Source organism: Neoarius graeffei, chromosome 1 (assembly GCF_027579695.1).
Source record: "Neoarius graeffei isolate fNeoGra1 chromosome 1, fNeoGra1.pri, whole genome shotgun sequence".
NCBI lineage: Eukaryota > Metazoa > Chordata > Actinopteri > Siluriformes > Ariidae > Neoarius > Neoarius graeffei.
In genome coordinates, this window is record NC_083569.1 from 28,879,215 (window position 1) to 28,946,814 (window position 67,600).

The following is a 67,600-nucleotide window of genomic DNA, read 5'->3' on the forward strand; positions in this document are numbered from 1 at the left end:
CCTGAGGTGTGTGTGCTGTGTGTAAGGTGCACAGTCCTTAGGTGAGTGTGCTGTGTGTAACGTGCACAGTCCTGAGGTGAGTGTGCTGTGTGTAACGTGCACAGTCCTGAGGTGAGTGTGCTGTGTGTAACGTGCACAGTCCTGAGGTGTGTTTGCTGTGTCTAAGGTGCACAGTCCTGAGGTGTGTGTGCTGTGTGTAACGTGCACAGTCCTGAGGTGAGTGTGCTGTGTGTAACGTGCACAGTGCTGAGGTGAGTGTGCTGTGTGTATCGTGCACAGTCCTGAGGTGAGTGTGCTGTTTGTAACGTGCACAGTCCTGAGGTGAGTGTGCTGTGTGTAACGTGCACAGTCCTGAGGTGTGTGTGCTGTGTGTAACGTGCACAGTCCTGAGGTGTGTGTGCTGTGTGTAAGGTGCACAGTCCAGAGGTGTGTGTGCTGTGTGTAACGTGCACAGTACTAAGGTGAGTGTGCTGTGTGTAACGTGCACAGTCCTGAGGTGAGTGTGCTGTGTGTAACGTGCACAGTCCTGAGGTGAGTGTGCTGTGTGTAAGGTGCACAGTCCTGAGGTGAGTCTGCTGTGTGTAACGTGCACAGTCCTGAGGTGAGTCTGCTGTGTGTAACGTGCCCAGTCCTGAGGTGAGTCTGCTGTGTGTAAGGTGCACAGTCCTGAGGTGAGTGTGCTGTGTGTAACGTGCACAGTCCTGAGGTGAGTGTGCTGTGTGTAACGTGCACAGTCCTGAGGTGAGTGTGCTGTGTGTAACGTGCACAGTCCTGAGGTGAGTGTGCTGTGTGTAACGTGCACAGTCCTGAGGTGAGTGTGCTGTGTGTAACGTGCACAGTCCTGAGGTGAGTGTGCTGTGTGTAACTTGCACAGTCCTGAGGTGTGTGTGCTGTGTGTAAGGTGCACAGTCCTGAGGTGAGTGTGCTTTGTGTAACGTGCACAGTCCTGAGGTGTGTGTGCTGTGTGTAAGGTGCACAGTCCTGAGGTGTGTGTGCTGTGTGTAACGTGCACAGTCCTGAGGTGTGTGTGCTGTGTGTAACATGCACAGACCTGAGGTGTGTGTGCTGTGTGTAAGGTGCACAGTCCTGAGGTGTGTGTGCTGTGTGTAACGTGCACAGTCCTGAGGTGAGTGTGCTGTGTGTAACGTGCACAGACCTGAGGTGAGTGTGCTGTGTGTAAGGTGCACAGTCCTGAGGTGAGTGTGCTGTGTGTAACGTGCACAGTCCTGAGGTGAGTGTGCTGTGTGTAACGTGCACAGTCCTGAGGTGAGTGTGCTGTGTGTAACGTGCACAGTCCTGAGGTGAGTGTGCTGTGGTGTAAGGCGCACAGTCCTGAGGTGAGTGTGTTGTGTGTAAGGCGCAGAGTCCTGAGGCGAGTGTGCTGTGTGTAACGTGCACAGTCCTGAGGTGAGTGTGCTGTGTGTAAGGTGCACAGTCCTGAGGTGAGTGTGCTGTGTGTAACGTGCACAGTCCTTAGGTGAGTGTGCTGTGTGTAACGTGCACAGTCCTGAGGTGTGTGTGCTGTGGTGTAAGGCGCACAGTCCTGAGGTGAGTGTGTTGTGTGTAAGGCGCACAGTCCTGAGGTGAGTGTGCTGTGTGTAGCGTGCACAGTCCTGAGGTGAGTGTGCTGTGTGTAAGGTGCACAGTCCTGAGGTGAGTGTCCTGTGTGTAACTTGCACAGTCCTGAGGTGAGTGTGCTGTGTGTAACGTGCACAGTCCTGAGGTGAGTGTGCTGTGTGTAACGTGCACAGTCCTGAGGTGAGTGTGCTCTGTATAACGTGCACAGTCCTGAGGTGAGTGTGCTGTGTGTAACGTGCACAGTCCTGAGGTGAGTGTGCTGTGTGTAACGTGCACAGTCCTGAGTTGAGTGTGCTGTGTGTAAGGCGCACAGTCCTCAGGTGAGTGTGTTGTGTGTAACGCGCACAGTCCTGAGGTGAGTGTGTTGTGTGTAACGTGCACAGTCCTGAGGTGAGTGTGCTGTGTGTAGGGTGCACATTCCTGAGGTGAGTGTGCTGTGTGTAACGTGCACAGTCCTGAGGTGAGTGTGCTGTGTGTAACGTGCACAGTCCTGAGGTGAGTGTGCTATGTGTAACGTGCACTGTCCTGAGGTGAGTGTGCTGTGTGTAACGTGCACAGTCCTGAGGTGAGTGTGCTGTGTGTAGGGTGCACAGTCCTGAGGTGAGTGTGCTGTGTGTAACGTGCACAGTCCTGAGGTGAGTGTGCTGTGTGTAACGTGCACAGTCCTGAGGTGAGTGTGCTATGTGTAACGTGCACAGTCCTGAGGTGTGTGTGCTGTGTGTAACGTGCACAGTCCTGAGGTGTGTGTGCTGTGTGTAACGTGCACAGTCCTGAGGTGTGTGTGCTGTGTGTAAGGAGCACAGTCCTGAGGTGTGTGTGCTGTGTGTAACGTGCACAGTCCTGAGGTGAGTGTGCTTTGTGTAACGTGCACAGTCCTGAGGTGTGTGTGCTGTGTGTAACGTGCACAGTCCTGAGGTGAGTGTGCTGTGTGTAACGTGCACAGTCCTGAGGTGAGTGTGCTGTGTGTAACGTGCACAGTCCTGAGGTGAGTGTGCTGTGGTGTAAGGCGCACAGTCCTGAGGTGAGTGTGTTGTGTGTAAGGTGCAGAGTCCTGAGGTGAGTGTGCTGTGTGTAACGTGCACAGTCCTGAGGTGAGTGTGCTGTGTGTAAGGTGCACAGTCCTGAGGTGAGTGTGCTGTGTGTAACGTGCACAGTCCTTAGGTGAGTGTGCTGTGTGTAACGTGCACAGTCCTGAGGTGAGTGTGCTGTGGTGTAAGGCGCACAGTCCTGAGGTGAGTGTGTTGTGTGTAAGGCGCACAGTCCTGAGGTGAGTGTGCTGTGTGTAGCGTGCACAGTCCTGAGGTGAGTGTGCTGTGTGTAAGGTGCACAGTCCTGAGGTGAGTGTGCTGTGTGTAACGTGCACAGTCCTGAGGTGAGTGTGCTGTGTGTAACGTGCACAGTCCTGAGGTGAGTGTGCTGTGTGTAACGTGCACAGTCCTGAGTTGAGTGTGCTGTGTGTAAGGCGCACAGTCCTCAGGTGAGTGTGTTGTGTGTAACGCGCACAGTCCTGAGGTGAGTGTGTTGTGTGTAACATGCACAGTCCTGAGGTGAGTGTGCTGTGTGTAGGGTGCACAGTCCTGAGGTGAGTGTGCTGTGTGTAACGTGCACAGTCCTGAGGTGAGTGTGCTGTGTGTAACGTGCACAGTCCTGAGGTGAGTGTGCTATGTGTAACGTGCACAGTCCTGAGGTGAGTGTGCTGTGTGTAACGTGCACAGTCCTGAGGTGAGTGTGCTGTGTGTAGGGTGCACAGTCCTGAGGTGAGTGTGCTGTGTGTTACGTGCACAGTCCTGAGGTGAGTGTGCTGTGTGTAACGTGCACAGTCCTGAGGTGAGTGTGCTATGTGTAACGTGCACAGTCCTGAGGTGTGTGTGCTGTGTGTAACGTGCACAGTCCTGAGGTGTGTGTGCTGTGTGTAAGGAGCACAGTCCTGAGGTGTGTGTGCTGTGTGTAACGTGCACAGTCCTGAGGTGAGTGTGCTTTGTGTAACGTGCACAGTCCTGAGGTGTGTGTGCTGTGTGTAAGGTGCACAGTCCTGAGGTGTGTGTGCTGTGTGTAACGTGCACAGTCCTGAGGTGTGTGTGCTGTGTGTAACATGCACAGTCCTGAGGTGTGTGTGCTGTGTGGAAGGTGCACAGTCCTGAGGTGTGTGTGCTGTGTGTAAGGTGCACAGTCCGTAGGTGAGTGTGCTGTGTGTAACGTGCACAGTCCTGAGGTGAGTGTGCTGTGTGTAACGTGCACAGTCCTGAGGTGAGTGTGCTGTGTGTAACGTGCACAGTCCTAAGGTGTGTGTGCTGTGTGTAAGGTGCACAGTCCGTAGGTGAGTCTGCTGTGTGTAACGTGCACAGTCCTGAGGTGAGTGTGCTGTGTGTAACGTGTACAGTCCTGAGGTGAGTGTGCTGTGTGTAACGTGCACAGTCCTGAGGTGAGTGTGCTGTGTGTAAGGTGCACAGTCCTGAGGTGAGTCTGCGGTGTGTAACGTGCACAGTCCTGAGGTGAGTATGCTGTGTGTAACGTGCACAGTCCTGAGGTGAGTGTGCTGTGTGTAACGTGCACAGTCCTGAGGTGAGTGTGCTGTGTGTAACGTGCACAGTCCTGAGGTGAGTGTGCTGTGTAGAACGTGCACAGTCCTGAGGTGAGTGTGCTGTGTGTAACGTGCACAGTCCTGAGGTGAGTGTGCTGTGTGTAACTTGCACAGTCCTGAGGTGTGTGTGCTGTGTGTAAGGTGCACAGTCCTGAGGTGTGTGTGCTGTGTGTAAGGTGCACAGTCCTGAGGTGTGTGTGCTGTGTGTAAGGTGTACAGTCCTGAGGTGTGTGTGCTGTGTGTAACGTGCACAGTCCTGAGGTGTGTGTGCTGTGTGTAGGGTGCACAGTCCTGAGGTGTGTGTGCTGTGTGTAAGGTGCACAGTCCTGAGGTGTGTGTGATGTGTTTATGGTGCACAGTCCGGAGGTGTGTGCGCTGTGTGTAAGGTGCACAGTCCTGAGGTGTGTGTGCTGTGTGTAAGGTGCACAGTCCTGAGGTGTGTGTGCTGTGTGTAAGGTGCACAGTCCTTAGGTGAGTGTGCTGTGTGTAACGTGCACAGTCCTGAGGTGAGTGTGCTGTGTGTAACGTGCACAGTCCTGAGGTGAGTGTGCTGTGTGTAACGTGCACAGTCCTGAGGTGTGTTTGCTGTGTCTAAGGTGCACAGTCCTGAGGTGTGTGTGCTGTGTGTAACGTGCACAGTCCTGAGGTGAGTGTGCTGTGTGTAACGTGCACAGTGCTGAGGTGAGTGTGCTGTGTGTAACGTGCACAGTCCTGAGGTGAGTGTGCTGTGTGTAACGTGCACAGTCCTGAGGTGAGTGTGCTGTGTGTAACGTGCACAGTCCTGAGGTGTGTGTGCTGTGTGTAACGTGCACAGTCCTGAGGTGTGTGTGCTGTGTGTAAGGTGCACAGTCCAGAGGTGTGTGTGCTGTGTGTAACGTGCACAGTACTAAGGTGAGTGTGCTGTGTGTAACGTGCACAGTCCTGAGGTGAGTGTGCTGTGTGTAACGTGCACAGTCCTGAGGTGAGTGTGCTGTGTGTAAGGTGCACAGTCCTGAGGTGAGTCTACTGTGTGTAACGTGCACAGTCCTGAGGTGAGTCTGCTGTGTGTAACATGCCCAGTCCTGAGGTGAGTCTGCTGTGTGTAAGGTGCACAGTCCTGAGGTGAGTGTGCTGTGTGTAACGTGCACAATCCTGAGGTGAGTGTGCTGTGTGTAACGTGCACAGTCCTGAGGTGAGTGTGCTGTGTGTAACGTGCACAGTCCTGAGGTGAGTGTGCTGTGTGTAACGTGCACAGTCCTGAGGAGAGTGTGCTGTGTGTAACGTGCACAGTCCTGAGGTGAGTGTGCTGTGTGTAACTTGCACAGTCCTGAGGTGTGTGTGCTGTGTGTAAGGTGCACAGTCCTGAGGTGTGTGTGCTGTGTGTAAGGTGTACAGTCCTGAGGTGTGTGTGCTGTGTGTAACGTGCACAGTCCTGAGGTGTGTGTGCTGTGTGTAAGGTGCACAGTCCTGAGGTGTGTGTGCTGTGTGTAACGTGCACAGTCCTGAGGTGAGTGTGCTGTGTGTAACGTGCACAGTCCTGAGGTGAGTGTGCAGTGTGTAATGTTCACAGTCCTGAGGTGTGTGTGCTGTGTGTACGGTGCACAGTCCTGAGGTGTGTGCGCTGTGTGTAAGGTGCACAGTCTGGAGGTGTGTGTGCTGTGTGTAAGGTGCACAGTCCTGAGGTGTGTGTGCTGTGTGTAAGGTGCACAGTCTTGAGGTGTGTGTGCTGTGTGTAACGTGCACAGTCCTGAGGTCTGTGTGCTGTGTGTAACGTGCACAGTCCTGAGGTGTGTGTGCTGTGTGTAACGTTCACAGTCATGAGGTGTGTGTGCTGTGTGTAAGGTGCATAGTCCTGAGGTGAGTGTGCTGTCTGTAACGTGCACAGTCCTGAGGTGAGTGTGCTGTGTGTAACGTGCACAGTCCTGAGGTGAGTGTGCTGTGTGTAAGGTGCACAGTCCTGAGGTGAGTCTGCTGTGTGTAACGTGCACAGTCCTGAGGTGAGTCTGCTGTGTGTAACATGCCCAGTCCTGAGGTGAGTCTGCTGTGTGTAAGGTGCACAGTCCTGAGGTGAGTGTGCTGTGTGTAACGTGCACAATCCTGAGGTGAGTGTGCTGTGTGTAACGTGCACAGTCCTGAGGTGAGTGTGCTGTGTGTAACGTGCACAGTCCTGAGGTGAGTGTGCTGTGTGTAACGTGCACAGTCCTGAGGTGAGTGTGCTGTGTGTAACGTGCACAGTCCTGAGGTGAGTGTGCTGTGTGTAACTTGCACAGTCCTGAGGTGTGTGTGCTGTGTGTAAGGTGCACAGTCCTGAGGTGTGTGTGCTGTGTGTAAGGTGTACAGTCCTGAGGTGTGTGTGCTGTGTGTAACGTGCACAGTCCTGAGGTGTGTGTGCTGTGTGTAAGGTGCACAGTCCTGAGGTGTGTGTGCTGTGTGTAACGTGCACAGTCCTGAGGTGAGTGTGCTGTGTGTAACGTGCACAGTCCTGAGGTGAGTGTGCAGTGTGTAATGTTCACAGTCCTGAGGTGTGTGTGCTGTGTGTACGGTGCACAGTCCTGAGGTGTGTGCGCTGTGTGTAAGGTGCACAGTCCGGAGGTGTGTGTGCTGTGTGTAAGGTGCACAGTCCTGAGGTGTGTGTGCTGTGTGTAAGGTGCACAGTCTTGAGGTGTGTGTGCTGTGTGTAACGTGCACAGTCCTGAGGTGTGTGTGCTGTGTGTAACGTGCACAGTCCTGAGGTGTGTGTGCTGTGTGTAACGTTCACAGTCATGAGGTGTGTGTGCTGTGTGTAAGGTGCATAGTCCTGAGGTGAGTGTGCTGTCTGTAACGTGCACAGTCCTGAGGTGAGTGTGCTGTGTGTAACGTGCACAGTCCTGAGGTGAGTGTGCTGTGTGTAAGGTGCACAGTCCTGATGTGTGTGTGCTGTGTGTAGGGTGCACATTCCTGAGGTGTGTGTGCTGTGTGTATGGTGCACAGTCCTGAGGTGTGTGTGCTGTGTGTAGGGTGCACAGTCCTGAGGTGTGTGTGCTGTGTGTAAGGTGCACAGTCCTGAGGTGTGTGTGCTGTGTGTTAGGTGCACAGTCCTGAGGTGTGTGTGCTGTGTGTAAGGTGCACAGTCCTGAGGTGTGTGTGCTGTGTGTAACGTGCACAGTCCTGAGGTGAGTGTGCTGTGTGTAACGTGCACAGTCCTGAGGTGAGTGTGCTGTGTGTAAGGTGCACAGTCCTGAGGTGTGTGTGCTGTGTGTAGGGTGCACAGTCCTGAGGTGTGTGTGCTGTGTGTAAGGTGCACAGTCCTGAGGTGTGTGTGATGTGTTTATGGTGCACAGTCCTGAGGTGTGTGTGCTGTATGTAAGGTGCACAGTCCTGAGGTGTGTGTGCTGTGTGTAAGGTGCACAGTCCTGAGGTGAGTGTGCTGTGTGTAAGGTGCACAGTCCTGAGGTGAGTGTGCCGTGTGTAACGTGCACAGTCCTGATGTGAGTGTGCTGTGTGTAACGTGCACAGTCCTGAGGTGAGTGTGCTGTGTGTAAGGTGCACAGTCCTGAGGTGTGTGTGCTGTGTGTAGGGTGCACAGTCCTGAGGTGTGTGTGCTGTGTGTTAGGTGCACAGTCCTGAGGTGTGTGTGCTGTGTGTAAGGTGCACAGTCCTGAGGTGTGTGTGCTGTGTGTAACGTGCACAGTCCTGAGGTGAGTGTGCTGTGTGTAACGTGCACAGTCCTGAGGTGAGTGTGCTGTGTGTAAGGTGCACTGTCCTGATGTGTGTGTGCTGTGTGTAGGGTGCACAGTCCTGAGGTGTGTGTGCTGTGTGTATGGTGCACAGTCCTGAGGTGTGTGTGCTGTGTGTAGGGTGCACAGTCCTGAGGTGTGTGTGCTGTGTGTTAGGTGCACAGTCCTGAGGTGTGTGTGCTGTGTGTAAGGTGCACAGTCCTGAGGTGTGTGTGCTGTGTGTAACGTGCACAGTCCTGAGGTGAGTGTGCTGTGTGTAACGTGCACAGTCCTGAGGTGAGTGTGCTGTGTGTAATGTGCACAGTCCTGAGGTGAGTGTGCTGTGTGTAAGGTGCACAGTCCTGAGGTGTGTGTGCTGTGTGTAGGGTGCACAGTCCTGAGGTGTGTGTGCTGTGTGTAAGGTGCACAGTCCTGAGGTGTGTGTGATGTGTTTATGGTGCACAGTCCTGAGGTGTGTGTTTTGTGTGTAAGGTGCACAGTCCTGAGGTGTGTGTGCTGTGTGTAAGGTGCACAGTCCTGAGGTGTGTGTGCTGTGTGTAAGGTGCACAGTCCTGAGGTGAGTGTGCTGTGTGTAACGTGCACAGTCCTGAGGTGAGTGTGCTGTGTGTAACGTGCACAGTCCTGAGGTGAGTGTGCTGTGTGTAAAGTGCACAGTCCTGAGGTGAGTGTGCTGTGTGTAACGTGCACAGTCCTGAGGTGAGTGTGCTGTGTGTAACGTGCACAGTCCTGAGGTGAGTGTGCTGTGTGTAACGTGCACAGTCCTGAGGTGAGTGTGCTGTGTGTAACGTGCACAGTCCTGAGGTGAGTGTGTTGTGTGTAACGTGCACAGTCCTGAGGTGAGTGTGCTGTGTGTAACATGCACAGTCCTGAGGTGAGTGTGCTGTGTGTAACGTGCACAGTCCTGAGGTGAGTGTGCTGTATGTAAGGTGCACAGTCCTGAGGTGTGTTTGCTGTCTGTAGGGTGCACAGTCCTGAGGTGTGTGTGCTGTGTGTAGGGTGCACAGTCCTGAGGTGTGTGTGCTGTGTGTAAGGTGCACAGTCCTGAGGTGTGTGTGATGTGTTTATGGTGCACAGTCCTGAGGTGTGTGTTTTGTGTGTAAGGTGCACAGTCCTGAGGTGTGTGTGCTGTGTGTAAGGTGCACAGTCCTGAGGTGTGTGTGCTGTGTGTAAGGTGCACAGTCCTGAGGTGAGTGTGCTGTGTGTAACGTGCACAGTCCTGAGGTGAGTGTGCTGTGTGTAACGTGCACAGTCCTGAGGTGAGTGTGCTGTGTGTAACGTGCACAGTCCTGAGGTGAGTGTGCTGTGTGTAACGTGCACAGTCCGGAGGTGAGTGTGCTGTGTGTAACGTGCACAGTCCTGAGGTGAGTGTGCTGTGTGTAACGTGCACAGTCCAGAGGTGAGTGTGCTGTGTGTAACGTGCACAGTCCTGAGGTGAGTGTGCTGTGTGTAAGGTGCACAGTCCTGAGGTGTGTTTGCTGTGTGTAGGGTGCACAGTCCTGAGGTGTGTGTGCTGTGTGTAGGGTGCACAGTCCTGAGGTGTGTGTGCTGTGTGTAACGTGCACAGTCCTGAGGTGAGTGTGCTGTGTGTAACGTGCACAGTCCTGAGGTGAGTGTGCTGTGTGTAAGGTGCACAGTCCTGAGGTGAGTGTGCTGTGTGTAACGTGCACAGTCCTGAGGTGAGTGTGCTGTGTGTAACGTGCACAGTCCTGAGGTGAGTGTGCTGTGTGTAACGTGCACAGTCCTGAGGTGAGTGTGCTGTGTGTAACGTGCACAGTCCTGAGGTGAGTGTGCTGTGGTGTAAGGCGCACAGTCCTGAGGTGAGTGTGTTGTGTGTAAGGCGCACAGTCCTGAGGTGAGTGTGCTGTGTGTAACGTGCACAGTCCTGAGGTGAGTGTGCTGTGTGTAAGGTGCACAGTCCTGAGGTGAGTGTGCTGTGTGTAACGTGCACAGTCCTTAGGTGAGTGTGCTGTGTGTAACGTGCACAGTCCTGAGGTGAGTGTGCTGTGGTGTAAGGCGCACAGTCCTGAGGTGAGTGTGCTCTGTATAACGTGCACAGTCCTGAGGTGAGTGTGCTGTGTGTAACGTGCACAGTCCTGAGGTGAGTGTGCTGTGTGTAACGTGCACAGTGCTGAGGTGAGTGTGCTGTGTGTAACGTGCACAGTCCTGAGGTGAGTGTGCTGTGTGTAACGTGCACAGTCCTGAGGTGAGTGTGCTGTGTGTAACGTGCACAGTCCTGAGGTGTGTGTGCTGTGTGTAACGTGCACAGTCCTGAGGTGTGTGTGCTGTGTGTAAGGTGCACAGTCCAGAGGTGTGTGTGCTGTGTGTAACGTGCACAGTACTAAGGTGAGTGTGCTGTGTGTAACGTGCACAGTCCTGAGGTGAGTGTGCTGTGTGTAACGTGCACAGTCCTGAGGTGAGTGTGCTGTGTGTAAGGTGCACAGTCCTGAGGTGAGTCTGCTGTGTGTAACGTGCACAGTCCTGAGGTGAGTCTGCTGTGTGTAACATGCCCAGTCCTGAGGTGAGTCTGCTGTGTGTAAGGTGCACAGTCCTGAGGTGAGTGTGCTGTGTGTAACGTGCACAATCCTGAGGTGAGTGTGCTGTGTGTAACGTGCACAGTCCTGAGGTGTGTGTGCTGTGGTGTAAGGCGCACAGTCCTGAGGTGAGTGTGTTGTGTGTAAGGCGCACAGTCCTGAGGTGAGTGTGCTGTGTGTAGCGTGCACAGTCCTGAGGTGAGTGTGCTGTGTGTAAGGTGCACAGTCCTGAGGTGAGTGTGCTGTGTGTAATGTGCACAGTCCTGAGGTGAGTGTGCTGTGTGTAACGTGCACAGTCCTGAGGTGAGTGTGCTGTGTGTAACGTGCACAGTCCTGAGGTGAGTGTGCTCTGTATAACGTGCACAGTCCTGAGGTGAGTGTGCTGTGTGTAACGTGCACAGTCCTGAGGTGAGTGTGCTGTGTGTAACGTGCACAGTCCTGAGTTGAGTGTGCTGTGTGTAAGGCGCACAGTCCTCAGGTGAGTGTGTTGTGTGTAACGCGCACAGTCCTGAGGTGAGTGTGTTGTGTGTAACGTGCACAGTCCTGAGGTGAGTGTGCTGTGTGTAGGGTGCACATTCCTGAGGTGAGTGTGCTGTGTGTAACGTGCACAGTCCTGAGGTGAGTGTGCTGTGTGTAAAGTGCACAGTCCTGAGGTGAGTGTGCTATGTGTAACGTGCACAGTCCTGAGGTGAGTGTGCTGTGTGTAACGTGCACAGTCCTGAGGTGAGTGTGCTGTGTGTAGGGTGCACAGTCCTGAGGTGAGTGTGCTGTGTGTAACGTGCACAGTCCTGAGGTGAGTGTGCTGTGTGTAACGTGCACAGTCCTGAGGTGAGTGTGCTATGTGTAACGTGCACAGTCCTGAGGTGTGTGTGCTGTGTGTAACGTGCACAGTCCTGAGGTGTGTGTGCTGTGTGTAACGTGCACAGTCCTGAGGTGTGTGTGCTGTGTGTAAGGAGCACAGTCCTGAGGTGTGTGTGCTGTGTGTAACGTGCACAGTCCTGAGGTGATTGTGCTTTGTGTAACGTGCACAGTCCTGAGGTGTGTGTGCTGTGTGTAACGTGCACAGTCCTGAGGTGAGTGTGCTGTGTGTAACGTGAACAGTCCTGAGGTGAGTGTGCTGTGTGTAACGTGCACAGTCCTGAGGTGAGTGTGCTGTGGTGTAAGGCGCACAGTCCTGAGGTCAGTGTGTTGTGTGTAAGGCGCAGAGTCCTGAGGTGAGTGTGCTGTGTGTAACGTGCACAGTCCTGAGGTGAGTGTGCTGTGTGTAACGTGCACAGTCCTGAGGTGAGTGTGCTGTGTGTAACGTGCACAGTCCTGAGGTGAGTGTGCTGTGTGTAACGTGCACAGTCCTGAGGTGAGTGTGCTGTGGTGTAAGGCGCACAGTCCTGAGGTGAGTGTGTTGTGTGTAAGGCGCAGAGTCCTGAGGTGAGTGTGCTGTGTGTAACGTGCACAGTCCTGAGGTGAGTGTGCTGTGTTTAACGTGCACAGTTCTTAGGTGAGTGTGCTGTGTGTAACGTGCACAGTCCTGAGGTGAGTGTGCCGTGGTGTAAGGCGCACAGTCCTGAGGTGAGTGTGTTGTGTGTAAGGCGCACAGTCCTGAGGTGAGTGTGCTGTGTGTAGCGTGCACAGTCCTGAGGTGAGTGTGCTGTGTGTAAGGTGCACAGTCCTGAGGTGAGTGTGCTGTGTGTAACGTGCACAGTCCTGAGGTGAGTGTGCTGTGTGTACCGTGCACAGTCCTGAGGTGAGTGTGCTGTGTGTAATGTGCACAGTCCTGAGGTGAGTGTGCTCTGTATAACGTGCACAGTCCTGAGGTGAGTGTGCTGTGTGTTACGTGCACTGTCCTGAGGTGAGTGTGCTGTGTGTAACGTGCACAGTCCTGAGTTGAGTGTGCTGTGTGTAAGGCGCACAGTCCTCAGGTGAGTGTGTTGTGTGTAACGCGCACAGTCCTGAGGTGAGTGTGTTGTGTGTAACATGCACAGTCCTGAGGTGAGTGTGCTGTGTGTAGGGTGCACAGTCCTGAGGTGAGTGTGCTGTGTGTAACGTGCACAGTCCTGAGGTGAGTGTGCTGTGTGTAACGTGCACAGTCCTGAGGTGAGTGTGCTATGTGTAACGTGCACAGTCCTGAGGTGAGTGTGCTGTGTGTAACGTGCACAGTCCTGAGGTGAGTGTGCTGTGTGTAGGGTGCACAGTCCTGAGGTGAGTGTGCTGTGTGTAGGGTGCACAGTCCTGAGGTGAGTGTGCTGTGTGTTACGTGCACAGTCCTGAGGTGAGTGTGCTGTGTGTAACGTGCACAGTCCTGAGGTGAGTGTGCTATGTGTAACGTGCACAGTCCTGAGGTGTGTGTGCTGTGTGTAAGGAGCACAGTCCTGAGGTGTGTGTGCTGTGTGTAACGTGCACAGTCCTGAGGTGAGTGTGCTTTGTGTAACGTGCACAGTCCTGAGGTGTGTGTGCTGTGTGTAAGGTGCACAGTCCTGAGGTGTGTGTGCTGTGTGTAACGTGCACAGTCCTGAGGTGTGTGTGCTGTGTGTAACATGCACAGTCCTGAGGTGTGTGTGCTGTGTGTAAGGTGCACAGTCCTGAGGTGTGTGTGCTGTGTGTAAGGTGCACAGTCCGTAGGTGAGTGTGCTGTGTGTAACGTGCACAGTCCTGAGGTGAGTGTGCTGTGTGTAACGTGCACAGTCCTGAGGTGTGTGTGCTGTGTGTAAGGTGCACAGTCCGTAGGTGAGTCTGCTGTGTGTAACGTGCACAGTCCTGAGGTGAGTGTGCTGTGTGTAACGTGCACAGTCCTGAGGTGAGTGTGCTGTGTGTAACGTGCAAAGTCCTGAGGTGAGTGTGCTGTGTGTAAGGTGCACAGTCCTGAGGTGAGTCTGCTGTGTGTAACGTGCACAGTCCTGAGGTGAGTATGCTGTGTGTAACGTGCACAGTCCTGAGGTGAGTGTGCTGTGTGTAACGTGCACAGTCCTGAGGTGAGTGTGCTGTGTGTAACGTGCACAGTCCTGAGGTGAGTGTGCTGTGTAGAACGTGCACAGTCCTGAGGTGAGTGTGCTGTTGGTAACGTGCACAGTCCTGAGGTGAGTGTGCTGTGTGTAACTTGCACAGTCCTGAGGTGTGTGTGCTGTGTGTAAGGTGCACAGTCCTGAGGTGTGTGTGCTGTGTGTAAGGTGTACAGTCCTGAGGTGTGTGTGCTGTGTGTAACGTGCACAGTCCTGAGGTGTGTGTGCTGTGTGTAAGGTGCACAGTCCTGAGGTGTGTGTGCTGTGTGTAACGTGCACAGTCCTGAGGTGAGTGTGCTGTGTGTAACGTGCACAGTCCTGAGGTGAGTGTGCAGTGTGTAACGTTCACAGTCCTGAGGTGTGTGTGCTGTGTGTACGGTGCACAGTCCTGAGGTGTGTGTGCTGTGTGTAAGGTGCACAGTCCTGAGGTGTGTGTGCTGTGTGTAAGGTGCACAGTCTTGGTGTGTGTGCTGTGTGTAACGTGCACAGTCCTGTGGTGTGTGTGCTGTGTGTAAGGTGCACAGTCCTGAGGTGTGTGTGCTGTGTGTAAGGTGCACAGTCTTGAGGTGTGTGTGCTGTGTGTAATGTGCACAGTCCTGATGTGTGTGTGCTGTGTGTAAGGTGCACAGTCTTGAGGTGTGTGTGCTGTGTGTAACGTGCACAGTCCTGAGGTGTGTGTACTGTGTGTAACGTGCACAGTCCTGAGGTGTGTGTGCTGTGTGTAACGTTCACAGTCCTGAGGTGTGTGTGCTGTGTGTAAGGTGCACAGTCCTGAGGTGAGTGTGCTGTGTGTAACGTGCACAGTCCTGAGGTGAGTGTGCTGTGTGTAACGTTCACAGTCCTGAGGTGAGTGTGCTGTGTGTAAGGTGCACAGTCCTGAGGTGAGTGTGCTGTGTGTAACGTGCACAGTCCTGAGGTGAGTGTGCTGTGTGTAACGTTCACAGTCCTGAGGTGAGTGTGCTGTGTGTAAGGTGCACAGTCCTGAGGTGAGTGTGCTGTGTGTAACGTGCACAGTCCTGAGGTGAGTGTGCTGTGTGTAACGTTCACAGTCCTGAGGTGAGTGTGCTGTGTGTAAGGTGCACAGTCCTGAGGTGAGTGTGCTGTGTGTTACGTGCACAGTCCTGAGGTGAGTGTGCTGTGTGTAACGTGCACAGTCCTGAGGTGAGTGTGCTATGTGTAACGTGCACAGTCCTGAGGTGTGTGTGCTGTGTGTAAGGAGCACAGTCCTGAGGTGTGTGTGCTGTGTGTAACGTGCACAGTCCTGAGGTGAGTGTGCTTTGTGTAACGTGCACAGTCCTGAGGTGTGTGTGCTGTGTGTAAGGTGCACAGTCCTGAGGTGTGTGTGCTGTGTGTAACGTGCACAGTCCTGAGGTGTGTGTGCTGTGTGTAACATGCACAGTCCTGAGGTGTGTGTGCTGTGTGTAAGGTGCACAGTCCTGAGGTGTGTGTGCTGTGTGTAAGGTGCACAGTCCGTAGGTGAGTGTGCTGTGTGTAACGTGCACAGTCCTGAGGTGAGTGTGCTGTGTGTAACGTGCACAGTCCTGAGGTGTGTGTGCTGTGTGTAAGGTGCACAGTCCGTAGGTGAGTCTGCTGTGTGTAACGTGCACAGTCCTGAGGTGAGTGTGCTGTGTGTAACGTGCACAGTCCTGAGGTGAGTGTGCTGTGTGTAACGTGCACAGTCCTGAGGTGAGTGTGCTGTGTGTAAGGTGCACAGTCCTGAGGTGAGTCTGCTGTGTGTAACGTGCACAGTCCTGAGGTGAGTATGTTGTGTGTAACGTGCACAGTCCTGAGGTGAGTGTGCTGTGTGTAACGTGCACAGTCCTGAGGTGAGTGTGCTGTGTGTAACGTGCACAGTCCTGAGGTGAGTGTGCTGTGTAGAACGTGCACAGTCCTGAGGTGAGTGTGCTGTTGGTAACGTGCACAGTCCTGAGGTGAGTGTGCTGTGTGTAACTTGCACAGTCCTGAGGTGTGTGTGCTGTGTGTAAGGTGCACAGTCCTGAGGTGTGTGTGCTGTGTGTAAGGTGTACAGTCCTGAGGTGTGTGTGCTGTGTGTAACGTGCACAGTCCTGAGGTGTGTGTGCTGTGTGTAACGTGCACAGTCCTGAGGTGTGTGTGCTGTGTGTAAGGTGCACAGTCCTGAGGTGTGTGTGCTGTGTGTAACGTGCACAGTCCTGAGGTGAGTGTGCTGTGTGTAACGTGCACAGTCCTGAGGTGAGTGTGCAGTGTGTAACGTTCACAGTCCTGAGGTGTGTGTGCTGTGTGTACGGTGCACAGTCCTGAGGTGTGTGTGCTGTGTGTAAGGTGCACAGTCCTGAGGTGTGTGTGCTGTGTGTAAGGTGCACAGTCTTGGTGTGTGTGCTGTGTGTAACGTGCACAGTCCTGTGGTGTGTGTGCTGTGTGTAAGGTGCACAGTCCTGAGGTGTGTGTGCTGTGTGTAAGGTGCACAGTCTTGAGGTGTGTGTGCTGTGTGTAACGTGCACAGTCCTGTGGTGTGTGTGCTGTGTGTAAGGTGCACAGTCCTGAGGTGTGTGTGCTGTGTGTAAGGTGCACAGTCTTGAGGTGTGTGTGCTGTGTGTAATGTGCACAGTCCTGATGTGTGTGTGCTGTGTGTAAGGTGCACAGTCTTGAGGTGTGTGTGCTGTGTGTAACGTGCACAGTCCTGAGGTGTGTGTACTGTGTGTAACGTGCACAGTCCTGAGGTGTGTGTGCTGTGTGTAACGTTCACAGTCCTGAGGTGTGTGTGCTGTGTGTAAGGTGCACAGTCCTGAGGTGAGTGTGCTGTGTGTAACGTGCACAGTCCTGAGGTGAGTGTGCTGTGTGTAACGTTCACAGTCCTGAGGTGAGTGTGCTGTGTGTAAGGTGCACAGTCCTGAGGTGAGTGTGCTGTGTGTAACGTGCACAGTCCTGAGGTGAGTGTGCTGTGTGTAACGTTCACAGTCCTGAGGTGAGTGTGCTGTCTGTAACGTGCACAGTCCTGAGGTGAGTGTGCTGTGTGTAACGTGCACAGTCCTGAGGTGAGTGTGCTGTGTGTAACGTTCACAGTCCTGAGGTGAGTGTGCTGTGTGTAAGGTGCACAGTCCTGAGGTGAGTGTGCTGTGTGTAACGTGCACAGTCCTGAGGTGTGTGTGCTGTGTGTAAGGTTCACAGTCCTGAGGTGTGTGTGCTGTGTGTAACGTGCACAGTCCTGAGGTGAGTGTGCTGTGTGTAACGTGCACAGTCCTGAGGTGAGTGTGCTGTGTGTAAGGTGCACAGTCCTGAGGTGAGTGTGCTGTGTGTAACGTGCACAGTCCTGAGGTGAGTGTGCTGTGTGTAACGTGCACAGTCCTGAGGTGTGTGTGCTGTGTGTAACGTGCACAGTCCTGAGGTGTGTGTGCTGTGTGTAAGGAGCACAGTCCTGAGGTGTGTGTGCTGTGTGTAACGTGCACAGTCCTGAGGTGAGTGTGCTTTGTGTAACGTGCACAGTCCTGAGGTGTGTGTGCTGTGTGTAAGGTGCACAGTCCTGAGGTGTGTGTGCTGTGTGTAACATGCACAGTCCTGAGGTGTGTGTGCTGTGTGTAAGGTGCACAGTCCTGAGGTGTGTGTGCTGTGTGTAAGGTGCACAGTCCTTAGGTGAGTGTGCTGTGTGTAACGTGCACAGTCCTGAGGTGAGTGTGCTGTTTGTAACGTGCACAGTCCTGAGGTCAGTGTGCTGTGTGTAACGTGCACAGTCCTGAGGTGTGTTTGCTGTGTCTAAGGTGCACAGTCCTGAGGTGTGTGTGCTGTGTGTAACGTGCACAGTCCTGAGGTGAGTGTGCTGTGTGTAACATGCACAGTGCTGAGGTGAGTGTGCTGTGTGTAACGTGCACAGTCCTGAGGTGAGTGTGCTGTGTGTAACGTGCACAGTCCTGAGGTGAGTGTGTTGTGTGTAACGTGCACAGTCCTGAGGTGTGTGTGCTGTGTGTAACGTGCACAGTCCTGAGGTGTGTGTGCTGTGTGTAAGGTGCACAGTCCAGAGGTGTGTGTGCTGTGTGTAACGTGCACAGTTCTAAGGTGAGTGTGCTGTGTGTAACGTGCACAGTCCTGAGGTGAGTGTGCTGTGTGTAACGTGCACAGTCCTGAGGTGAGTGTGCTGTGTGTAAGGTGCACAGTCCTGAGGTGAGTCTGCTGTGTGTAACGTGCACAGTCCTGAGGTGAGTCTGCTGTGTGTAACATGCCCAGTCCTGAGGTGAGTCTGCTGTGTGTAAGGTGCACAGTCCTGAGGTGAGTGTGCTGTGTGTAACGTGCACAATCCTGAGGTGAGTGTGCTGTGTGTAACGTGCACAGTCCTGAGGTGAGTGTGCTGTGTGTAACGTGCACAGTCCTGAGGTGAGTGTGCTGTGTGTAACGTGCACAGTCCTGAGGTGAGTGTGCTGTGTGTAACGTGCACAGTCCTGAGGTGTGTGTGCTGTGTGTAAGGTGCACAGTCCTGAGGTGTGTGTGCTGTGTGTAAGGTGTACAGTCCTGAGGTCTGTGTGCTGTGTGTAACGTGCACAGTCCTGAGGTGTGTGTGCTGTGTGTAAGGTGCACAGTCCTGAGGTGTGTGTGCTGTGTGTAACGTGCACAGTCCTGAGGTGAGTGTGCTGTGTGTAACGTGCACAGTCCTGAGGTGAGTGTGCAGTGTGTAACGTTCACAGTCCTGAGGTGTGTGTGCTGTGTGTACGGTGCACAGTCCTGAGGTGTGTGTGCTGTGTGTAAGGTGCACAGTCCTGAGGTGTGTGTGCTGTGTGTAAGGTGCACAGTCTTGAGGTGTGTGTACTGTGTGTAACGTGCACAGTCCTGTGGTGTGTGTGCTGTGTGTAAGGTGCACAGTCCTGAGGTGTGTGTGCTGTGTGTAAGGTGCACAGTCTTGAGGTGTGTGTGCTGTGTGTAACGTGCACAGTCCTGAGGTGTGTGTGCTGTGTGTAACGTGCACAGTCCTGAGGTGTGTGTGCTGTGTGTAACGTTCACAGTCATGAGGTGTGTGTGCTGTGTGTAAGGTGCATAGTCCTGAGGTGAGTGTGCTGTCTGTAACGTGCACAGTCCTGAGGTGAGTGTGCTGTGTGTAACGTGCACAGTCCTGAGGTGAGTGTGCTGTGTGTAAGGTGCACAGTCCTGATGTGTGTGTGCTGTGTGTAGGGTGCACATTCCTGAGGTGTGTGTGCTGTGTGTATGGTGCACAGTCCTGAGGTGTGTGTGCTGTGTGTAGGGTGCACAGTCCTGAGGTGTGTGTGCTGTGTGTAAGGTGCACACTCCTGAGGTGTGTGTGCTGTGTGTTAGGTGCACAGTCCTGAGGTGTGTGTGCTGTGTGTAAGGTGCACAGTCCTGAGGTGTGTGTGCTGTGTGTAACGTGCACAGTCCTGAGGTGAGTGTGCTGTGTGTAACGTGCACAGTCCTGAGGTGAGTGTGCTGTGTGTAAGGTGCACAGTCCTGAGGTGTGTGTGCTGTGTGTAGGGTGCACAGTCCTGAGGTGTGTGTGCTGTGTGTAAGGTGCACAGTCCTGAGGTGTGTGTGATGTGTTTATGGTGCACAGTCCTGAGGTGTGTCTGCTGTGTGTAAGGTGCACAGTCCTGAGGTGTGTGTGCTGTGTGTAAGGTGCACAGTCCTGAGGTGAGTGTGCTGTGTGTAAGGTGCACAGTCCTGAGGTGAGTGTGCCGTGTGTAACGTGCACAGTCCTGATGTGAGTGTGCTGTGTGTAACGTGCACAGTCCTGAGGTGAGTGTGCTGTGTGTAAGGTGCACAGTCCTGAGGTGTGTGTGCTGTGTGTAGGGTGCACAGTCCTGAGGTGTGTGTGCTGTGTGTTAGGTGCACAGTCCTGAGGTGTGTGTGCTGTGTGTAAGGTGCACAGTCCTGAGGTGTGTGTGCTGTGTGTAACGTGCACAGTCCTGAGGTGAGTGTGCTGTGTGTAACGTGCACAGTCCTGAGGTGAGTGTGCTGTGTGTAAGGTGCACTGTCCTGATGTGTGTGTGCTGTGTGTAGGGTGCACAGTCCTGAGGTGTGTGTGCTGTGTGTATGGTGCACAGTCCTGAGGTGTGTGTGCTGTGTGTAGGGTGCACAGTCCTGAGGTGTGTGTGCTGTGTGTTAGGTGCACAGTCCTGAGGTGTGTGTGCTGTGTGTAAGGTGCACAGTCCTGAGGTGTGTGTGCTGTGTGTAACGTGCACAGTCCTGAGGTGAGTGTGCTGTGTGTAACGTGCACAGTCCTGAGGTGAGTGTGCTGTGTGTAATGTGCACAGTCCTGAGGTGAGTGTGCTGTGTGTAAGGTGCACAGTCCTGAGGTGTGTGTGCTGTGTGTAGGGTGCACAGTCCTGAGGTGTGTGTGCTGTGTGTAACGTGCACAGTCCTGAGGTGAGTGTGCTGTGTGTAACGTGCACAGTCCTGAGGTGAGTGTGCTGTGTGTAAGGTGCACAGTCCTGAGGTGTGTGTGCTGTGTGTAGGGTGCACAGTCCTGAGGTGTGTGTGCTGTGTGTAAGGTGCACAGTCCTGAGGTGTGTGTGATGTGTTCATGGTGCACAGTCCTGAGGTGTGTCTGCTGTGTGTAAGGTGCACAGTCCTGAGGTGTGTGTGCTGTGTGTAAGGTGCACAGTCCTGAGGTGAGTGTGCTGTGTGTAAGGTGCACAGTCCTGAGGTGAGTGTGCCGTGTGTAACGTGCACAGTCCTGATGTGAGTGTGCTGTGTGTAACGTGCACAGTCCTGAGGTGAGTGTGCTGTGTGTAAGGTGCACAGTCCTGAGGTGTGTGTGCTGTGTGTAGGGTGCACAGTCCTGAGGTGTGTGTGCTGTGTGTTAGGTGCACAGTCCTGAGGTGTGTGTGCTGTGTGTAAGGTGCACAGTCCTGAGGTGTGTGTGCTGTGTGTAACGTGCACAGTCCTGAGGTGAGTGTGCTGTGTGTAACGTGCACAGTCCTGAGGTGAGTGTGCTGTGTGTAAGGTGCACTGTCCTGATGTGTGTGTGCTGTGTGTAGGGTGCACAGTCCTGAGGTGTGTGTGCTGTGTGTATGGTGCACAGTCCTGAGGTGTGTGTGCTGTGTGTAGGGTGCGCAGTCCTGAGGTGTGTGTGCTGTGTGTTAGGTGCACAGTCCTGAGGTGTGTGTGCTGTGTGTAAGGTGCACAGTCCTGAGGTGTGTGTGCTGTGTGTAACGTGCACAGTCCTGAGGTGAGTGTGCTGTGTGTAACGTGCACAGTCCTGAGGTGAGTGTGCTGTGTGTAATGTGCACAGTCCTGAGGTGAGTGTGCTGTGTGTAAGGTGCACAGTCCTGAGGTGTGTGTGCTGTGTGTAGGGTGCACAGTCCTGAGGTGTGTGTGCTGTGTGTAAGGTGCACAGTCCTGAGGTGTGTGTGATGTGTTTATGGTGCACAGTCCTGAGGTGTGTGTTTTGTGTGTAAGGTGCACAGTCCTGAGGTGTGTGTGCTGTGTGTAAGGTGCACAGTCCTGAGGTGTGTGTGCTGTGTGTAAGGTGCACAGTCCTGAGGTGAGTGTGCTGTGTGTAACGTGCACAGTCCTGAGGTGAGTGTGCTGTGTGTAACGTGCACAGTCCTGAGGTGAGTGTGCTGTGTGTAACGTGCACAGTCCTGAGGTGAGTGTGCTGTGTGTAACGTGCACAGTCCTGTGGTGAGTGTGCTGTGTGTAACGTGCACAGTCCTGAGGTGAGTGTGCTGTGTGTAACGTGCACAGTCCTGAGGTGAGTGTGCTGTGTGTAACGTGCACAGTCCTGAGGTGAGTGTGTTGTGTGTAACGTGCACAGTCCTGAAGTGAGTGTGCTGTGTGTAACATGCACAGTCCTGAGGTGAGTGTGCTGTGTGTAACGTGCACAGTCCTGAGGTGAGTGTGCTGTGTGTAAGGTGCACAGTCCTGAGGTGTGTTTGCTGTGTGTAGGGTGCACAGTCCTGAGGTGTGTGTGCTGTGTGTAGGGTGCACAGTCCTGAGGTGTGTGTGCTGTGTGTAAGGTGCACAGTCCTGAGGTGTGTGTGCTGTGTGTCAGGTGCACAGTCCTGAGGTGTGTGTGCTGTGTGTAAGGTGCACAGTCCTGAGGTGTGTGTGCTGTGTGTAACGTGCACAGTCCTGAGGTGAGTGTGCTGTGTGTAACGTGCACAGTCCTGAGGTGAGTGTGCTGTGTGTAAGGTGCACAGTCCTGAGGTGTGTGTGCTGTGTGTATCGTGCACAGTCCTGAGGTGAGTGTGCTGTGTGTAACGTGCACAGTCCTGAGGTGAGTGTGCTGTGTGTAACGTGCACAGTCCTGAGGTGAGTGTGCTGTGTGTAACGTGCACAGTCCTGAGGTGAGTGTGCTGTGTGTAAGGTGCACAGTCCTGAGGTGTGTGTGCTGTGTGTAGGGTGCACAGTCCTGAGGTGTGTGTGCTGTGTGTAACGTGCACAGTCCTGAGGTGAGTGTGCTGTGTGTAACGTGCACAGTCCTGAGGTGAGTGTGCTGTGTGTAAGGTGCACAGTCCTGAGGTGAGTGTGCTGTGTGTAACGTGCACAGTCCTGAGGTGAGTGTGCTGTGTGTAACGTGCACAGTCCTGAGGTGAGTGTGCTGTGTGTAACGTGCACAGTCCTGAGGTGAGTGTGCTGTGTGTAACGTGCACAGTCCTGAGGTGAGTGTGCTGTGGTGTAAGGCGCACAGTCCTGAGGTGAGTGTGTTGTGTGTAAGGCGCACAGTCCTGAGGTGAGTGTGCTGTGTGTAACGTGCACAGTCCTGAGGTGAGTGTGCTGTGTGTAAGGTGCACAGTCCTGAGGTGAGTGTGCTGTGTGTAACGTGCACAGTCCTTAGGTGAGTGTGCTGTGTGTAACGTGCACAGTCCTGAGGTGAGTGTGCTGTGGTGTAAGGCGCACAGTCCTGAGGTGAGTGTGCTCTGTATAACGTGCACAGTCCTGAGGTGAGTGTGCTGTGTGTAACGTGCACAGTCCTGAGGTGAGTGTGCTGTGTGTAACGTGCACAGTGCTGAGGTGAGTGTGCTGTGTGTAACGTGCACAGTCCTGAGGTGAGTGTGCTGTGTGTAACGTGCACAGTCCTGAGGTGAGTGTGCTGTGTGTAACGTGCACAGTCCTGAGGTGTGTGTGCTGTGTGTAACGTGCACAGTCCTGAGGTGTGTGTGCTGTGTGTAAGGTGCACAGTCCAGTGGTGTGTGTGCTGTGTGTAACGTGCACAGTACTAAGGTGAGTGTGCTGTGTGTAACGTGCACAGTCCTGAGGTGAGTGTGCTGTGTGTAACGTGCACAGTCCTGAGGTGAGTGTGCTGTGTGTAAGGTGCACAGTCCTGAGGTGAGTCTGCTGTGTGTAACGTGCACAGTCCTGAGGTGAGTCTGCTGTGTGTAACATGCCCAGTCCTGAGGTGAGTCTGCTGTGTGTAAGGTGCACAGTCCTGAGGTGAGTGTGCTGTGTGTAACGTGCACAGTCCTGAGGTGAGTGTGCTGTGTGTAACGTGCACAGTCCTGAGGTGAGTGTGCTGTGTGTAACGTGCACAGTCCTGAGGTGAGTGTGCTGTGTGTAACGTGCACAGTCCTGAGGTGAGTGTGCTGTGTGTAACTTGCACAGTCCTGAGGTGTGTGTGCTGTGTGTAAGGTGCACAGTCCTGAGGTGTGTGTGCTGTGTGTAAGGTGTACAGTCCTGAGGTGTGTGTGCTGTGTGTAACGTGCACAGTCCTGAGGTGTGTGTGCTGTGTGTAAGGTGCACAGTCCTGAGGTGTGTGTGCTGTGTGTAACGTGCACAGTCCTGAGGTGAGTGTGCTGTGTGTAACGTGCACAGTCCTGAGGTGAGTGTGCAGTGTGTAACGTTCACAGTCCTGAGGTGTGTGTGCTGTGTGTACGGTGCACAGTCCTGAGGTGTGTGTGCTGTGTGTAAGGTGCACAGTCCTGAGGTGTGTGTGCTGTGTGTAAGGTGCACAGTCTTGAGGTGTGTGTACTGTGTGTAACGTGCACAGTCCTGTGGTGTGTGTGCTGTGTGTAAGGTGCACAGTCCTGAGGTGTGTGTGCTGTGTGTAAGGTGCACAGTCTTGAGGTGTGTGTGCTGTGTGTAACGTGCACAGTCCTGAGGTGTGTGTGCTGTGTGTAACGTGCACAGTCCTGAGGTGTGTGTGCTGTGTGTAAGGTGCACAGTCCTGAGGTGTGTGTGCTGTGTGTAACGTGCACAGTCCTGAGGTGTGTGTGCTGTGTGTAACATGCACAGTCCTGAGGTGTGTGTGCTGTGTGTAAGGTGCACAGTCCTGAGGTGTGTGTGCTGTGTGTAAGGTGCACAGTCCTTAGGTGAGTGTGCTGTGTGTAACGTGCACAGTCCTGAGGTGAGTGTGCTGTGTGTAACGTGCACAGTCCTGAGGTGAGTGTGCTGTGTGTAACGTGCACAGTCCTGAGGTGTGTTTGCTGTGTCTAAGGTGCACAGTCCTGAGGTGTGTGTGCTGTGTGTAACGTGCACAGTCCTGAGGTGAGTGTGCTGTGTGTAGGGTGCACAGTCCTGAGGTGTGTGTGCTGTGTGTATGGTGCACAGTCCTGAGGTGTGTGTGCTGTGTGTAGGGTGCGCAGTCCTGAGGTGTGTGTGCTGTGTGTTAGGTGCACAGTCCTGAGGTGTGTGTGCTGTGTGTAAGGTGCACAGTCCTGAGGTGTGTGTGCTGTGTGTAACGTGCACAGTCCTGAGGTGAGTGTGCTGTGTGTAACGTGCACAGTCCTGAGGTGAGTGTGCTGTGTGTAATGTGCACAGTCCTGAGGTGAGTGTGCTGTGTGTAAGGTGCACAGTCCTGAGGTGTGTGTGCTGTGTGTAGGGTGCACAGTCCTGAGGTGTGTGTGCTGTGTGTAAGGTGCACAGTCCTGAGGTGTGTGTGATGTGTTTATGGTGCACAGTCCTGAGGTGTGTGTTTTGTGTGTAAGGTGCACAGTCCTGAGGTGTGTGTGCTGTGTGTAAGGTGCACAGTCCTGAGGTGTGTGTGCTGTGTGTAAGGTGCACAGTCCTGAGGTGAGTGTGCTGTGTGTAACGTGCACAGTCCTGAGGTGAGTGTGCTGTGTGTAACGTGCACAGTCCTGAGGTGAGTGTGCTGTGTGTAACGTGCACAGTCCTGAGGTGAGTGTGCTGTGTGTAACGTGCACAGTCCTGAGGTGAGTGTGCTGTGTGTAACGTGCACAGTCCTGAGGTGAGTGTGCTGTGTGTAACGTGCACAGTCCTGAGGTGAGTGTGCTGTGTGTAACGTGCACAGTCCTGAGGTGAGTGTGTTGTGTGTAACGTGCACAGTCCTGAGGTGAGTGTGCTGTGTGTAACATGCACAGTCCTGAGGTGAGTGTGCTGTGTGTAACGTGCACAGTCCTGAGGTGAGTGTGCTGTGTGTAAGGTGCACAGTCCTGAGGTGTGTTTGCTGTGTGTAGGGTGCACAGTCCTGAGGTGTGTGTGCTGTGTGTAGGGTGCACAGTCCTGAGGTGTGTGTGCTGTGTGTAAGGTGCACAGTCCTGAGGTGTGTGTGCTGTGTGTCAGGTGCACAGTCCTGAGGTGTGTGTGCTGTGTGTAAGGTGCACAGTCCTGAGGTGTGTTTGCTGTGTGTAGGGTGCACAGTCCTGAGGTGTGTGTGCTGTGTGTAGGGTGCACAGTCCTGAGGTGTGTGTGCTGTGTGTAAGGTGCACAGTCCTGAGGTGTGTGTGCTGTGTGTCAGGTGCACAGTCCTGAGGTGTGTGTGCTGTGTGTAAGGTGCACAGTCCTGAGGTGTGTGTGCTGTGTGTAACGTGCACAGTCCTGAGGTGAGTGTGCTGTGTGTAACGTGCACAGTCCTGAGGTGAGTGTGCTGTGTGTAAGGTGCACAGTCCTGAGGTGTGTGTGCTGTGTGTATCGTGCACAGTCCTGAGGTGAGTGTGCTGTGTGTAATGTGCACAGTCCTGAGGTGAGTGTGCTGTGTGTAACGTGCACAGTCCTGAGGTGAGTGTGCTGTGTGTAACGTGCACAGTCCTGAGGTGAGTGTGCTGTGTGTAAGGTGCACAGTCCTGAGGTGTGTGTGCTGTGTGTAGGGTGCACAGTCCTGAGGTGTGTGTGCTGTGTGTAACGTGCACAGTCCTGAGGTGAGTGTGCTGTGTGTAACGTGCACAGTCCTGAGGTGAGTGTGCTGTGTGTAAGGTGCACAGTCCTGAGGTGAGTGTGCTGTGTGTAACGTGCACAGTCCTGAGGTGAGTGTGCTGTGTGTAACGTGCACAGTCCTGAGGTGAGTGTGCTGTGGTGTAAGGCGCACAGTCCTGAGGTGAGTGTGTTGTGTGTAAGGCGCACAGTCCTGAGGTGAGTGTGCTGTGTGTAACGTGCACAGTCCTGAGGTGAGTGTGCTGTGTGTAAGGTGCACAGTCCTGAGGTGAGTGTGCTGTGTGTAACGTGCACAGTCCTTAGGTGAGTGTGCTGTGTGTAACGTGCACAGTCCTGAGGTGAGTGTGCTGTGGTGTAAGGCGCACAGTCCTGAGGTGAGTGTGCTCTGTATAACGTGCACAGTCCTGAGGTGAGTGTGCTGTGTGTAACGTGCACAGTCCTGAGGTGAGTGTGCTGTGTGTAACGTGCACAGTGCTGAGGTGAGTGTGCTGTGTGTAACGTGCACAGTCCTGAGGTGAGTGTGCTGTGTGTAACGTGCACAGTCCTGAGGTGAGTGTGCTGTGTGTAACGTGCACAGTCCTGAGGTGTGTGTGCTGTGTGTAACGTGCACAGTCCTGAGGTGTGTGTGCTGTGTGTAAGGTGCACAGTCCAGAGGTGTGTGTGCTGTGTGTAACGTGCACAGTACTAAGGTGAGTGTGCTGTGTGTAACGTGCACAGTCCTGAGGTGAGTGTGCTGTGTGTAACGTGCACAGTCCTGAGGTGAGTGTGCTGTGTGTAAGGTGCACAGTCCTGAGGTGAGTCTGCTGTGTGTAACGTGCACAGTCCTGATGTGAGTCTGCTGTGTGTAACATGCCCAGTCCTGAGGTGAGTCTGCTGTGTGTAAGGTGCACAGTCCTGAGGTGAGTGTGCTGTGTGTAACGTGCACAGTCCTGAGGTGAGTGTGCTGTGTGTAACGTGCACAGTCCTGAGGTGAGTGTGCTGTGTGTAACGTGCACAGTCCTGAGGTGAGTGTGCTGTGTGTAACGTGCACAGTCCTGAGGTGAGTGTGCTGTGTGTAACTTGCACAGTCCTGAGGTGTGTGTGCTGTGTGTAAGGTGCACAGTCCTGAGGTGTGTGTGCTGTGTGTAAGGTGTACAGTCCTGAGGTGTGTGTGCTGTGTGTAACGTGCACAGTCCTGAGGTGTGTGTGCTGTGTGTAAGGTGCACAGTCCTGAGGTGTGTGTGCTGTGTGTAAGGTGCACAGTCCTGAGGTGTGTGTGCTGTGTGTAACGTGCACAGTCCTGAGGTGAGTGTGCTGTGTGTAACGTGCACAGTCCTGAGGTGAGTGTGCAGTGTGTAACGTTCACAGTCCTGAGGTGTGTGTGCTGTGTGTACGGTGCACAGTCCTGAGGTGTGTGTGCTGTGTGTAAGGTGCACAGTCCTGAGGTGTGTGTGCTGTGTGTAAGGTGCACAGTCTTGAGGTGTGTGTACTGTGTGTAACGTGCACAGTCCTGTGGTGTGTGTGCTGTGTGTAAGGTGCACAGTCCTGAGGTGTGTGTGCTGTGTGTAAGGTGCACAGTCTTGAGGTGTGTGTGCTGTGTGTAACGTGCACAGTCCTGAGGTGTGTGTGCTGTGTGTAACGTGCACAGTCCTGAGGTGTGTGTGCTGTGTGTAAGGTGCACAGTCCTGAGGTGTGTGTGCTGTGTGTAACGTGCACAGTCCTGAGGTGTGTGTGCTGTGTGTAACATGCACAGTCCTGAGGTATGTGTGCTGTGTGTAAGGTGCACAGTCCTGAGGTGTGTGTGCTGTGTGTAAGGTGCACAGTCCTTAGGTGAGTGTGCTGTGTGTAACGTGCACAGTCCTGAGGTGAGTGTGCTGTGTGTAACGTGCACAGTCCTGAGGTGAGTGTGCTGTGTGTAACGTGCACAGTCCTGAGGTGTGTTTGCTGTGTCTAAGGTGCACAGTCCTGAGGTGAGTGTGCTATGTGTAACGTGCACAGTCCTGAGGTGAGTGTGCTGTGTGTAATGTGCACAGTCCTGAGGTGAGTGTGCTGTGTGTAAGGTGCACTGTCCTGATGTGTGTGTGCTGTGTGTAGGGTGCACAGTCCTGAGGTGTGTGTGCTGTGTGTATGGTGCACAGTCCTGAGGTGTGTGTGCTGTGTGTAGGGTGCACAGTCCTGAGGTGTGTGTGCTGTGTGTTAGGTGCAAGTCCTGAGGTGTGTGTGCTGTGTGTAAGGTGCACAGTCCTGAGGTGTGTGTGCTGTGTGTAACGTGCACAGTCCTGAGGTGAGTGTGCTGTGTGTAACGTGCACAGTCCTGAGGTGAGTGTGCTGTGTGTAATGTGCACAGTCCTGAGGTGAGTGTGCTGTGTGTAAGGTGCACAGTCCTGAGGTGTGTGTGCTGTGTGTAGGGTGCACAGTCCTGAGGTGTGTGTGCTGTGTGTAAGGTGCACAGTCCTGAGGTGTGTGTGATGTGTTTATGGTGCACAGTCCTGAGGTGTGTGTTTTGTGTGTAAGGTGCACAGTCCTGAGGTGTGTGTGCTGTGTGTAAGGTCCACAGTCCTGAGGTGTGTGTGCTGTGTGTAAGGTGCACAGTCCTGAGGTGAGTGTGCTGTGTGTAACGTGCACAGTCCTGAGGTGAGTGTGCTGTGTGTAACGTGCACAGTCCTGAGGTGAGTGTGCTGTGTGTAACGTGCACAGTCCTGAGTTGAGTGTGCTGTGTGTAACGTGCACAGTCCTGAGGTGAGTGTGCTGTGTGTAACGTGCACAGTCCTGAGGTGAGTGTGCTGTGTGTAACGTGCACAGTCCTGAGGTGAGTGTGCTGTGTGTAACGTGCACAGTCCTGAGGTGAGTGTGTTGTGTGTAACGTGCACAGTCCTGAGGTGAGTGTGCTGTGTGTAACATGCACAGTCCTGAGGTGAGTGTGCTGTGTGTAACGTGCACAGTCCTGAGGTGAGTGTGCTGTGTGTAAGGTGCACAGTCCTGAGGTGTGTTTGCTGTGTGTAGGGTGCACAGTCCTGAGGTGTGTGTGCTGTGTGTAGGGTGCACAGTCCTGAGGTGTGTGTGCTGTGTGTAAGGTGCACAGTCCTGAGGTGAGTGTGCTGTGTGTAAGGTGCACAGTCCTGAGGTGAGTGTGCCGTGTGTAACGTGCACAGTCCTGATGTGAGTGTGCTGTGTGTAACGTGCACAGTCCTGAGGTGAGTGTGCTGTGTGTAAGGTGCACAGTCCTGAGGTGTGTGTGCTGTGTGTAGGGTGCACAGTCCTGAGGTGTGTGTGCTGTGTGTTAGGTGCACAGTCCTGAGGTGTGTGTGCTGTGTGTAATGTGCACAGTCCTGAGGTGTGTGTGCTGTGTGTAACGTGCACAGTCCTGAGGTGAGTGTGCTGTGTGTAACGTGCACAGTCCTGAGGTGAGTGTGCTGTGTGTAAGGTGCCCTGTCCTGATGTGTGTGTGCTGTGTGTAGGGTGCACAGTCCTGAGGTGTGTGTGCTGTGTGTATGGTGCACAGTCCTGAGGTGTGTGTGCTGTGTGTAGGGTGCACAGTCCTGAGGTGTGTGTGCTGTGTGTTAGGTGCACAGTCCTGAGGTGTGTGTGCTGTGTGTAAGGTGCACAGTCCTGTGGTGTGTGTGCTGTGTGTAACGTGCACAGTCCTGAGGTGAGTGTGCTGTGTGTAACGTGCACAGTCCTGAGGTGAGTGTGCTGTGTGTAACGTGCACAGTGCTGAGGTGAGTGTGCTGTGTGTAACGTGCACAGTCCTGAGGTGAGTGTGCTGTGTGTAACGTGCACAGTCCTGAGGTGAGTGTGCTGTGTGTAACGTGCACAGTCCTGAGGTGTGTGTGCTGTGTGTAACGTGCACAGTCCTGAGGTGTGTGTGCTGTGTGTAAGGTGCACAGTCCAGAGGTGTGTGTGCTGTGTGTAACGTGCACAGTACTAAGGTGAGTGTGCTGTGTGTAACGTGCACAGTCCTGAGGTGAGTGTGCTGTGTGTAACGTGCACAGTCCTGAGGTGAGTGTGCTGTGTGTAAGGTGCACAGTCCTGAGGTGAGTCTGCTGTGTGTAACGTGCACAGTCCTGAGGTGAGTCTGCTGTGTGTAACATGCCCAGTCCTGAGGTGAGTCTGCTGTGTGTAAGGTGCACAGTCCTGAGGTGAGTGTGCTGTGTGTAACGTGCACAGTCCTGAGGTGAGTGTGCTGTGTGTAACGTGCACAGTCCTGAGGTGAGTGTGCTGTGTGTAACGTGCACAGTCCTGAGGTGAGTGTGCTGTGTGTAACGTGCACAGTCCTGAGGTGAGTGTGCTGTGTGTAACTTGCACAGTCCTGAGGTGTGTGTGCTGTGTGTAAGGTGCACAGTCCTGAGGTGTGTGTGCTGTGTGTAAGGTGTACAGTCCTGAGGTGTGTGTGCTGTGTGTAACGTGCACAGTCCTGAGGTGTGTGTGCTGTGTGTAAGGTGCACAGTCCTGAGGTGTGTGTGCTGTGTGTAACGTGCACAGTCCTGAGGTGAGTGTGCTGTGTGTAACGTGCACAGTCCTGAGGTGAGTGTGCAGTGTGTAACGTTCACAGTCCTGAGGTGTGTGTGCTGTGTGTACGGTGCACAGTCCTGAGGTGTGTGTGCTGTGTGTAAGGTGCACAGTCCTGAGGTGTGTGTGCTGTGTGTAAGGTGCACAGTCTTGAGGTGTGTGTACTGTGTGTAACGTGCACAGTCCTGTGGTGTGTGTGCTGTGTGTAAGGTGCACAGTCCTGAGGTGTGTGTGCTGTGTGTAAGGTGCACAGTCTTGAGGTGTGTGTGCTGTGTGTAACGTGCACAGTCCTGAGGTGTGTATGCTGTGTGTAACGTGCACAGTCCTGAGGTGTGTGTGCTGTGTGTAAGGTGCACAGTCCTGAGGTGTGTGTGCTGTGTGTAACGTGCACAGTCCTGAGGTGTGTGTGCTGTGTGTAACATGCACAGTCCTGAGGTGTGTGTGCTGTGTGTAAGGTGCACAGTCCTGAGGTGTGTGTGCTGTGTGTAAGGTGCACAGTCCTTAGGTGAGTGTGCTGTGTGTAACGTGCACAGTCCTGAGGTGAGTGTGCTGTGTGTAACGTGCACAGTCCTGAGGTGAGTGTGCTGTGTGTAACGTGCACAGTCCTGAGGTGTGTTTGCTGTGTCTAAGGTGCACAGTCCTGAGGTGTGTGTGCTGTGTGTAACGTGCACAGTCCTGAGGTGAGTGTGCTGTGTGTAACATGCACAGTGCTGAGGTGAGTGTGCTGTGTGTAACGTGCACAGTCCTGAGGTGAGTGTGCTGTGTGTAACGTGCACAGTCCTGAGGTGAGTGTGCTGTGTGTAACGTGCACAGTCCTGAGGTGTGTGTGCTGTGTGTAACGTGCACAGTCCTGAGGTGTGTGTGCTGTGTGTAAGGTGCACAGTCCAGAGGTGTGTGTGCTGTGTGTAACGTGCACAGTTCTAAGGTGAGTGTGCTGTGTGTAACGTGCACAGTCCTGAGGTGAGTGTGCTGTGTGTAACGTGCACAGTCCTGAGGTGAGTGTGCTGTGTGTAAGGTGCACAGTCCTGAGGTGAGTCTGCTGTGTGTAACGTGCACAGTCCTGAGGTGAGTCTGCTGTGTGTAACATGCCCAGTCCTGAGGTGAGTCTGCTGTGTGTAAGGTGCACAGTCCTGAGGTGAGTGTGCTGTGTGTAACGTGCACAGTCCTGAGGTGAGTGTGCTGTGTGTAACGTGCACAGTCCTGAGGTGAGTGTGCTGTGTGTAACGTGCACAGTCCTGAGGTGAGTGTGCTGTGTGTAACGTGCACAGTCCTGAGGTGAGTGTGCTGTGTGTAACTTGCACAGTCCTGAGGTGTGTGTGCTGTGTGTAAGGTGCACAGTCCTGAGGTGTGTGTGCTGTGTGTAAGGTGCACAGTCCTGAGGTGTGTGTGATGTGTTTATGGTGCACAGTCCTGAGGTGTGTCTGCTGTGTGTAAGGTGCACAGTCCTGAGGTGTGTGTGCTGTGTGTAAGGTGCACAGTCCTGAGGTGAGTGTGCTGTGTGTAAGGTGCACAGTCCTGAGGTGAGTGTGCCGTGTGTAACGTGCACAGTCCTGATGTGAGTGTGCTGTGTGTAACGTGCACAGTCCTGAGGTGAGTGTGCTGTGTGTAAGATGCACAGTCCTGAGGTGTGTGTGCTGTGTGTAGGGTGCACAGTCCTGAGGTGTGTGTGCTGTGTGTTAGGTGCACAGTCCTGAGGTGTGTGTGCTGTGTGTAAGGTGCACAGTCCTGAGGTGTGTGTGCTGTGTGTAACGTGCACAGTCCTGAGGTGAGTGTGCTATGTGTAACGTGCACAGTCCTGAGGTGAGTGTGCTGTGTGTAATGTGCACAGTCCTGAGGTGAGTGTGCTGTGTGTAAGGTGCACTGTCCTGATGTGTGTGTGCTGTGTGTAGGGTGCACAGTCCTGAGGTGTGTGTGCTGTGTGTATGGTGCACAGTCCTGAGGTGTGTGTGCTGTGTGTAGGGTGCACAGTCCTGAGGTGTGTGTGCTGTGTGTTAGGTGCACAGTCCTGAGGTGTGTGTGCTGTGTGTAAGGTGCACAGTCCTGAGGTGTGTGTGCTGTGTGTAACGTGCACAGTCCTGAGGTGAGTGTGCTGTGTGTAACGTGCACAGTCCTGAGGTGAGTGTGCTGTGTGTAATGTGCACAGTCCTGAGGTGAGTGTGCTGTGTGTAAGGTGCACAGTCCTGAGGTGTGTGTGCTGTGTGTAGGGTGCACAGTCCTGAGGTGTGTGTGCTGTGTGTAAGGTGCACAGTCCTGAGGTGTGTGTGATGTGTTTATGGTGCACAGTCCTGAGGTGTGTGTTTTGTGTGTAAGGTGCACAGTCCTGAGGTGTGTGTGCTGTGTGTAAGGTCCACAGTCCTGAGGTGTGTGTGCTGTGTGTAAGGTGCACAGTCCTGAGGTGAGTGTGCTGTGTGTAACGTGCACAGTCCTGAGGTGAGTGTGCTGTGTGTAACGTGCACAGTCCTGAGGTGAGTGTGCTGTGTGTAACGTGCACAGTCCTGAGGTGAGTGTGCTGTGTGTAACGTGCACAGTCCTGAGGTGAGTGTGCTGTGTGTAACGTGCACAGTCCTGAGGTGAGTGTGCTGTGTGTAACGTGCACAGTCCTGAGGTGAGTGTGCTGTGTGTAACGTGCACAGTCCTGAGGTGTGTGTGCTGTGTGTAACGTGCACAGTCCTGAGGTGTGTGTGCTGTGTGTAAGGTGCACAGTCCAGAGGTGTGTGTGCTGTGTGTAACGTGCACAGTACTAAGGTGAGTGTGCTGTGTGTAACGTGCACAGTCCTGAGGTGAGTGTGCTGTGTGTAACGTGCACAGTCCTGAGGTGAGTGTGCTGTGTGTAAGGTGCACAGTCCTGAGGTGAGTCTGCTGTGTGTAACGTGCACAGTCCTGATGTGAGTCTGCTGTGTGTAACATGCCCAGTCCTGAGGTGAGTCTGCTGTGTGTAAGGTGCACAGTCCTGAGGTGAGTGTGCTGTGTGTAACGTGCACAGTCCTGAGGTGAGTGTGCTGTGTGTAACGTGCACAGTCCTGAGGTGAGTGTGCTGTGTGTAACGTGCACAGTCCTGAGGTGAGTGTGCTGTGTGTAACGTGCACAGTCCTGAGGTGAGTGTGCTGTGTGTAACTTGCACAGTCCTGAGGTGTGTGTGCTGTGTGTAAGGTGCACAGTCCTGAGGTGTGTGTGCTGTGTGTAAGGTGTACAGTCCTGAGGTGTGTGTGCTGTGTGTAACGTGCACAGTCCTGAGGTGTGTGTGCTGTGTGTAAGGTGCACAGTCCTGAGGTGTGTGTGCTGTGTGTAACGTGCACAGTCCTGAGGTGAGTGTGCTGTGTGTAACGTGCACAGTCCTGAGGTGAGTGTGCAGTGTGTAACGTTCACAGTCCTGAGGTGTGTGTGCTGTGTGTACGGTGCACAGTCCTGAGGTGTGTGTGCTGTGTGTAAGGTGCACAGTCCTGAGGTGTGTGTGCTGTGTGTAAGGTGCACAGTCTTGAGGTGTGTGTACTGTGTGTAACGTGCACAGTCCTGTGGTGTGTGTGCTGTGTGTAAGGTGCACAGTCCTGAGGTGTGTGTGCTGTGTGTAAGGTGCACAGTCTTGAGGTGTGTGTGCTGTGTGTAACGTGCACAGTCCTGAGGTGTGTGTGCTGTGTGTAACGTGCACAGTCCTGAGGTGTGTGTGCTGTGTGTAAGGTGCACAGTCCTGAGGTGTGTGTGCTGTGTGTAACGTGCACAGTCCTGAGGTGTGTGTGCTGTGTGTAACATGCACAGTCCTGAGGTATGTGTGCTGTGTGTAAGGTGCACAGTCCTGAGGTGTGTGTGCTGTGTGTAAGGTGCACAGTCCTTAGGTGAGTGTGCTGTGTGTAACGTGCACAGTCCTGAGGTGAGTGTGCTGTGTGTAACGTGCACAGTCCTGAGGTGAGTGTGCTGTGTGTAACGTGCACAGTCCTGAGGTGTGTTTGCTGTGTCTAAGGTGCACAGTCCTGAGGTGAGTGTGCTATGTGTAACGTGCACAGTCCTGAGGTGAGTGTGCTGTGTGTAATGTGCACAGTCCTGAGGTGAGTGTGCTGTGTGTAAGGTGCACTGTCCTGATGTGTGTGTGCTGTGTGTAGGGTGCACAGTCCTGAGGTGTGTGTGCTGTGTGTATGGTGCACAGTCCTGAGGTGTGTGTGCTGTGTGTAGGGTGCACAGTCCTGAGGTGTGTGTGCTGTGTGTTAGGTGCACAGTCCTGAGGTGTGTGTGCTGTGTGTAAGGTGCACAGTCCTGAGGTGTGTGTGCTGTGTGTAACGTGCACAGTCCTGAGGTGAGTGTGCTGTGTGTAACGTGCACAGTCCTGAGGTGAGTGTGCTGTGTGTAATGTGCACAGTCCTGAGGTGAGTGTGCTGTGTGTAAGGTGCACAGTCCTGAGGTGTGTGTGCTGTGTGTAGGGTGCACAGTCCTGAGGTGTGTGTGCTGTGTGTAAGGTGCACAGTCCTGAGGTGTGTGTGATGTGTTTATGGTGCACAGTCCTGAGGTGTGTGTTTTGTGTGTAAGGTGCACAGTCCTGAGGTGTGTGTGCTGTGTGTAAGGTCCACAGTCCTGAGGTGTGTGTGCTGTGTGTAAGGTGCACAGTCCTGAGGTGAGTGTGCTGTGTGTAACGTGCACAGTCCTGAGGTGAGTGTGCTGTGTGTAACGTGCACAGTCCTGAGGTGAGTGTGCTGTGTGTAACGTGCACAGTCCTGAGGTGAGTGTGCTGTGTGTAACGTGCACAGTCCTGAGGTGAGTGTGCTGTGTGTAACGTGCACAGTCCTGAGGTGAGTGTGCTGTGTGTAACGTGCACAGTCCTGAGGTGAGTGTGCTGTGTGTAACGTGCACAGTCCTGAGGTGAGTGTGTTGTGTGTAACGTGCACAGTCCTGAGGTGAGTGTGCTGTGTGTAACATGCACAGTCCTGAGGTGAGTGTGCTGTGTGTAACGTGCACAGTCCTGAGGTGAGTGTGCTGTGTGTAAGGTGCACAGTCCTGAGGTGTGTTTGCTGTGTGTAGGGTGCACAGTCCTGAGGTGTGTGTGCTGTGTGTAGGGTGCACAGTCCTGAGGTGTGTGTGCTGTGTGTAAGGTGCACAGTCCTGAGGTGAGTGTGCTGTGTGTAAGGTGCACAGTCCTGAGGTGAGTGTGCCGTGTGTAACGTGCACAGTCCTGATGTGAGTGTGCTGTGTGTAACGTGCACAGTCCTGAGGTGAGTGTGCTGTGTGTAAGGTGCACAGTCCTGAGGTGTGTGTGCTGTGTGTAGGGTGCACAGTCCTGAGGTGTGTGTGCTGTGTGTTAGGTGCACAGTCCTGAGGTGTGTGTGCTGTGTGTAATGTGCACAGTCCTGAGGTGTGTGTGCTGTGTGTAACGTGCACAGTCCTGAGGTGAGTGTGCTGTGTGTAACGTGCACAGTCCTGAGGTGAGTGTGCTGTGTGTAAGGTGCCCTGTCCTGATGTGTGTGTGCTGTGTGTAGGGTGCACAGTCCTGAGGTGTGTGTGCTGTGTGTATGGTGCACAGTCCTGAGGTGTGTGTGCTGTGTGTAGGGTGCACAGTCCTGAGGTGTGTGTGCTGTGTGTTAGGTGCACAGTCCTGAGGTGTGTGTGCTGTGTGTAAGGTGCACAGTCCTGTGGTGTGTGTGCTGTGTGTAACGTGCACAGTCCTGAGGTGAGTGTGCTGTGTGTAACGTGCACAGTCCTGAGGTGAGTGTGCTGTGTGTAACGTGCACAGTGCTGAGGTGAGTGTGCTGTGTGTAACGTGCACAGTCCTGAGGTGAGTGTGCTGTGTGTAACGTGCACAGTCCTGAGGTGAGTGTGCTGTGTGTAACGTGCACAGTCCTGAGGTGTGTGTGCTGTGTGTAACGTGCACAGTCCTGAGGTGTGTGTGCTGTGTGTAAGGTGCACAGTCCAGAGGTGTGTGTGCTGTGTGTAACGTGCACAGTACTAAGGTGAGTGTGCTGTGTGTAACGTGCACAGTCCTGAGGTGAGTGTGCTGTGTGTAACGTGCACAGTCCTGAGGTGAGTGTGCTGTGTGTAAGGTGCACAGTCCTGAGGTGAGTCTGCTGTGTGTAACGTGCACAGTCCTGAGGTGAGTCTGCTGTGTGTAACATGCCCAGTCCTGAGGTGAGTCTGCTGTGTGTAAGGTGCACAGTCCTGAGGTGAGTGTGCTGTGTGTAACGTGCACAGTCCTGAGGTGAGTGTGCTGTGTGTAACGTGCACAGTCCTGAGGTGAGTGTGCTGTGTGTAACGTGCACAGTCCTGAGGTGAGTGTGCTGTGTGTAACGTGCACAGTCCTGAGGTGAGTGTGCTGTGTGTAACTTGCACAGTCCTGAGGTGTGTGTGCTGTGTGTAAGGTGCACAGTCCTGAGGTGTGTGTGCTGTGTGTAAGGTGTACAGTCCTGAGGTGTGTGTGCTGTGTGTAACGTGCACAGTCCTGAGGTGTGTGTGCTGTGTGTAAGGTGCACAGTCCTGAGGTGTGTGTGCTGTGTGTAACGTGCACAGTCCTGAGGTGAGTGTGCTGTGTGTAACGTGCACAGTCCTGAGGTGAGTGTGCAGTGTGTAACGTTCACAGTCCTGAGGTGTGTGTGCTGTGTGTACGGTGCACAGTCCTGAGGTGTGTGTGCTGTGTGTAAGGTGCACAGTCCTGAGGTGTGTGTGCTGTGTGTAAGGTGCACAGTCTTGAGGTGTGTGTACTGTGTGTAACGTGCACAGTCCTGTGGTGTGTGTGCTGTGTGTAAGGTGCACAGTCCTGAGGTGTGTGTGCTGTGTGTAAGGTGCACAGTCTTGAGGTGTGTGTGCTGTGTGTAACGTGCACAGTCCTGAGGTGTGTATGCTGTGTGTAACGTGCACAGTCCTGAGGTGTGTGTGCTGTGTGTAAGGTGCACAGTCCTGAGGTGTGTGTGCTGTGTGTAACGTGCACAGTCCTGAGGTGTGTGTGCTGTGTGTAACATGCACAGTCCTGAGGTGTGTGTGCTGTGTGTAAGGTGCACAGTCCTGAGGTGTGTGTGCTGTGTGTAAGGTGCACAGTCCTTAGGTGAGTGTGCTGTGTGTAACGTGCACAGTCCTGAGGTGAGTGTGCTGTGTGTAACGTGCACAGTCCTGAGGTGAGTGTGCTGTGTGTAACGTGCACAGTCCTGAGGTGTGTTTGCTGTGTCTAAGGTGCACAGTCCTGAGGTGTGTGTGCTGTGTGTAACGTGCACAGTCCTGAGGTGAGTGTGCTGTGTGTAACATGCACAGTGCTGAGGTGAGTGTGCTGTGTGTAACGTGCACAGTCCTGAGGTGAGTGTGCTGTGTGTAACGTGCACAGTCCTGAGGTGAGTGTGCTGTGTGTAACGTGCACAGTCCTGAGGTGTGTGTGCTGTGTGTAACGTGCACAGTCCTGAGGTGTGTGTGCTGTGTGTAAGGTGCACAGTCCAGAGGTGTGTGTGCTGTGTGTAACGTGCACAGTTCTAAGGTGAGTGTGCTGTGTGTAACGTGCACAGTCCTGAGGTGAGTGTGCTGTGTGTAACGTGCACAGTCCTGAGGTGAGTGTGCTGTGTGTAAGGTGCACAGTCCTGAGGTGAGTCTGCTGTGTGTAACGTGCACAGTCCTGAGGTGAGTCTGCTGTGTGTAACATGCCCAGTCCTGAGGTGAGTCTGCTGTGTGTAAGGTGCACAGTCCTGAGGTGAGTGTGCTGTGTGTAACGTGCACAGTCCTGAGGTGAGTGTGCTGTGTGTAACGTGCACAGTCCTGAGGTGAGTGTGCTGTGTGTAACGTGCACAGTCCTGAGGTGAGTGTGCTGTGTGTAACGTGCACAGTCCTGAGGTGAGTGTGCTGTGTGTAACTTGCACAGTCCTGAGGTGTGTGTGCTGTGTGTAAGGTGCACAGTCCTGAGGTGTGTGTGCTGTGTGTAAGGTGCACAGTCCTGAGGTGTGTGTGATGTGTTTATGGTGCACAGTCCTGAGGTGTGTCTGCTGTGTGTAAGGTGCACAGTCCTGAGGTGTGTGTGCTGTGTGTAAGGTGCACAGTCCTGAGGTGAGTGTGCTGTGTGTAAGGTGCACAGTCCTGAGGTGAGTGTGCCGTGTGTAACGTGCACAGTCCTGATGTGAGTGTGCTGTGTGTAATGTGCACAGTCCTGAGGTGAGTGTGCTGTGTGTAAGGTGCACAGTCCTGAGGTGTGTGTGCTGTGTGTAGGGTGCACAGTCCTGAGGTGTGTGTGCTGTGTGTTAGGTGCACAGTCCTGAGGTGTGTGTGCTGTGTGTAAGGTGCACAGTCCTGAGGTGTGTGTGCTGTGTGTAACGTGCACAGTCCTGAGGTGAGTGTGCTATGTGTAACGTGCACAGTCCTGAGGTGAGTGTGCTGTGTGTAATGTGCACAGTCCTGAGGTGAGTGTGCTGTGTGTAAGGTGCACTGTCCTGATGTGTGTGTGCTGTGTGTAGGGTGCACAGTCCTGAGGTGTGTGTGCTGTGTGTATGGTGCACAGTCCTGAGGTGTGTGTGCTGTGTGTAGGGTGCACAGTCCTGAGGTGTGTGTGCTGTGTGTTAGGTGCACAGTCCTGAGGTGTGTGTGCTGTGTGTAAGGTGCACAGTCCTGAGGTGTGTGTGCTGTGTGTAACGTGCACAGTCCTGAGGTGAGTGTGCTGTGTGTAACGTGCACAGTCCTGAGGTGAGTGTGCTGTGTGTAATGTGCACAGTCCTGAGGTGAGTGTGCTGTGTGTAAGGTGCACAGTCCTGAGGTGTGTGTGCTGTGTGTAGGGTGCACAGTCCTGAGGTGTGTGTGCTGTGTGTAAGGTGCACAGTCCTGAGGTGTGTGTGATGTGTTTATGGTGCACAGTCCTGAGGTGTGTGTTTTGTGTGTAAGGTGCACAGTCCTGAGGTGTGTGTGCTGTGTGTAAGGTCCACAGTCCTGAGGTGTGTGTGCTGTGTGTAAGGTGCACAGTCCTGAGGTGAGTGTGCTGTGTGTAACGTGCACAGTCCTGAGGTGAGTGTGCTGTGTGTAACGTGCACAGTCCTGAGGTGAGTGTGCTGTGTGTAACGTGCACAGTCCTGAGGTGAGTGTGCTGTGTGTAACGTGCACAGTCCTGAGGTGAGTGTGCTGTGTGTAACGTGCACAGTCCTGAGGTGAGTGTGCTGTGTGTAACGTGCACAGTCCTGAGGTGAGTGTGCTGTGTGTAACATGCACAGTCCTGAGGTGAGTGTGCTGTGTGTAACGTGCACAGTCCTGAGGTGTGTTTGCTGTGTGTAGGGTGCACAGTCCTGAGGTGTGTGTGCTGTGTGTAAGGTGCACAGTCCTGAGGTGTGTGTGATGTGTTTATGGTGCACAGTCCTGAGGTGTGTGTTTTGTGTGTAAGGTGCACAGTCCTGAGGTGTGTGTGCTGTGTGTAGGGTGCACAGTCCTGAGGTGTGTGTGCTGTGTGTAACGTGCACAGTCCTGAGGTGAGTGTGCTGTGTGTAAGGTGCACAGTCCTGAGGTGTGTGTGCTGTGTGTAGGGTGCACAGTCCTGAGGTGTGTGTGCTGTGTGTAAGGTGCACAGTCCTGAGGTGTGTGTGATGTGTTTATGGTGCACAGTCCTGAGGTGTGTGTTTTGTGTGTAAGGTGCACAGTCCTGAGGTGTGTGTGCTGTGTGTAAGGTCCACAGTCCTGAGGTGTGTGTGCTGTGTGTAAGGTGCACAGTCCTGAGGTGAGTGTGCTGTGTGTAACGTGCACAGTCCTGAGGTGAGTGTGCTGTGTGTAACGTGCACAGTCCTGAGGTGAGTGTGCTGTGTGTAACGTGCACAGTCCTGAGGTGAGTGTGCTGTGTGTAACGTGCACAGTCCTGAGGTGAGTGTGCTGTGTGTAACGTGCACAGTCCTGAGGTGAGTGTGTTGTGTGTAACGTGCACAGTCCTGAGGTGAGTGTGCTGTGTGTAACATGCACAGTCCTGAGGTGAGTGTGCTGTGTGTAACGTGCACAGTCCTGAGGTGAGTGTGCTGTGTGTAAGGTGCACAGTCCTGAGGTGTGTTTGCTGTGTGTAGGGTGCACAGTCCTGAGGTGTGTGTGCTGTGTGTAGGGTGCACAGTCCTGAGGTGTGTGTGCTGTGTGTAAGGTGCACAGTCCTGAGGTGAGTGTGCTGTGTGTAAGGTGCACAGTCCTGAGGTGAGTGTGCCGTGTGTAACGTGCACAGTCCTGATGTGAGTGTGCTGTGTGTAACGTGCACAGTCCTGAGGTGAGTGTGCTGTGTGTAAGGTGCACAGTCCTGAGGTGTGTGTGCTGTGTGTAGGGTGCACAGTCCTGAGGTGTGTGTGCTGTGTGTTAGGTGCACAGTCCTGAGGTGTGTGTGCTGTGTGTAATGTGCACAGTCCTGAGGTGTGTGTGCTGTGTGTAACGTGCACAGTCCTGAGGTGAGTGTGCTGTGTGTAACGTGCACAGTCCTGAGGTGAGTGTGCTGTGTGTAAGGTGCACTGTCCTGATGTGTGTGTGCTGTGTGTAGGGTGCACAGTCCTGAGGTGTGTGTGCTGTGTGTATGGTGCACAGTCCTGAGGTGTGTGTGCTGTGTGTAGGGTGCACAGTCCTGAGGTGTGTGTGCTGTGTGTTAGGTGCACAGTCCTGAGGTGTGTGTGCTGTGTGTAAGGTGCACAGTCCTGTGGTGTGTGTGCTGTGTGTAACGTGCACAGTCCTGAGGTGAGTGTGCTGTGTGTAACGTGCACAGTCCTGAGGTGAGTGTGCTGTGTGTAACGTGCACAGTGCTGAGGTGAGTGTGCTGTGTGTAACGTGCACAGTCCTGAGGTGAGTGTGCTGTGTGTAACGTGCACAGTCCTGAGGTGAGTGTGCTGTGTGTAACGTGCACAGTCCTGAGGTGTGTGTGCTGTGTGTAACGTGCACAGTCCTGAGGTGTGTGTGCTGTGTGTTAGGTGCACAGTCCAGAGGTGTGTGTGCTGTGTGTAACGTGCACAGTACTAAGGTGAGTGTGCTGTGTGTAACGTGCACAGTCCTGAGGTGAGTGTGCTGTGTGTAACGTGCACAGTCCTGAGGTGAGTGTGCTGTGTGTAAGGTGCACAGTCCTGAGGTGAGTCTGCTGTGTGTAACGTGCACAGTCCTGAGGTGAGTCTGCTGTGTGTAACATGCCCAGTCCTGAGGTGAGTCTGCTGTGTGTAAGGTGCACAGTCCTGAGGTGAGTGTGCTGTGTGTAACGTGCACAGTCCTGAGGTGAGTGTGCTGTGTGTAACGTGCACAGTCCTGAGGTGAGTGTGCTGTGTGTAACGTGCACAGTCCTGAGGTGAGTGTGCTGTGTGTAACGTGCACAGTCCTGAGGTGAGTGTGCTGTGTGTAACTTGCACAGTCCTGAGGTGTGTGTGCTGTGTGTAAGGTGCACAGTCCTGAGGTGTGTGTGCTGTGTGTAAGGTGTACAGTCCTGAGGTGTGTGTGCTGTGTGTAACGTGCACAGTCCTGAGGTGTGTGTGCTGTGTGTAAGGTGCACAGTCCTGAGGTGTGTGTGCTGTGTGTAACGTGCACAGTCCTGAGGTGAGTGTGCTGTGTGTAACGTGCACAGTCCTGAGGTGAGTGTGCAGTGTGTAACGTTCACAGTCCTGAGGTGTGTGTGCTGTGTGTACGGTGCACAGTCCTGAGGTGTGTGTGCTGTGTGTAAGGTGCACAGTCCTGAGGTGTGTGTGCTGTGTGTAAGGTGCACAGTCTTGAGGTGTGTGTACTGTGTGTAACGTGCACAGTCCTGTGGTGTGTGTGCTGTGTGTAAGGTGCACAGTCCTGAGGTGTGTGTGCTGTGTGTAAGGTGCACAGTCTTGAGGTGTGTGTGCTGTGTGTAACGTGCACAGTCCTGAGGTGTGTGTGCTGTGTGTAACGTGCACAGTCCTGAGGTGTGTGTGCTGTGTGTAAGGTGCACAGTCCTGAGGTGTGTGTGCTGTGTGTAACGTGCACAGTCCTGAGGTGTGTGTGCTGTGTGTAACATGCACAGTCCTGAGGTGTGTGTGCTGTGTGTAAGGTGCACAGTCCTGAGGTGTGTGTGCTGTGTGTAAGGTGCACAGTCCTTAGGTGAGTGTGCTGTGTGTAACGTGCACAGTCCTGAGGTGAGTGTGCTGTGTGTAACGTGCACAGTCCTGAGGTGAGTGTGCTGTGTGTAACGTGCACAGTCCTGAGGTGTGTTTGCTGTGTCTAAGGTGCACAGTCCTGAGGTGTGTGTGCTGTGTGTAACGTGCACAGTCCTGAGGTGAGTGTGCTGTGTGTAACATGCACAGTGCTGAGGTGAGTGTGCTGTGTGTAACGTGCACAGTCCTGAGGTGAGTGTGCTGTGTGTAACGTGCACAGTCCTGAGGTGAGTGTGCTGTGTGTAACGTGCACAGTCCTGAGGTGTGTGTGCTGTGTGTAACGTGCCCAGTCCTGAGGTGTGTGTGCTGTGTGTAAGGTGCACAGTCCAGAGGTGTGTGTGCTGTGTGTAACGTGCACAGTTCTAAGGTGAGTGTGCTGTGTGTAACGTGCACAGTCCTGAGGTGAGTGTGCTGTGTGTAACGTGCACAGTCCTGAGGTGAGTGTGCTGTGTGTAAGGTGCACAGTCCTGAGGTGAGTCTGCTGTGTGTAACGTGCACAGTCCTGAGGTGAGTCTGCTGTGTGTAACATGCCCAGTCCTGAGGTGAGTCTGCTGTGTGTAAGGTGCACAGTCCTGAGGTGAGTGTGCTGTGTGTAACGTGCACAGTCCTGAGGTGAGTGTGCTGTGTGTAACGTGCACAGTCCTGAGGTGAGTGTGCTGTGTGTAACGTGCACAGTCCTGAGGTGAGTGTGCTGTGTGTAACGTGCACAGTCCTGAGGTGAGTGTGCTGTGTGTAACTTGCACAGTCCTGAGGTGTGTGTGCTGTGTGTAAGGTGCACAGTCCTGAGGTGTGTGTGCTGTGTGTAAGGTGTACAGTCCTGAGGTGTGTGTGCTGTGTGTAACGTGCACAGTCCTGAGGTGTGTGTGCTGTGTGTAAGGTGCACAGTCCTGAGGTGTGTGTGCTGTGTGTAACGTGCACAGTCCTGAGGTGTGTGTGCTGTGTGTAAGGTGCACAGTCCTGAGGTGTGTGTGCTGTGGGTAACGTGCACAGTCCTGAGGTGAGTGTGCTGTGTGTAACGTGCACAGTCCTGAGGTGAGTGTGCTGTGTGTAAGGTGCACAGTCCTGAGGTGTGTGTGCTGTGTGTAGGGTGCACAGTCCTGAGGTGTGTGTGCTGTGTGTAAGGTGCACAGTCCTGAGGTGTGTGTGATGTGTTTATGGTGCACAGTCCTGAGGTGTGTCTGCTGTGTGTAAGGTGCACAGTCCTGAGGTGTGTGTGCTGTGTGTAAGGTGCACAGTCCTGAGGTGAGTGTGCTGTGTGTAAGGTGCACAGTCCTGAGGTGAGTGTGCCGTGTGTAACGTGCACAGTCCTGATGTGAGTGTGCTGTGTGTAACGTGCACAGTCCTGAGGTGAGTGTGCTGTGTGTAAGGTGCACAGTCCTGAGGTGTGTGTGCTGTGTGTAGGGTGCACAGTCCTGAGGTGTGTGTGCTGTGTGTTAGGTGCACAGTCCTGAGGTGTGTGTGCTGTGTGTAAGGTGCACAGTCCTGAGGTGTGTGTGCTGTGTGTAACGTGCACAGTCCTGAGGTGAGTGTGCTGTGTGTAACGTGCACAGTCCTGAGGTGAGTGTGCTGTGTGTAAGGTGCACTGTCCTGATGTGTGTGTGCTGTATGTAGGGTGCACAGTCCTGAGGTGTGTGTGCTGTGTGTATGGTGCACAGTCCTGAGGTGTGTGTGCTGTGTGTAGGGTGCACAGTCCTGAGGTGTGTGTGCGGTGTGTTAGGTGCACAGTCCTGAGGTGTGTGTGCTGTGTGTAAGGTGCACAGTCCTGAGGTGTGTGTGCTGTGTGTAACGTGCACAGTCCTGAGGTGAGTGTGCTGTGTGTAACGTGCACAGTCCTGAGGTGAGTGTGCTGTGTGTAATGTGCACAGTCCTGAGGTGAGTGTGCTGTGTGTAAGGTGCACAGTCCTGAGGTGTGTGTGCTGTGTGTAGGGTGCACAGTCCTGAGGTGTGTGTGCTGTGTGTAAGGTCCACAGTCCTGAGGTGTGTGTGATGTGTTTATGGTGCACAGTCCTGAGGTGTGTGTTTTGTGTGTAAGGTGCACGGTCCTGAGGTGTGTGTGCTGTGTGTAAGGTGCACGGTCCTGAGGTGTGTGTGCTGTGTGTAAGGTGCACAGTCCTGAGGTGAGTGTGCTGTGTGTAACGTGCACAGTCCTGAGGTGAGTGTGCTGTGTGTAACGTGCACAGTCCTGAGGTGAGTGTGCTGTGTGTAACGTGCACAGTCCTGAGGTGAGTGTGCTGTGTGTAACGTGCACAGTCCTGAGGTGAGTGTGCTGTGTGTAACGTGCACAGTCCTGAGGTGAGTGTGCTGTGTGTAACGTGCACAGTCCTGAGGTGAGTGTGCTGTGTGTAACGTGCACAGTCCTGAGGTGAGTGTGTTGTGTGTAACGTGCACAGTCCTGAGGTGAGTGTGCTGTGTGTAACGTGCACAGTCCTGAGGTGAGTGTGCTGTGTGTAACGTGCACAGTCCTGAGGTGAGTGTGCTGTGTGTAAGGTGCACAGTCCTGAGGTGTGTTTGCTGTGTGTAGGGTGCACAGTCCTGAGGTGTGTGTGCTGTGTGTAGGGTGCACAGTCCTGAGGTGTGTGTGCTGTGTGTAAGGTGCACAGTCCTGAGGTGTGTGTGCTGTGTGTCAGGTGCACAGTCCTGAGGTGTGTGTGCTGTGTGTAAGGTGCACAGTCCTGAGGTGTGTGTGCTGTGTGTAACGTGCACAGTCCTGAGGTGAGTGTGCTGTGTGTAACGTGCACAGTCCTGAGGTGAGTGTGCTGTGTGTAATGTGCACAGTCCTGAGGTGTGTGTGCTGTGTGTATCGTGCACAGTCCTGAGGTGAGTGTGCTGTGTGTAACGTGCACAGTCCGGAGGTGAGTGTGCTGTGTGTAACCTGCACAGTCCTGAGGTGAGTGTGCTGTGTGTAACGTGCACAGTCCTGAGGTGAGTGTGCTGTGTGTAACGTGCACAGTCCTGAGGTGAGTGTGCTGTGTGTAAGGTGCACAGTCCTGAGGTGTGTTTGCTGTGTGTAGGGTGCACAGTCCTGAGGTGTGTGTGCTGTGTGTAGGGTGCACAGTCCTGAGGTGTGTGTGCTGTGTGTAACGTGCACAGTCCTGAGGTGAGTGTGCTGTGTGTAACGTGCACAGTCCTGAGGTGAGTGTGCTGTGTGTAAGGTGCACAGTCCTGAGGTGAGTGTGCTGTGTGTAACGTGCACAGTCCTGAGGTGAGTGTGCTGTGTGTAACGTGCACAGTCCTGAGGTGAGTGTGCTGTGTGTAACGTGCACAGTCCTGAGGTGAGTGTGCTGTGTGTAACGTGCACAGTCCTGAGGTGAGTGTGCTGTGGTGTAAGGCGCACAGTCCTGAGGTGAGTGTGTTGTGTGTAAGGCGCACAGTCCTGAGGTGAGTGTGCTGTGTGTAACGTGCACAGTCCTGAGGTGAGTGTGCTGTGTGTAAGGTGCACAGTCCTGAGGTGAGTGTGCTGTGTGTAACGTGCACAGTCCTTAGGTGAGTGTGCTGTGTGTAACGTGCACAGTCCTGAGGTGAGTGTGCTGTGGTGTAAGGCGCACAGTCCTGAGGTGAGTGTGCTCTGTATAACGTGCACAGTCCTGAGGTGAGTGTGCTGTGTGTAACGTGCACAGTCCTGAGGTGAGTGTGCTGTGTGTAACGTGCACAGTGCTGAGGTGAGTGTGCTGTGTGTAACGTGCACAGTCCTGAGGTGAGTGTGCTGTGTGTAACGTGCACAGTCCTGAGGTGAGTGTGCTGTGTGTAACGTGCACAGTCCTGAGGTGTGTGTGCTGTGTGTAACGTGCACAGTCCTGAGGTGTGTGTGCTGTGTGTAAGGTGCACAGTCCAGAGGTGTGTGTGCTGTGTGTAACGTGCACAGTACTAAGGTGAGTGTGCTGTGTGTAACGTGCACAGTCCTGAGGTGAGTGTGCTGTGTGTAACGTGCACAGTCCTGAGGTGAGTGTGCTGTGTGTAAGGTGCACAGTCCTGAGGTGAGTCTGCTGTGTGTAACGTGCACAGTCCTGAGGTGAGTCTGCTGTGTGTAACATGCCCAGTCCTGAGGTGAGTCTGCTGTGTGTAAGGTGCACAGTCCTGAGGTGAGTGTGCTGTGTGTAACGTGCACAGTCCTGAGGTGAGTGTGCTGTGTGTAACGTGCACAGTCCTGAGGTGAGTGTGCTGTGTGTAACGTGCACAGTCCTGAGGTGTGTGTGCTGTGTGTAAGGTGCACAGTCCAGAGGTGTGTGTGCTGTGTGTAACGTGCACAGTACTAAGGTGAGTGTGCTGTGTGTAACGTGCACAGTCCTGAGGTGAGTGTGCTGTGTGTAACGTGCACAGTCCTGAGGTGAGTGTGCTGTGTGTAAGGTGCACAGTCCTGAGGTGAGTCTGCTGTGTGTAACGTGCACAGTCCTGAGGTGAGTCTGCTGTGTGTAACATGCCCAGTCCTGAGGTGAGTCTGCTGTGTGTAAGGTGCACAGTCCTGAGGTGAGTGTGCTGTGTGTAACGTGCACAGTCCTGAGGTGAGTGTGCTGTGTGTAACGTGCACAGTCCTGAGGTGAGTGTGCTGTGTGTAACGTGCACAGTCCTGAGGTGAGTGTGCTGTGTGTAACTTGCACAGTCCTGAGGTGTGTGTGCTGTGTGTAAGGTGCACAGTCCTGAGGTGTGTGTGCTGTGTGTAAGGTGTACAGTCCTGAGGTGTGTGTGCTGTGTGTAACGTGCACAGTCCTGAGGTGTGTGTGCTGTGTGTAAGGTGCACAGTCCTGAGGTGTGTGTGCTGTGTGTAACGTGCACAGTCCTGAGGTGAGTGTGCTGTGTGTAACGTGCACAGTCCTGAGGTGAGTGTGCAGTGTGTAACGTTCACAGTCCTGAGGTGTGTGTGCTGTGTGTACGGTGCACAGTCCTGAGGTGTGTGTGCTGTGTGTAAGGTGCACAGTCCTGAGGTGTGTGTGCTGTGTGTAAGGTGCACAGTCTTGAGGTGTGTGTACTGTGTGTAACGTGCACAGTCCTGTTGTGTGTGTGCTGTGTGTAAGGTGCACAGTCCTGAGGTGTGTGTGCTGTGTGTAAGGTGCACAGTCTTGAGGTGTGTGTGCTGTGCGTAACGTGCACAGTCCTGAGGTGTGTGTGCTGTGTGTAACGTGCACAGTCCTGAGGTGTGTGTGCTGTGTGTAAGGTGCACAGTCCTGAGGTGTGTGTGCTGTGTGTAACGTGCACAGTCCTGAGGTGTGTGTGCTGTGTGTAACATGCACAGTCCTGAGGTGTGTGTGCTGTGTGTAAGGTGCACAGTCCTGAGGTGTGTGTGCTGTGTGTAAGGTGCACAGTCCTTAGGTGAGTGTGCTGTGTGTAACGTGCACAGTCCTGAGGTGAGTGTGCTGTGTGTAACGTGCACAGTCCTGAGGTGAGTGTGCTGTGTGTAACGTGCACAGTCCTGAGGTGTGTTTGCTGTGTCTAAGGTGCACAGTCCTGAGGTGTGTGTGCTGTGTGTAACGTGCACAGTCCTGAGGTGAGTGTGCTGTGTGTAACATGCACAGTGCTGAGGTGAGTGTGCTGTGTGTAACGTGCACAGTCCTGAGGTGAGTGTGCTGTGTGTAACGTGCACAGTCCTGAGGTGAGTGTGCTGTGTGTAACGTGCACAGTCCTGAGGTGTGTGTGCTGTGTGTAACGTGCACAGTCCTGAGGTGTGTGTGCTGTGTGTAAGGTGCACAGTCCAGAGGTGTGTGTGCTGTGTGTAATGTGCACAGTTCTAAGGTGAGTGTGCTGTGTGTAACGTGCACAGTCCTGAGGTGAGTGTGCTGTGTGTAACGTGCACAGTCCTGAGGTGAGTGTGCTGTGTGTAAGGTGCACAGTCCTGAGGTTTGTCTGCTGTGTGTAACGTGCACAGTCCTGAGGTGAGTCTGCTGTGTGTAACATGCCCAGTCCTGAGGTGAGTCTGCTGTGTGTAAGGTGCACAGTCCTGAGGTGAGTGTGCTGTGTGTAACGTGCACAATCCTGAGGTGAGTGTGCTGTGTGTAACGTGCACAGTCCTGAGGTGAGTGTGCTGTGTGTAACGTGCACAGTCCTGAGGTGAGTGTGCTGTGTGTAACGTGCACAGTCCTGAGGTGAGTGTGCTGTGTGTAACGTGCACAGTCCTGAGGTGAGTGTGCTGTGTGTAACTTGCACAGTCCTGAGGTGTGTGTGCTGTGTGTAAGGTGCACAGTCCTGAGGTGTGTGTGCTGTGTGTAAGGTGTACAGTCCTGAGGTGTGTGTGCTGTGTGTAACGTGCACAGTCCTGAGGTGTGTGTGCTGTGTGTAAGGTGCACAGTCCTGAGGTGTGTGTGCTGTGTGTAACGTGCACAGTCCTGAGGTGAGTGTGCTGTGTGTAACGTGCACAGTCCTGAGGTGAGTGTGCAGTGTGTAACGTTCACAGTCCTGAGGTGTGTGTGCTGTGTGTATGGTGCACAGTCCTGAGGTGTGTGTGCTGTGTGTAAGGTGCACAGTCCTGAGGTGTGTGTGCTGTGTGTAAGGTGCACAGTCTTGAGGTGTGTGTACTGTGTGTAACGTGCACAGTCCTGTGGTGTGTGTGCTGTGTGTAAGGTGCACAGTCCTGAGGTGTGTGTGCTGTGTGTAAGGTGCACAGTCTTGAGGTGTGTGTGCTGTGTCTAACGTGCACAGTCCTGAGGTGTGTGTGCTGTGTGTAACGTGCACAGTCCTGAGGTGTGTGTGTGCTGTGTGTAACGTTCACAGTCATGAGGTGTGTGTGCTGTGTGTAAGGTGCATAGTCCTGAGGTGAGTGTGCTGTCTGTAACGTGCACAGTCCTGAGGTGTGTGTGCTGTGTGTATGGTGCACAGTCCTGAGGTGTGTGTGCTGTGTGTAGGGTGCACAGTCCTGAGGTGTGTGTGCTGTGTGTAAGGTGCACACTCCTGAGGTGTGTGTGCTGTGTGTTAGGTGCACAGTCCTGAGGTGTGTGTGCTGTGTGTAAGGTGCACAGTCCTGAGGTGTGTGTGCTGTGTGTAACGTGCACAGTCCTGAGGTGAGTGTGCTGTGTGTAACGTGCACAGTCCTGAGGTGAGTGTGCTGTGTGTAAGGTGCACAGTCCTGAGGTGTGTGTGCTGTGTGTAGGGTGCACAGTCCTGAGGTGTGTGTGCTGTGTGTAAGGTGCACAGTCCTGAGGTGTGTGTGCTGTGTGTAACGTGCACAGTCCTGAGGTGAGTGTGCTGTGTGTAACGTGCACAGTCCTGAGGTGAGTGTGCAGTGTGTAACGTTCACAGTCCTGAGGTGTGTGTGCTGTGTGTACGGTGCACAGTCCTGAGGTGTGTGTGCTGTGTGTAAGGTGCACAGTCCTGAGGTGTGTGTGCTGTGTGTAAGGTGCACAGTCTTGAGGTGTGTGTACTGTGTGTAACGTGCACAGTCCTGTGGTGTGTGTGCTGTGTGTAAGGTGCACAGTCCTGAGGTGTGTGTGCTGTGTGTAAGGTGCACAGTCTTGAGGTGTGTGTGCTGTGCGTAACGTGCACAGTCCTGAGGTGTGTGTGCTGTGTGTAGCGTGCACAGTCCTGAGGTGTGTGTGCTGTGTGTAAGGTGCACAGTCCTGAGGTGTGTGTGCTGTGTGTAACGTGCACAGTCCTGAGGTGTGTGTGCTGTGTGTAACATGCACAGTCCTGAGGTGTGTGTGCTGTGTGTAAGGTGCACAGTCCTGAGGTGTGTGTGCTGTGTGTAAGGTGCACAGTCCTTAGGTGAGTGTGCTGTGTGTAACGTGCACAGTCCTGAGGTGAGTGTGCTGTGTGTAACGTGCACAGTCCTGAGGTGAGTGTGCTGTGTGTAACGTGCACAGTCCTGAGGTGTGTTTGCTGTGTCTAAGGTGCACAGTCCTGAGGTGTGTGTGCTGTGTGTAACGTGCACAGTCCTGAGGTGAGTGTGCTGTGTGTAACATGCACAGTGCTGAGGTGAGTGTGCTGTGTGTAACGTGCACAGTCCTGAGGTGAGTGTGCTGTGTGTAACGTGCACAGTCCTGAGGTGAGTGTGCTGTGTGTAACGTGCACAGTCCTGAGGTGTGTGTGCTGTGTGTAACGTGAACAGTCCTGAGGTGTGTGTGCTGTGTGTAAGGTGCACAGTCCAGAGGTGTGTGTGCTGTGTGTAATGTGCACAGTTCTAAGGTGAGTGTGCTGTGTGTAACGTGCACAGTCCTGAGGTGAGTGTGCTGTGTTTAACGTGCACAGTCCTGAGGTGAGTGTGCTGTGTGTAAGGTGCACAGTCCTGAGGTTTGTCTGCTGTGTGTAACGTGCACAGTCCTGAGGTGAGTCTGCTGTGTGTAACATGCCCAGTCCTGAGGTGAGTCTGCTGTGTGTAAGGTGCACAGTCCTGAGGTGAGTGTGCTGTGTGTAACGTGCACAATCCTGAGGTGAGTGTGCTGTGTGTAACGTGCACAGTCCTGAGGTGAGTGTGCTGTGTGTAACGTGCACAGTCCTGAGGTGAGTGTGCTGTGTGTAACGTGCACAGTCCTGAGGTGAGTGTGCTGTGTGTAACGTGCACAGTCCTGAGGTGAGTGTGCTGTGTGTAACTTGCACAGTCCTGAGGTGTGTGTGCTGTGTGTAAGGTGCACAGTCCTGAGGTGTGTGTGCTGTGTGTAAGGTGTACAGTCCTGAGGTGTGTGTGCTGTGTGTAACGTGCACAGTCCTGAGGTGTGTGTGCTGTGTGTAAGGTGCACAGTCCTGAGGTGTGTGTGCTGTGTGTAACGTGCACAGTCCTGAGGTGAGTGTGCTGTGTGTAACGTGCACAGTCCTGAGGTGAGTGTGCAGTGTGTAACGTTCACAGTCCTGAGGTGTGTGTGCTGTGTGTACGGTGCACAGTCCTGAGGTGTGTGTGCTGTGTGTAAGGTGCACAGTCCTGAGGTGTGTGTGCTGTGTGTAAGGTGCACAGTCTTGAGGTGTGTGTACTGTGTGTAACGTGCACAGTCCTGTGGTGTCTGTGCTGTGTGTAAGGTGCACAGTCCTGAGGTGTGTGTGCTGTGTGTAAGGTGCACAGTCTTGAGGTGTGTGTGCTGTGTGTAACGTGCACAGTCCTGAGGTGTGTGTGCTGTGTGTAACGTGCACAGTCCTGAGGTGTGTGTGTGCTGTGTGTAACGTTCACAGTCATGAGGTGTGTGTGCTGTGTGTAAGGTGCATAGTCCTGAGGTGAGTGTGCTGTCTGTAACGTGCACAGTCCTGAGGTGAGTGTGCTGTGTGTAACGTGCACAGTCCTGAGGTGAGTGTGCTGTGTGTAAGGTGCACAGTCCTGATGTGTGTGTGCTGTGTGTAGGGTGCACATTCCTGAGGTGTGTGTGCTGTGTGTATGGTGCACAGTCCTGAGGTGTGTGTGCTGTGTGTAGGGTGCACAGTCCTGAGGTGTGTGTGCTGTGTGTAAGGTGCACACTCCTGAGGTGTGTGTGCTGTGTGTTAGGTGCACAGTCCTGAGGTGTGTGTGCTGTGTGTAAGGTGCACAGTCCTGAGGTGTGTGTGCTGTGTGTAACGTGCACAGTCCTGAGGTGAGTGTGCTGTGTGTAACGTGCACAGTCCTGAGGTGAGTGTGCTGTGTGTAAGGTGCACAGTCCTGAGGTGTGTGTGCTGTGTGTAGGGTGCACAGTCCTGAGGTGTGTGTGCTGTGTGTAAGGTGCACAGTCCTGAGGTGTGTGTGATGTGTTTATGGTGCACAGTCCTGAGGTGTGTCTGCTGTGTGTAAGGTGCACAGTCCTGAGGTGTGTGTGCTGTGTGTAAGGTGCACAGTCCTGAGGTGAGTGTGCTGTGTGTAACGTGCACAGTCCTGAGGTGAGTGTGCCGTGTGTAACGTGCACAGTCCTGATGTGAGTGTGCTGTGTGTAACGTGCACAGTCCTGAGGTGAGTGTGCTGTGTGTAAGGTGCACAGTCCTGAGGTGTGTGTGCTGTGTGTAAGGTGCACAGTCCTGAGGTGAGTGTGCTGTGTGTAACGTGCACAGTCCTGAGGTGAGTGTGCCGTGTGTAACGTGCACAGTCCTGATGTGAGTGTGCTGTGTGTAACGTGCACAGTCCTGAGGTGAGTGTGCTGTGTGTAAGGTGCACAGTCCTGAGGTGTGTGTGCTGTGTGTAGGGTGCACAGTCCTGAGGTGTGTGTGCTGTGTGTTAGGTGCACAGTCCTGAGGTGTGTGTGCTGTGTGTAAGGTGCACAGTCCTGAGGTGTGTGTGCTGTGTGTAACGTGCACAGTCCTGAGGTGAGTGTGCTGTGTGTAACGTGCACAGTCCTGAGGTGAGTGTGCTGTGTGTAAGGTGCACTGTCCTGATGTGTGTGTGCTGTGTGTAGGGTGCACAGTCCTGAGGTGTGTGTGCTGTGTGTAACGTGCACAGTCCTGAGGTGAGTGTGCTGTGTGTAACGTGCACAGTCCTGAGGTGAGTGTGCTGTGTGTAAGGTGCACTGTCCTGATGTGTGTGTGCTGTATGTAGGGTGCACAGTCCTGAGGTGTGTGTGCTGTGTGTATGGTGCACAGTCCTGAGGTGTGTGTGCTGTGTGTAGGGTGCACAGTCCTGAGGTGTGTGTGCTGTGTGTTAGGTGCACAGTCCTGAGGTGTGTGTGCTGTGTGTAAGGTGCACAGTCCTGAGGTGTGTGTGCTGTGTGTAACGTGCACAGTCCTGAGGTGAGTGTGCTGTGTGTAACGTGCACAGTCCTGAGGTGAGTGTGCTGTGTGTAATGTGCACAGTCCTGAGGTGAGTGTGCTGTGTGTAAGGTGCACAGTCCTGAGGTGTGTGTGCTGTGTGTAAGGTGCACAGTCCTGAGGTGTGTGTGATGTGTTTATGGTGCACAGTCCTGAGGTGTGTGTTTTGTGTGTAAGGTGCACAGTCCTGAGGTGTGTGTGCTGTGTGTAAGGTGCACAGTCCTGAGGTGTGTGTGCTGTGTGTAAGGTGCACAGTCCTGAGGTGAGTGTGCTGTGTGTAAGGTGCACAGTCTTGAGGTGTGTGTACTGTGTGTAACGTGCACAGTCCTGAGGTGAGTGTGCTGTGTGTAAGGTGCACAGTCTTGAGGTGTGTGTACTGTGTGTAACGTGCACAGTCCTGAGGTGAGTGTGCTGTGTGTAATGTGCACAGTCCTGAGGTGAGTGTGCTGTGTGTAACGTGCACAGTCCTGAGGTGTGTGTGCTGTGTGTAAGGTGCACAGTCCTGAGGTGTGTGTGATGTGTTTATGGTGCACAGTCCTGAGGTGTGTGTTTTGTGTGTAAGGTGCACAGTCCTGAGGTGTGTGTGCTGTGTGTAAGGTGCACAGTCCTGAGGTGTGTGTGCTGTGTGTAAGGTGCACAGTCCTGAGGTGAGTGTGCTGTGTGTAACGTGCACAGTCCTGAGGTGAGTGTGCTGTGTGTAACGTGCACAGTCCTGAGGTGAGTGTGCTGTGTGTAACGTGCACAGTCCTGAGGTGAGTGTGCTGTGTGTAACGTGCACAGTCCTGAGGTGAGTGTGCTGTGTGTAACGTGCACAGTCCTGAGGTGAGTGTGCTGTGTGTAACGTGCACAGTCCTGAGGTGAGTGTGCTGTGTGTAACGTGCACAGTCCTGAGGTGAGTGTGTTGTGTGTAACGTGCACAGTCCTGAGGTGAGTGTGCTGTGTGTAACATGCACAGTCCTGAGGTGAGTGTGCTGTGTGTAACGTGCACAGTCCTGAGGTGAGTGTGCTGTGTGTAAGGTGCACAGTCCTGAGGTGTGTTTGCTGTGTGTAGGGTGCACAGTCCTGAGGTGTGTGTGCTGTGTTTAGGGTGCACAGTCCTGAGGTGTGTGTGCTGTGTGTAAGGTGCACAGTCCTGAGGTGAGTGTGCTGTGTGTAAGGTGCACAGTCCTGAGGTGAGTGTGCCGTGTGTAACGTGCACAGTCCTGATGTGAGTGTGCTGTGTGTAACGTGCACAGTCCTGAGGTGAGTGTGCTGTGTGTAAGGTGCACAGTCCTGAGGTGTGTGTGCTGTGTGTAGGGTGCACAGTCCTGAGGTGTGTGTGCTGTGTGTTAGGTGCACAGTCCTGAGGTGTGTGTGCTGTGTGTAAGGTGCACAGTCCTGAGGTGTGTGTGCTGTGTGTAACGTGCACAGTCCTGATGTGAGTGTGCTGTGTGTAACGTGCACAGTCCTGAGGTGAGTGTGCTGTGTGTAAGGTGCACTGTCCTGATGTGTGTGTGCTGTGTGTAGGGTGCACAGTCCTGAGGTGTGTGTGCTGTGTGTATGGTGCACAGTCCTGAGGTGTGTGTGCTGTGTGTAGGGTGCACAGTCCTGAGGTGTGTGTGCTGTGTGTTAGGTGCACAGTCCTGAGGTGTGTGTGCTGTGTGTAAGGTGCACAGTCCTGAGGTGTGTGTGCTGTGTGTAACGTGCACAGTCCTGAGGTGAGTGTGCTGTGTGTAACATGCACAGTCCTGAGGTGAGTGTGCTGTGTGTAATGTGCACAGTCCTGAGGTGAGTGTGCTGTGTGTAAGGTGCACAGTCCTGAGGTGTGTGTGCTGTGTGTAGGGTGCACAGTCCTGAGGTGTGTGTGCTGTGTGTAAGGTGCACAGTCCTGAGGTGTGTGTGATGTGTTTATGGTGCACAGTCCTGAGGTGTGTGTTTTGTGTGTAAGGTGCACAGTCCTGAGGTGTGTGTGCTGTGTGTAAGGTGCACAGTCCTGAGGTGTGTGTGCTGTGTGTAAGGTGCACAGTCCTGAGGTGAGTGTGCTGTGTGTAACGTGCACAGTCCTGAGGTGAGTGTGCTGTGTGTAACGTGCACAGTCCTGAGGTGAGTGTGCTGTGTGTAACGTGCACAGTCCTGAGGTGAGTGTGCTGTGTGTAACGTGCACAGTCCTGAGGTGAGTGTGCTGTGTGTAACGTGCACAGTCCTGAGGTGAGTGTGCTGTGTGTAACGTGCACAGTCCTGAGGTGAGTGTGCTGTGTGTAACGTGCACAGTCCTGAGGTGAGTGTGTTGTGTGTAACGTGCACAGTCCTGAGGTGAGTGTGCTGTGTGTAACATGCACAGTCCTGAGGTGAGTGTGCTGTGTGTAACGTGCACAGTCCTGAGGTGAGTGTGCTGTGTGTAAGGTGCACAGTCCTGAGGTGTGTTTGCTGTGTGTAGGGTGCACAGTCCTGAGGTGTGTGTGCTGTGTGTAGGGTGCACAGTCCTGAGGTGTGTGTGCTGTGTGTAAGGTGCACAGTCCTGAGGTGTGTGTGCTGTGTGTCAGGTGCACAGTCCTGAGGTGTGTGTGCTGTGTGTAAGGTGCACAGTCCTGAGGTGTGTGTGCTGTGTGTAACGTGCACAGTCCTGAGGTGAGTGTGCTGTGTGTAACGTGCACAGTCCTGAGGTGAGTGTGCTGTGTGTAAAGTGCACAGTCCTGAGGTGTGTGTGCTGTGTGTATCGTGCACAGTCCTGAGGTGAGTGTGCTGTGTGTAACGTGCACAGTCCGGAGGTGAGTGTGCTGTGTGTAACCTGCACAGTCCTGAGGTGAGTGTGCTGTGTGTAACGTGCACAGTCCTGAGGTGAGTGTGCTGTGTGTAACGTGCACAGTCCTGAGGTGAGTGTGCTGTGTGTAACGTGCACAGTCCTGAGGTGAGTGTGCTGTGTGTAACGTGCACAGTCCTGAGGTGAGTGTGCTGTGTGTAACGTGCACAGTCCTGAGGTGAGTGTGCTGTGTGTAACGTGCACAGTCCTGAGGTGAGTGTGTTGTGTGTAACGTGCACAGTCCTGAGGTGAGTGTGCTGTGTGTAACATGCACAGTCCTGAGGTGAGTGTGCTGTGTGTAACGTGCACAGTCCTGAGGTGAGTGTGCTGTGTGTAAGGTGCACAGTCCTGAGGTGTGTTTGCTGTGTGTAGGGTGCACAGTCCTGAGGTGTGTGTGCTGTGTTTAGGGTGCACAGTCCTGAGGTGTGTGTGCTGTGTGTAAGGTGCACAGTCCTGAGGTGAGTGTGCTGTGTGTAAGGTGCACAGTCCTGAGGTGAGTGTGCCGTGTGTAACGTGCACAGTCCTGATGTGAGTGTGCTGTGTGTAACGTGCACAGTCCTGAGGTGAGTGTGCTGTGTGTAAGGTGCACAGTCCTGAGGTGTGTGTGCTGTGTGTAGGGTGCACAGTCCTGAGGTGTGTGTGCTGTGTGTTAGGTGCACAGTCCTGAGGTGTGTGTGCTGTGTGTAAGGTGCACAGTCCTGAGGTGTGTGTGCTGTGTGTAACGTGCACAGTCCTGATGTGAGTGTGCTGTGTGTAACGTGCACAGTCCTGAGGTGAGTGTGCTGTGTGTAAGGTGCACTGTCCTGATGTGTGTGTGCTGTGTGTAGGGTGCACAGTCCTGAGGTGTGTGTGCTGTGTGTATGGTGCACAGTCCTGAGGTGTGTGTGCTGTGTGTAGGGTGCACAGTCCTGAGGTGTGTGTGCTGTGTGTTAGGTGCACAGTCCTGAGGTGTGTGTGCTGTGTGTAAGGTGCACAGTCCTGAGGTGTGTGTGCTGTGTGTAACGTGCACAGTCCTGAGGTGAGTGTGCTGTGTGTAACATGCACAGTCCTGAGGTGAGTGTGCTGTGTGTAATGTGCACAGTCCTGAGGTGAGTGTGCTGTGTGTAAGGTGCACAGTCCTGAGGTGTGTGTGCTGTGTGTAGGGTGCACAGTCCTGAGGTGTGTGTGCTGTGTGTAAGGTGCACAGTCCTGAGGTGTGTGTGATGTGTTTATGGTGCACAGTCCTGAGGTGTGTGTTTTGTGTGTAAGGTGCACAGTCCTGAGGTGTGTGTGCTGTGTGTAAGGTGCACAGTCCTGAGGTGTGTGTGCTGTGTGTAAGGTGCACAGTCCTGAGGTGAGTGTGCTGTGTGTAACGTGCACAGTCCTGAGGTGAGTGTGCTGTGTGTAACGTGCACAGTCCTGAGGTGAGTGTGCTGTGTGTAACGTGCACAGTCCTGAGGTGAGTGTGCTGTGTGTAACGTGCACAGTCCTGAGGTGAGTGTGCTGTGTGTAACGTGCACAGTCCTGAGGTGAGTGTGCTGTGTGTAACGTGCACAGTCCTGAGGTGAGTGTGCTGTGTGTAACGTGCACAGTCCTGAGGTGAGTGTGTTGTGTGTAACGTGCACAGTCCTGAGGTGTGTGTGCTGTGTGTAGGGTGCACAGTCCTGAGGTGTGTGTGCTGTGTGTAAGGTGCACAGTCCTGAGGTGTGTGTGCTGTGTGTCAGGTGCACAGTCCTGAGGTGTGTGTGCTGTGTGTAAGGTGCACAGTCCTGAGGTGTGTGTGCTGTGTGTAACGTGCACAGTCCTGAGGTGAGTGTGCTGTGTGTAACGTGCACAGTCCTGAGGTGAGTGTGCTGTGTGTAAAGTGCACAGTCCTGAGGTGTGTGTGCTGTGTGTATCGTGCACAGTCCTGAGGTGAGTGTGCTGTGTGTAACGTGCACAGTCCGGAGGTGAGTGTGCTGTGTGTAACCTGCACAGTCCTGAGGTGAGTGTGCTGTGTGTAACGTGCACAGTCCTGAGGTGAGTGTGCTGTGTGTAACGTGCACAGTCCTGAGGTGAGTGTGCTGTGTGTAAGGTGCACAGTCCTGAGGTGTGTTTGCTGTGTGTAGGGTGCACAGTCCTGAGGTGTGTGTGCTGTGTGTAGGGTGCACAGTCCTGAGGTGTGTGTGCTGTGTGTAACGTGCACAGTCCTGAGGTGAGTGTGCTGTGTGTAACGTGCACAGTCCTGAGGTGAGTGTGCTGTGTGTAAGGTGCACAGTCCTGAGGTGAGTGTGCTGTGTGTAACGTGCACAGTCCTGAGGTGAGTGTGCTGTGTGTAACGTGCACAGTCCTGAGGTGAGTCTGCTGTGTGTAACGTGCACAGTCCTGAGGTGAGTGTGCTGTGTGTAACGTGCACAGTCCTGAGGTGAGTGTGCTGTGGTGTAAGGCGCACAGTCCTGAGGTGAGTGTGTTGTGTGTAAGGCGCACAGTCCTGAGGTGAGTGTGCTGTGTGTAACGTGCACAGTCCTGAGGTGAGTGTGCTGTGTGTAAGGTGCACAGTCCTGAGGTGAGTGTGCTGTGTGTAACGTGCACAGTCCTTAGGTGAGTGTGCTGTGTGTAACGTGCACAGTCCTGAGGTGAGTGTGCTGTGGTGTAAGGCGCACAGTCCTGAGGTGAGTGTGCTCTGTATAACGTGCACAGTCCTGAGGTGAGTGTGCTGTGTGTAACGTGCACAGTCCTGAGGTGAGTGTGCTGTGTGTAACTTGCACAGTGCTGAGGTGAGTGTGCTGTGTGTAACGTGCACAGTCCTGAGGTGAGTGTGCTGTGTGTAACGTGCACAGTCCTGAGGTGAGTGTGCTGTGTGTAACGTGCACAGTCCTGAGGTGTGTGTGCTGTGTGTAACGTGCACAGTCCTGAGGTGTGTGTGCTGTGTGTAAGGTGCACAGTCCAGAGGTGTGTGTGCTGTGTGTAACGTGCACAGTACTAAGGTGAGTGTGCTGTGTGTAACGTGCACAGTCCTGAGGTGAGTGTGCTGTGTGTAACGTGCACAGTCCTGAGGTGAGTGTGCTGTGTGTAAGGTGCACAGTCCTGAGGTGAGTCTGCTGTGTGTAACGTGCACAGTCCTGAGGTGAGTCTGCTGTGTGTAACATGCCCAGTCCTGAGGTGAGTCTGCTGTGTGTAAGGTGCACAGTCCTGAGGTGAGCGTGCTGTGTGTAACGTGCACAGTCCTGAGGTGAGTGTGCTGTGTGTAACGTGCACAGTCCTGAGGTGAGTGTGCTGTGTGTAACGTGCACAGTCCTGAGGTGAGTGTGCTGTGTGTAACGTGCACAGTCCTGAGGTGAGTGTGCTGTGTGTAACTTGCACAGTCCTGAGGTGTGTGTGCTGTGTGTAAGGTGCACAGTCCTGAGGTGTGTGTGCTGTGTGTAAGGTGTACAGTCCTGAGGTGTGTGTGCTGTGTGTAACGTGCACAGTCCTGAGGTGTGTGTGCTGTGTGTAAGGTGCACAGTCCTGAGGTGTGTTTGCTGTGTGTAACGTGCACAGTCCTGAGGTGAGTGTGCTGTGTGTAACGTGCACAGTCCTGAGGTGAGTGTGCAGTGTGTAACGTTCACAGTCCTGAGGTGTGTGTGCTGTGTGTACGGTGCACAGTCCTGAGGTGTGTGTGCTGTGTGTAAGGTGCACAGTCCTGAGGTGTGTGTGCTGTGTGTAAGGTGCACAGGCTTGAGGTGTGTGTACTGTGTGTAACGTGCACAGTCCTGTGGTGTGTGTGCTGTGTGTAAGGTGCACAGTCCTGAGGTGTGTGTGCTGTGTGTAAGGTGCACAGTCTTGAGGTGTGTGTGCTGTGCGTAACGTGCACAGTCCTGAGGTGTGTGTGCTGTGTGTAACGTGCACAGTCCTGAGGTGTGTGTGCTGTGTGTAAGGTGCACAGTCCTGAGGTGTGTGTGCTGTGTGTAACGTGCACAGTCCTGAGGTGTGTGTGCTGTGTGTAACATGCACAGTCCTGAGGTGTGTGTGCTGTGTGTAAGGTGCACAGTCCTGAGGTGTGTGTGCTGTGTGTAAGGTGCACAGTCCTTAGGTGAGTGTGCTGTGTGTAACGTGCACAGTCCTGAGGTGAGTGTGCTGTGTGTAACGTGCACAGTCCTGAGGTGAGTGTGCTGTGTGTAACGTGCACAGTCCTGAGGTGTGTTTGCTGTGTCTAAGGTGCACAGTCCTGAGGTGTGTGTGCTGTGTGTAACGTGCACAGTCCTGAGGTGAGTGTGCTGTGTGTAACATGCACAGTGCTGAGGTGAGTGTGCTGTGTGTAACGTGCACAGTCCTGAGGTGAGTGTGCTGTGTGTAACGTGCACAGTCCTGAGGTGAGTGTGCTGTGTGTAACGTGCACAGTCCTGAGGTGTGTGTGCTGTGTGTAACGTGCACAGTCCTGAGGTGTGTGTGCTGTGTGTAAGGTGCACAGTCCAGAGGTGTGTGTGCTGTGTGTAATGTGCACAGTTCTAAGGTGAGTGTGCTGTGTGTAACGTGCACAGTCCTGAGGTGAGTGTGCTGTGTGTAACGTGCACAGTCCTGAGGTGAGTGTGCTGTGTGTAAGGTGCACAGTCCTGAGGTTTGTCTGCTGTGTGTAACGTGCACAGTCCTGAGGTGAGTCTGCTGTGTGTAACATGCCCAGTCCTGAGGTGAGTCTGCTGTGTGTAAGGTGCACAGTCCTGCGGTGAGTGTGCTGTGTGTAACGTGCACAGTCCTGAGGTGAGTGTGCTGTGTGTAACGTGCACAGTCCTGAGGTGAGTGTGCTGTGTGTAAGGTGCACAGTCCTGAGGTGTGTGTGCTGTGTGTAGGGTGCACAGTCCTGAGGTGTGTGTGCTGTGTGTAACATGCACAGTGCTGAGGTGAGTGTGCTGTGTGTAACGTGCACAATCCTGAGGTGAGTGTGCTGTGTGTAACGTGCACAGTCCTGAGGTGAGTGTGCTGTGTGTAACGTGCACAGTCCTGAGGTGAGTGTGCTGTGTGTAACGTGCACAGTCCTGAGGTGAGTGTGCTGTGTGTAACGTGCACAGTCCTGAGGTGAGTGTGCTGTGTGTAACTTGCACAGTCCTGAGGTGTGTGTGCTGTGTGTAAGGTGCACAGTCCTGAGGTGTGTGTGCTGTGTGTAAGGTGTACAGTCCTGAGGTGTGTGTGCTGTGTGTAACGTGCACAGTCCTGAGGTGTGTGTGCTGTGTGTAAGGTGCACAGTCCTGAGGTGTGTGTGCTGTGTGTAACGTGCACAGTCCTGAGGTGAGTGTGCTGTGTGTAACGTGCACAGTCCTGAGGTGAGTGTGCTGTGTGTAACGTGCACAGTCCTGAGGTGAGTGTGCTGTGTGTAACGTGCACAGTCCTGAGGTGAGTGTGCTGTGTGTAACGTGCACAGTCCTGAGGTGAGTGTGCTGTGTGTAACGTGCACAGTCCTGAGGTGAGTGTGTTGTGTGTAACGTGCACAGTCCTGAGGTGAGTGTGCTGTGTGTAACATGCACAGTCCTGAGGTGAGTGTGCTGTGTGTAACGTGCACAGTCCTGAGGTGAGTGTGCTGTGTGTAAGGTGCACAGTCCTGAGGTGTGTTTGCTGTGTGTAGGGTGCACAGTCCTGAGGTGTGTGTGCTGTGTTTAGGGTGCACAGTCCTGAGGTGTGTGTGCTGTGTGTAAGGTGCACAGTCCTGAGGTGAGTGTGCTGTGTGTAAGGTGCACAGTCCTGAGGTGAGTGTGCCGTGTGTAACGTGCACAGTCCTGATGTGAGTGTGCTGTGTGTAACGTGCACAGTCCTGAGGTGAGTGTGCTGTGTGTAAGGTGCACAGTCCTGAGGTGTGTGTGCTGTGTGTAGGGTGCACAGTCCTGAGGTGTGTGTGCTGTGTGTTAGGTGCACAGTCCTGAGGTGTGTGTGCTGTGTGTAAGGTGCACAGTCCTGAGGTGTGTGTGCTGTGTGTAACGTGCACAGTCCTGATGTGAGTGTGCTGTGTGTAACGTGCACAGTCCTGAGGTGAGTGTGCTGTGTGTAAGGTGCACTGTCCTGATGTGTGTGTGCTGTGTGTAGGGTGCACAGTCCTGAGGTGTGTGTGCTGTGTGTATGGTGCACAGTCCTGAGGTGTGTGTGCTGTGTGTAGGGTGCACAGTCCTGAGGTGTGTGTGCTGTGTGTTAGGTGCACAGTCCTGAGGTGTGTGTGCTGTGTGTAAGGTGCACAGTCCTGAGGTGTGTGTGCTGTGTGTAACGTGCACAGTCCTGAGGTGAGTGTGCTGTGTGTAACATGCACAGTCCTGAGGTGAGTGTGCTGTGTGTAATGTGCACAGTCCTGAGGTGAGTGTGCTGTGTGTAAGGTGCACAGTCCTGAGGTGTGTGTGCTGTGTGTAGGGTGCACAGTCCTGAGGTGTGTGTGCTGTGTGTAAGGTGCACAGTCCTGAGGTGTGTGTGATGTGTTTATGGTGCACAGTCCTGAGGTGTGTGTTTTGTGTGTAAGGTGCACAGTCCTGAGGTGTGTGTGCTGTGTGTAAGGTGCACAGTCCTGAGGTGTGTGTGCTGTGTGTAAGGTGCACAGTCCTGAGGTGAGTGTGCTGTGTGTAACGTGCACAGTCCTGAGGTGAGTGTGCTGTGTGTAACGTGCACAGTCCTGAGGTGAGTGTGCTGTGTGTAACGTGCACAGTCCTGAGGTGAGTGTGCTGTGTGTAACGTGCACAGTCCTGAGGTGAGTGTGCTGTGTGTAACGTGCACAGTCCTGAGGTGAGTGTGCTGTGTGTAACGTGCACAGTCCTGAGGTGAGTGTGCTGTGTGTAACGTGCACAGTCCTGAGGTGAGTGTGTTGTGTGTAACGTGCACAGTCCTGAGGTGAGTGTGCTGTGTGTAACATGCACAGTCCTGAGGTGAGTGTGCTGTGTGTAACGTGCACAGTCCTGAGGTGAGTGTGCTGTGTGTAAGGTGCACAGTCCTGAGGTGTGTTTGCTGTGTGTAGGGTGCACAGTCCTGAGGTGTGTGTGCTGTGTGTAGGGTGCACAGTCCTGAGGTGTGTGTGCTGTGTGTAAGGTGCACAGTCCTGAGGTGTGTGTGCTGTGTGTCAGGTGCACAGTCCTGAGGTGTGTGTGCTGTGTGTAAGGTGCACAGTCCTGAGGTGTGTGTGCTGTGTGTAACGTGCACAGTCCTGAGGTGAGTGTGCTGTGTGTAACGTGCACAGTCCTGAGGTGAGTGTGCTGTGTGTAAAGTGCACAGTCCTGAGGTGTGTGTGCTGTGTGTATCGTGCACAGTCCTGAGGTGAGTGTGCTGTGTGTAACGTGCACAGTCCGGAGGTGAGTGTGCTGTGTGTAACCTGCACAGTCCTGAGGTGAGTGTGCTGTGTGTAACGTGCACAGTCCTGAGGTGAGTGTGCTGTGTGTAACGTGCACAGTCCTGAGGTGAGTGTGCTGTGTGTAACGTGCACAGTCCTGAGGTGAGTGTGCTGTGTGTAACGTGCACAGTCCTGAGGTGAGTGTGCTGTGTGTAACGTGCACAGTCCTGAGGTGAGTGTGCTGTGTGTAACGTGCACAGTCCTGAGGTGAGTGTGTTGTGTGTAACGTGCACAGTCCTGAGGTGAGTGTGCTGTGTGTAACATGCACAGTCCTGAGGTGAGTGTGCTGTGTGTAACGTGCACAGTCCTGAGGTGAGTGTGCTGTGTGTAAGGTGCACAGTCCTGAGGTGTGTTTGCTGTGTGTAGGGTGCACAGTCCTGAGGTGTGTGTGCTGTGTTAAGGGTGCACAGTCCTGAGGTGTGTGTGCTGTGTGTAAGGTGCACAGTCCTGAGGTGAGTGTGCTGTGTGTAAGGTGCACAGTCCTGAGGTGAGTGTGCCGTGTGTAACGTGCACAGTCCTGATGTGAGTGTGCTGTGTGTAACGTGCACAGTCCTGAGGTGAGTGTGCTGTGTGTAAGGTGCACAGTCCTGAGGTGTGTGTGCTGTGTGTAGGGTGCACAGTCCTGAGGTGTGTGTGCTGTGTGTTAGGTGCACAGTCCTGAGGTGTGTGTGCTGTGTGTAAGGTGCACAGTCCTGAGGTGTGTGTGCTGTGTGTAACGTGCACAGTCCTGATGTGAGTGTGCTGTGTGTAACGTGCACAGTCCTGAGGTGAGTGTGCTGTGTGTAAGGTGCACTGTCCTGATGTGTGTGTGCTGTGTGTAGGGTGCACAGTCCTGAGGTGTGTGTGCTGTGTGTATGGTGCACAGTCCTGAGGTGTGTGTGCTGTGTGTAGGGTGCACAGTCCTGAGGTGTGTGTGCTGTGTGTTAGGTGCACAGTCCTGAGGTGTGTGTGCTGTGTGTAAGGTGCACAGTCCTGAGGTGTGTGTGCTGTGTGTAACGTGCACAGTCCTGAGGTGAGTGTGCTGTGTGTAACATGCACAGTCCTGAGGTGAGTGTGCTGTGTGTAATGTGCACAGTCCTGAGGTGAGTGTGCTGTGTGTAAGGTGCACAGTCCTGAGGTGTGTGTGCTGTGTGTAGGGTGCACAGTCCTGAGGTGTGTGTGCTGTGTGTAAGGTGCACAGTCCTGAGGTGTGTGTGATGTGTTTATGGTGCACAGTCCTGAGGTGTGTGTTTTGTGTGTAAGGTGCACAGTCCTGAGGTGTGTGTGCTGTGTGTAAGGTGCACAGTCCTGAGGTGTGTGTGCTGTGTGTAAGGTGCACAGTCCTGAGGTGAGTGTGCTGTGTGTAACGTGCACAGTCCTGAGGTGAGTGTGCTGTGTGTAACGTGCACAGTCCTGAGGTGAGTGTGCTGTGTGTAACGTGCACAGTCCTGAGGTGAGTGTGCTGTGTGTAACGTGCACAGTCCTGAGGTGAGTGTGCTGTGTGTAACGTGCACAGTCCTGAGGTGAGTGTGCTGTGTGTAACGTGCACAGTCCTGAGGTGAGTGTGCTGTGTGTAACGTGCACAGTCCTGAGGTGAGTGTGTTGTGTGTAACGTGCACAGTCCTGAGGTGAGTGTGCTGTGTGTAACATGCACAGTCCTGAGGTGAGTGTGCTGTGTGTAACGTGCACAGTCCTGAGGTGAGTGTGCTGTGTGTAAGGTGCACAGTCCTGAGGTGTGTTTGCTGTGTGTAGGGTGCACAGTCCTGAGGTGTGTGTGCTGTGTGTAGGGTGCACAGTCCTGAGGTGTGTGTGCTGTGTGTAAGGTGCACAGTCCTGAGGTGTGTGTGCTGTGTGTCAGGTGCACAGTCCTGAGGTGTGTGTGCTGTGTGTAAGGTGCACAGTCCTGAGGTGTGTGTGCTGTGTGTAACGTGCACAGTCCTGAGGTGAGTGTGCTGTGTGTAACGTGCACAGTCCTGAGGTGAGTGTGCTGTGTGTAAAGTGCACAGTCCTGAGGTGTGTGTGCTGTGTGTATCGTGCACAGTCCTGAGGTGAGTGTGCTGTGTGTAACGTGCACAGTCCGGAGGTGAGTGTGCTGTGTGTAACCTGCACAGTCCTGAGGTGAGTGTGCTGTGTGTAACGTGCACAGTCCTGAGGTGAGTGTGCTGTGTGTAACGTGCACAGTCCTGAGGTGAGTGTGCTGTGTGTAAGGTGCACAGTCCTGAGGTGTGTTTGCTGTGTGTAGGGTGCACAGTCCTGAGGTGTGTGTGCTGTGTGTAGGGTGCACAGTCCTGAGGTGTGTGTGCTGTGTGTAACGTGCACAGTCCTGAGGTGAGTGTGCTGTGTGTAACGTGCACAGTCCTGAGGTGAGTGTGCTGTGTGTAAGGTGCACAGTCCTGAGGTGAGTGTGCTGTGTGTAACGTGCACAGTCCTGAGGTGAGTGTGCTGTGTGTAACGTGCACAGTCCTGAGGTGAGTGTGCTGTGTGTAACGTGCACAGTCCTGAGGTGAGTGTGCTGTGTGTAACGTGCACAGTCCTGAGGTGAGTGTGCTGTGGTGTAAGGCGCACAGTCCTGAGGTGAGTGTGTTGTGTGTAAGGCGCACAGTCCTGAGGTGAGTGTGCTGTGTGTAACGTGCACAGTCCTGAGGTGAGTGTGCTGTGTGTAAGGTGCACAGTCCTGAGGTGAGTGTGCTGTGTGTAACGTGCACAGTCCTTAGGTGAGTGTGCTGTGTGTAACGTGCACAGTCCTGAGGTGAGTGTGCTGTGGTGTAAGGCGCACAGTCCTGAGGTGAGTGTGCTCTGTATAACGTGCACAGTCCTGAGGTGAGTGTGCTGTGTGTAACGTGCACAGTCCTGAGGTGAGTGTGCTGTGTGTAACGTGCACAGTGCTGAGGTGAGTGTGCTGTGTGTAACGTGCACAGTCCTGAGGTGAGTGTGCTGTGTGTAACGTGCACAGTCCTGAGGTGAGTGTGCTGTGTGTAACGTGCACAGTCCTGAGGTGTGTGTGCTGTGTGTAACGTGCACAGTCCTGAGGTGTGTGTGCTGTGTGTAAGGTGCACAGTCCAGAGGTGTGTGTGCTGTGTGTAACGTGCACAGTACTAAGGTGAGTGTGCTGTGTGTAACGTGCACAGTCCTGAGGTGAGTGTGCTGTGTGTAACGTGCACAGTCCTGAGGTGAGTGTGCTGTGTGTAAGGTGCACAGTCCTGAGGTGAGTCTGCTGTGTGTAACGTGCACAGTCCTGAGGTGAGTCTGCTGTGTGTAACATGCCCAGTCCTGAGGTGAGTCTGCTGTGTGTAAGGTGCACAGTCCTGAGGTGAGTGTGCTGTGTGTAACGTGCACAGTCCTGAGGTGAGTGTGCTGTGTGTAACGTGCACAGTCCTGAGGTGAGTGTGCTGTGTGTAACGTGCACAGTCCTGAGGTGAGTGTGCTGTGTGTAACGTGCACAGTCCTGAGGTGAGTGTGCTGTGTGTAACTTGCACAGTCCTGAGGTGTGTGTGCTGTGTGTAAGGTGCACAGTCCTGAGGTGTGTGTGCTGTGTGTAAGGTGTACAGTCCTGAGGTGTGTGTGCTGTGTGTAACGTGCACAGTCCTGAGGTGTGTGTGCTGTGTGTAAGGTGCACAGTCCTGAGGTGTGTTTGCTGTGTGTAACGTGCACAGTCCTGAGGTGAGTGTGCTGTGTGTAACGTGCACAGTCCTGAGGTGAGTGTGCAGTGTGTAACGTTCACAGTCCTGAGGTGTGTGTGCTGTGTGTACGGTGCACAGTCCTGAGGTGTGTGTGCTGTGTGTAAGGTGCACAGTCCTGAGGTGTGTGTGCTGTGTGTAAGGTGCACAGGCTTGAGGTGTGTGTACTGTGTGTAACGTGCACAGTCCTGTGGTGTGTGTGCTGTGTGTAAGGTGCACAGTCCTGAGGTGTGTGTGCTGTGTGTAAGGTGCACAGTCTTGAGGTGTGTGTGCTGTGCGTAACGTGCACAGTCCTGAGGTGTGTGTGCTGTGTGTAACGTGCACAGTCCTGAGGTGTGTGTGCTGTGTGTAAGGTGCACAGTCCTGAGGTGTGTGTGCTGTGTGTAACGTGCACAGTCCTGAGGTGTGTGTGCTGTGTGTAACATGCACAGTCCTGAGGTGTGTGTGCTGTGTGTAAGGTGCACAGTCCTGAGGTGTGTGTGCTGTGTGTAAGGTGCACAGTCCTTAGGTGAGTGTGCTGTGTGTAACGTGCACAGTCCTGAGGTGAGTGTGCTGTGTGTAACGTGCACAGTCCTGAGGTGAGTGTGCTGTGTGTAACGTGCACAGTCCTGAGGTGTGTTTGCTGTGTCTAAGGTGCACAGTCCTGAGGTGTGTGTGCTGTGTGTAACGTGCACAGTCCTGAGGTGAGTGTGCTGTGTGTAACATGCACAGTGCTGAGGTGAGTGTGCTGTGTGTAACGTGCACAGTCCTGAGGTGAGTGTGCTGTGTGTAACGTGCACAGTCCTGAGGTGAGTGTGCTGTGTGTAACGTGCACAGTCCTGAGGTGTGTGTGCTGTGTGTAACGTGCACAGTCCTGAGGTGTGTGTGCTGTGTGTAAGGTGCACAGTCCAGAGGTGTGTGTGCTGTGTGTAATGTGCACAGTTCTAAGGTGAGTGTGCTGTGTGTAACGTGCACAGTCCTGAGGTGAGTGTGCTGTGTGTAACGTGCACAGTCCTGAGGTGAGTGTGCTGTGTGTAAGGTGCACAGTCCTGAGGTTTGTCTGCTGTGTGTAACGTGCACAGTCCTGAGGTGAGTCTGCTGTGTGTAACATGCCCAGTCCTGAGGTGAGTCTGCTGTGTGTAAGGTGCACAGTCCTGCGGTGAGTGTGCTGTGTGTAACGTGCACAGTCCTGAGGTGAGTGTGCTGTGTGTAACGTGCACAGTCCTGAGGTGAGTGTGCTGTGTGTAAGGTGCACAGTCCTGAGGTGTGTGTGCTGTGTGTAGGGTGCACAGTCCTGAGGTGTGTGTGCTGTGTGTAACATGCACAGTGCTGAGGTGAGTGTGCTGTGTGTAACGTGCA